We start from the raw sequence: 66,473 nt of genomic DNA, 5'->3' as shown, positions 1-66,473 counted from the left end.
TCAAAACCCCATGCCCACTAGCAAGCTAGCCAAGTGGCAAATCCTGCTGAGTGAATTCGACATTGTCTACGTGACCCAAAAAGGAGTCAAGGGACAGGCACTAGCGGATCATCTCGCCGAAAACACTATAGATGGAGAATACGAGCCCCTAAAGGCGTATTTTCCTGACGAAGAGGTATCATTCATAAGAGAAGACATTGCAGAGCCCTATGATGGTTGGAGGATGTTTTTCGACGGAGCAGCAAATTTCAAAGGAGTTGGCATAGGAGCAGTCCTAGTATCAGAAACTGGCCAGCATTATCTGGTATCCGCCAAGCTCAGGTTCCCCTGCACTAACAATATGGCCGAGTACGAAGCCTGCATCTTAGGGCTCAAGATGGCCATTGACATGAACATCCAAGAGTTGCTAGTGATTGGAGATTCAGACTTGCTTATACATCAGGTCCGAGAAGAATGGGCAACCAAGAACTCCAAGATACTCCCATACCTGCATCATGTACAGGAGTTGAGAAAGAGGTTCACAAAGATGGAATTCCAACATGTTCCTAGAGTCCAGAATGAGTTCGTTGATGCATTGGCTACCCTGGCCTCTATGATACAACATCCAGATAAGAACTTCATTGATCCTATTCCCGTGAAGATCTACAATCAGCCAGCTTACTGTGCTCACGTCGAAGAAGAAGCAGACGGAAAACCATGGTTTCATGACATCAAGGAATATTTGGCAAAAGGAGAATACCCAAAGCTTGCAAATACTACTCAGAAGCGCACGCTTCGAAGACTGTCCAATAATTTCTTTCACAGCGGAGGAATCCTGGATAGGAGGACTCCGGATTTGGGATTACTAAGGTGTGTCGACGCAAAAGAAGCATCCAGACTACTAGAAGAAATACATGCCGGGACCTGTGGACCACATATGAACGGTTTTGTCTTAGCCAAGAAGATACTCCGGGCAAGTTATTTTTGGATGACAATGGAGACGGACTGCATCCAGTATGTCCGAAAATGCCACCACTGTTAAATACATGCCGACATGATAAAGGTGCCTCCAAATGAGCCTAACGCAACAAGCTCGCCATGGCCGTTCGCGCATGGGGAACGGATGTTATCGGACCAATCGAACCTGCCGCATCAAACGGGCACAGGTTTATCCTAGTAGCAATTGACTATTTCACCAAATGGGTTGAAGCAGCATCTTACAGAGCAGTGACTAAGAAAGTTGTGGCAGACTTCGTCCGTGACCGTATCGTTTGTCGATTCGGGATTCCAGAGTCAATCATTACTGACAATGGTTCCAACTTCAACAGTGACTTGATGAAGGCTATGTGTGAAACCTTCAAGGTCAAACACAAGAATTCCACAGCTTACAGGCCTCAGATGAATGGAGCCGTAGAAGCCGCCAACAAGAACATCAAGAAGATACTAAGGAAGATGATAGAAAAGCATAAACAATGGCATGAGAAGTTATCATTTGCTTTATTGGGGTACCGCACCACAGTCCGCACATCAACTAGGGCAACTCCCTACATGCTGGTTTACGGTACAGAAGCGGTCATTCCCACCGAGGTAGAAATTCCCTCCCTAAGGATCATACAGGAAGCAGAACTCAATGATGCAGAGTGGGTGAAGAGTCGTTACGAGCAGTTGGTTCTCATAGATGGGAAAAGAATGAATGCAGTTTGCCATGGTCAGCTTTATCAGAACAGAATGTCCAGAGCTTTCAACAAGAGAGTCAAACCAAGACGGTTCACACCGGGGCAGCTGGTGTTAAAGAAGATTTTTCCACATCAAGATGAAGCCAAAGGGAAGTTCTCTCCCAACTGGCAGGGTCCATACATGGTTCATCGGGTTCTGACAGGAGGAGCCCTTATACTTGCAAAAATGGACGGAGAAGTTTGGCCAAAACCAATCAATTCAGATGCAGTCAAGCGATACTATGTGTAACCATTTATGATTTCCTTATATAATTTGAACTACGTCTGACCTGATTCCCGTTTAAGAGGGGATACGTAGGCAACCTTATGGGTTCGGTCATAATTCAATAAAATTTTCATTTTCCCCGCAATTGGAAAATGGGGCAGAATTTTGAGGAGGACCCTCAAAATTCCGAAGTAATTTTAGCCGATCATCGCAAGCAACCGTCAGAAGCAGCAGCCCAGTAAACTGGGGCAGAATTTTGAGGAGGACCCTCAAAATTCCGAAGCGAGAGAGGTTGCAATGTCCTGAACCACGTCGCAGTCGTCGGTTCATCTAAAAACTATTTCTTAAATATATACATATGTCATATCTTTAACAAAATCATGCATTTTTATTATCGAAATCGCTCAGTTCAGCAACGCTACCCCTATGATACATACCGTGTCATCAGATCAGAGCCGAACATGGCAAGCAAAGTCGGCGCGGACACGAACTAACCTTTCCCCTTACAAAACTCACGATTTTTCTTTGGATGCAGGCACCCAAGTCACAAAATCATATATTATACACTCGTACTGTTCAGGAATACAACTCTCAGAACTGTCACCTCTGTTCACAGTTTCTATCCGCATACAATATCCTCAGCAGCCACAATATCGCAATCAGCTATCAACTATCAACTAAGAATGGTTATTACTATTCGTCTTTCATCTCTTGCATAAGGCTACCATTCTGCCTTCCGAGGTTAAGCTCTACCTCCATCTGCATTTCTTGCATTGCATAAGGCTACCATTCTGCCTTTCGAGGTTAAGCTCTGTCTCCATCTGCATTCTTGCATTGCATAAGGCTACCATTCTGCCTTCCGAGACTAAGCCCTGTCTCCATCTGCATCGGCTGAAAGATCGCCACCTTCATCTACATCTTGCATGGCTGAAAGATCGCCACCTTTATTTATGTCTTGCATCGGCTGAAAGATCGCCACCTTCATCTACATCTTGCATGGATGAAAGATCGCCACCTTTATTTATGTCTTGCATCGGCTGAAATATCGCCACTTTTATGTATGTCTTGCATCGGCTGAAAGATCGCCACCTTCATCTACATCTAGCATGGCTGAAAGATCGCCACCTTTATTTTCACTTGCATGGCTGAAAGATCGCCACCTTCATCTACATCTTGCATGGCTGAAAGATCGCCACCTTTATTTTCACTTGCATGGCTGAAAGATCGCCACCTTTATTTATGTCTTGCATCGGCTGAAAGATCGCCACCTTCATCTACATCTTGCACGGCTGAAAGATCGCCACCTTTATTTTCACTTGCATGGCTGAAAGATCGCCACCTTTATTTATGTCTTGCATCGGCTGAAAGATCGCCACTTTATTTACGCTGTCATGGGCTGAAAGATCTCCACCTATTGCATTTCATGGGCTGAAAGATCGCCAAATTATCCAAAGGCGTCATTGTTCGGAGGCACCATTCGCATAGCCCGAGAACGCCATGCCATGGCCTGAGGACCCCTTTTGTCTCTTGCATATCATTATTCAAAGGCATCAACGCTCGGAGGCATCATTCTCATAGCCCGAGAGCATCATTTCATAGCCTGCGAATCCTTTATTATATTTTTCATGGCCCAGGACATCATGGTCTGAGGACGTCATCCTAACCGTCCAAGGACAGCATTCATGGTCCGACGGGAAATTGCATCATGTTTAAATCTATGCACAATATATGCGAATATTGCTTATATGCAGGTAAACCGACGAGCAATGGCCATCTCAGCAGAAGCGATCCCGCTCCGGTTCCCGCAACCCTATTAGACTCTTAACCACCCATCCCAACCTAAATATCGCGTCCGTTCTTGAAAGATCTCCATCGGCATACTCCGCCGACGGATCCTGAACTACATATGGCCTGATTCCTGTAAGACCAGGGATATATAGGCAGCTTAGGAACCAGAGCACGGTCAAATTCTTCAAACCGTTTCGTTCGGTCAAATTGGCCATCATATCTTTACCCGACAACTCTTTCATCCTTCCCGGGTAAAGAGGGGCAGCTGTTGATACCCAATTTTTCCCTATGTATTTTTACATGCAAATACTTTCAAAATAGCATATATAAGTATGCCCAAGTGTTTTAGTATTTTTCCTAATTTTTAAAGGATTTTTAAATCAATTTATTGCCCATTTTAGCAGTACAAAAACTAATAATTATTCCCAAAATTATCACTTTGGTGAATAACTTATTTTATTCTCACATTTATACCAAAATATAGCTAGGGTAATTTTTATACATTTTTACAAAATTTATTTGGTATTTTAAAAGCTAAACTGCATATAATTGTAATTTTAGCCTATTTTCAGAATTAACGGTATTTTATAATTATGAAATTGGTTCCAGTATTTTTAAAATTAATATTTATATATTATTAATTGACTCAGTTTCTTTAATTTGTTTTCAAAATCATTTTTACTATTTTTATAAAATAAAAAGGGAAAAACTGGCTATCTAAAATATGGCCCCATTTTGTTTCAATTATAGCCCAAATTAAGCCCCACCCCCCACCCCCCTAATTGATCCAATTTCAAACCCCTAACGGACCGACCCAATTTCAATCCAACCCAGCCCCGACACAACCAATTTAACCCGCCCGGCCCTTTCTTTTAATCCAGGTCGTTGATCATTTTGATCAACGGCCACGATCATTGCTTGCCTTTTTAATCCGCAAAGACTACCCTAATCCCCTCATTCTCTTCTATCAGCCACCGCTGAAATCCCTCTCCTCTCAAACTCTCTCGAACTCTCTCGAAACCCTAGCCTCTCTCACCGGCTTCAACCTCAATCTCACCGGAATCCATGGACTCTCAGGCCATGGATGGTTAAAACTCATCTCCCTATGCTCTTAAACATTAGGTATCTGAAGGTTCGAAGTCTGACCTCGATGGTGTCCGTTCAGATCTCCGCCGATTCAAGGTTCTATGGCCATCTCTGGCCCAGCTCCGGCGCACTATGGTGTTTTGAGCCTGGTTCTAACTTATCCGACTCAGATCATACCTTTTTCCAAGCCTTTCTCGTTTTAGGGTTCCTCTGAAACCCTAGCTATTCGAAGTTTTCTCTGATTTTTTCTTAGATCTGTTACATATCTGTGCTCTACTTGAGTTTTTAAACGTTTTCCCCAATTTTTCTTTCAAAAAATTACTTCTTTCCGATTTAGGGTTTTCTGAAATGCTTAAAGTGTTTCTCTGACTTTTCTTTTTCTTTTCTTTGTGTGTACTTGTCTATACTATGTTCTTATGTTTTCTTTTCTACCACACATGTTCTTCTACTGCGCTCTTATGTTTTCCTTTATCATGCATGTTCTTCTACTGTGCTCCGTTCTTTCTTCTACTGTGTTTCTATGCCATGCTCACACATGTTTATCCCACTGTGTTTTCCTATATGTTCTTTTGCTATACTGTTCCGGTGTTCTTGTGCTCTTCTACTGTATTTCTCTACCATGTTCTTAAGTGTTTACTGTTTCACTTCTACTTTACCTTGTTTTAAGACCCGTTAAGCATGTTTTCCGCTACTGTTTCTTCTACTCTCATTATGCTTCGAACTTTCTATTGTATTTGCTCCTCTTCTCATGAAAATTCTGAAAAGAAATCTCTGAGCCTGTTGCCTCCTCATCCCTGTGCTTGACTCGAGTTGGAAACCCTAGAATTTGGGGGTTCTACCGAGGTTTGGTCGTGTGTTTGAACTAGGGTTCTATTTTTGAACCCTTGACTCTTTCAGACTCATTTTGGGTCTATGAACTAAGTTTAAACTTCTTTGTTTATGACTCTGAACTTTTAAATTCTTCTATGCTAGACTCTTCTACTGATTAGCATGATAGTTCTTCGTGCTTAAACGTGGCTGTATGCTTTNGGAACGTGACCGGCGCTCAACCGAGTAAACCCGACTGAGCAAGCCTATTAGGTTTCATTCTACCCAAACTAGTTCATGAATAAAGAGGGAATGTTATCCCATTTTATCAAAACACTAGGCAATCTTCCATTAGCAACTTTCACTTCATTTCCGTTAATGACTTCATTCATAGTTTTCAAAATATTACAAGTTTACAAGCTTAATGAAAAGCATGCTTATCAAATACTAACATTTCTAGTCTTGACTCCCAACATCAACCATCACCCACAAACAGTCTACGGAGCCTCTAAATACAATAGAAGAGTAATAGAGAAATGCCGGCAACAAGGCTCCGGCTATACCTCAAAACGTGATGAGAAAATGAACAAAAGATACATGACATGACCCCGGGATGGAGTGGGGCTCACCAAGTCTGCTGGGAAGAGAATACCGCTATCACTGGCCGATGCCGCTCGCTGTGGAACCACCAGTATCATTAAACGATACAGCGCCTCCGGCAAAAGGGGCGTTAGCGCCGTCGAATAACACTAGTATGTAAGGCTAAAAGTCCTCTTTCAGAATAGAATAACCATACAAGTAAGAAACCATGAAACCGTAAGCCAAAACCTACAATATATAAGCATCCAATTTGAAACATATATGTCTTCTAGTTTACGAAAATAATATATAATTTTTTTGGTTGGGAGATCATTAACACCGATATGAGTTATACCACCGTCTTTGTTAGCACGGAGTCCGATCACGACCCGATCGTCTAGGTCGTCCCTTTTGAGACATGTACCATGTTGATACCCAATTTTTTCCTATGTATTTTTACACGCAAATACTTTCAAAATAGCATATATAAGTATGCCCAAGTGTTTTAGTATTTTTCCTAATTTTTAAAGGATTTTTAAATTAATTTATTGCCCATTTTAGTAGTACAAAAACCAATAATTATTCCCAAAATTATCATTTTGGTAAATAACTTATTTTATTCTCATATTTATACCAAAATATAGCTAGGGTAATTTATATATATTTTTACAAAATTTATTTGGTATTTTAAAAGCTAATTGCATATAATTGCAATTTTAGCCTATTTTCAGAATTAACAGCATTTTATAATTATGAAATTGGTTCCAGTATTTTTAAAATTAATATTTATATATTATTAATTGACTCAGTACCTTTAATTTGTTTTCAAAATCATTTTTACTATTTTTATAAAATAAAAGGGAAAAAAAACTGGTTATCTAAAATATGGCCCCATTTTGTTTCAATTATAGCCCAAATTAACCCCCCCTAATTGACCCAATTTCAAACCCCTAACGGACCGGCCCAATTCCAATCCAACCCGGCACCGACCCAACCAATTTAACCCGCCCGGTCCTTTCTTTTAATCTAGGCCGTTGATCATTTTAATCAACGGCCACGATCATTCCTTGCCTTTTTAATCCCCAAAGACTACCCTAATCCCCTCATTCTCTTCTATCAGCCGCCTCTGAAATCCCTCTCCTCTCAAACTCTCTCGAACTCTCTCGAAACCCTAGCCTCTCTCACCGGCTTCAACCTCAATCTCACCGGAATCCATGGACTCTCAGGCCATGGATGGTTTAAACTCATCTCCCTATGCTCTTCAACATTTGGTATCCGAAGGGTCGAAGTCTGACCTTGATGGTGTCCGTTCAGATCTTCGCCGATTCAAGGTTCTATGGCCATCTCCGGCACACTATGGTGTTTTGAGCCTGGTTCTGACTTATCCGACTCAGATCGGACCTTTTTCCAAGCCTTTCTCGTTTTAGGGTTCCTATGAAACCCTATCGAGGTTTTCTTTGATTTTTTCTTAGATCTGTTACATATTTGTGCTCTACTTGAGTTTTTAAACGTTTTCCCCAATTTTTCTTTCAAAAACTTACTTCTTTCCGATTTAGGGTTTTCTGAAAAGCTTAAAATGTTTCTCTGACTTTTCTTTTTCTTTTCTTTGTGTGTACTTGTCTATACTATGTTCTTATGTTTTCTTTTCCACCACGCATGTTCTTCTACTGCGTTCTTATGTTTTCCTTTATCATGCATGTTCTTCTACTGTGCTCCGTTCTTTCTTCTACTGTGTTTCTATGCCATGCTCTCACATGTTTATCCCACTGTGTTTTCCTATATGTTCTTTTGCTATATTGTTCTGGTGTTCTTGTACTCTTCTACTGTATTTCTCTACCATGTTCTTAAGTGTTTACTGTTTCACTTCTACTTTACCTTGTTTTAAGACCCGTTAAGCATGTTTTCCGCTACTGTTTCTTCTACACTCATTATGCTTCGAACTTTCTATTGTATTTGCTCGTCTTCTCATGAGAATTCTGAAAAGAAATCTCTGAGCCTGTTGCCTCCTCATCCCTGTGCTTGACTCGAGTTGGAAACCTTAGAATTTGGGGGTTCTACCGAGGTTTGGTCATGTGTTTGAACTAGGGTTCTATTTTGGAACCCTTGACTCTTTCAGACTCATTCTGGGTCTATGAACTAAGTTTGAACTTCTTTGTTTATGAATCTGAACTTTTAAATTCTTCTATGCTAGACTCTTCTACTGATTAGCATGATAGTTCTTCGTGCTTAAGCGTGGCTGTATGCTTTTATATGTGTGATGAATTCTTTCTTCCGAAAAGGTTTTCCAACTTATGATTGATTCAGAATCGTTTTTAGGTTTGATTGATTGTTACTGATTTTCCTTAAGTAAAACCTTTCTTCACCTTTTCTGACTGGATTCATTCAGACCTTGTGATTTACAGGCTTGTAATTGATTTCTTTTCCTTATTTGCACAAACCGTGTACTATCAAGACTTTTTCCTTAAATATACCCCCATGTATTTACCCCTCTTGTACTGCTTTGAAAAGGTGTTTGATTAATCTCTTTCCTTAATTATTTTACCCGTTTGAAATCAGAATCCCTTAATTAAAGGGAAACCTTGTGAAATTGATTTTCAAACTATTTTCTTACCTATTTCTGCTTGCTTTCTACACTATAAATACATGACCTTCTTTAACACATTACACACGGTTAATACGATCAAAACTTTCAATTCAACACTTTTACACACATTACACACTTGAGACACTTACAATCTCATAGTTCTCTTCTAAAATCATAGTATTCTGACTACTCGCTTGCGCTTTGGCTTTACAAGACTACTGCTTCCTTTTCTTGTTTCCTTGAAACTGGTATGTTCTAGTTTGGTTTCAGCCTCATCCCACTGTGTTTATTTTCATCCTTTACATCTATGTCCACTTTACTGTCTATGTGGAGTTAAATGTTAAATATGCATGCTATTTTCTCTGCATCTGTTTCTGCTGTGAATCCCTACACCCCTGTTCCCATCTATGTGTTTTGAGTTGAAGTTCAGAACATGGCAACATGCAAGTTGTTGTTCATGTTTGGACTTGATCCCTTAGGGGATCCTAACTCCCAAACAATGTGGCCTAACGGGCTGGTTGGGGTGTGCCAGCACTTCCAATTGCTAGGTATGACCACTAGCCTGTCCTTGCTTTTTTCCCAGAATCCCCTCTCTGCACTTACACTCTCTCTTAGCTTCTAAGTTCTGCCCCCCTCCTGTGAGCCATGCTTTGGGACCTTGAGTTCCCTCTGAACTTGGACACTTGAGGGCTGGCTCTTCCACACTGCACTATGATTCAATTCTGCAATATATTTGGGTGTGAGCACTGCCTGGAGTCCATTGGAGACTCTTAGGGAACTCTGACACATCCCAAATAAGAGAAAGGCTTTGGAATCTGATCTTTGGAGTTGGTTTACTTCATGCTTCAGACAGGAAGTCTGAATCAGGCTCTCCTTGGTTGTAAATTTTTAGTTCTCTGATGTAATTTTACTTTTTCTTATTCATTCTGGGCTGTAATAATTCTTGTAATAACTATTGGGGCTGTTAGTGAAAAGGGGAGGGTCAATCATGCATGCAAAAAGGGTAGATATCATGTTCATAGGGAATATTTACACTTCTACACTCATGTATCCTGTTTTTCAGCTTTCACTTCTGCATCTCATATAGAGACCATGTTTATAGGTTTCTGCACTTCTGCATCTCATATAGAGACCATGTCTATAGGTTTTTGCACTTCTGCATCTCATATAGAGACCATGTCTATATGTTCTACACTTTTGCATCTCATATAGATACTATATTTATAGGCTTCTGCACTTCTACATTATATAGAGACCATGTCTATAAGTCATTTCTGAAATGCTGCATATCATATAGATAATATGCCTATAGGACTTCCTGAATTTTGCATCTGCACCTGTCACTAGGCAAACCTATTTATAGGTTTAAATAACTAACATCATTTTAGATACCATGCCTATAGGACTTCTGCACTCTTGTTTCGATTGTAAGAAATGTTTTAAAATCAGTAACGCCTAGAAAGCATGCCTATAGGAACCATCAACTAAATCTAAATCGTCCACTCGCTTATAAGTCTAAAATCAGTAGAAACAATAACGACTGCAGAATTTATATTCCTGTAATTGACAATTTCTTTCCCTCAAAATCAGTATACTTCTTTTCTGAAACTAGTAGATATCATGCCTATAGGTTTTCGTTTAACACTTAGGCAAGCCATAAGGTAACTTGTAAATTGAATCAGATTCTATTAACTACAACCAGCAGGCAGGCCTAATTCGGGCTTCTTATCTGAAATATGTAATAGATCAGTTTTCCACAACTCTTAAGTTTAATCAGACCCTAATCAGTACGTGTAAGACATGCTAAATTATATGCTTCTTTTTTTAGGAGGTTTGTTTGAGCCTTTCTATCTGTTATTTGCTTCTCCCCCATATTGGTTACATATGTGTTTTGATTGTCGCCTTAGAATTTTGTCCTTTGAAACTATAAAACCTCACATGCCTTCCATTTAGGATTAGTAGTCCCAAATACCTCCGAGGCTGATAGGATTGGGGTGGGTAATAGCATGCAATAAGAAAACGAGACTATTCCGCGCTTTAATACCTTAACGGGGTGGGAAAGGGTAGATATGGATATGATGACCACGCGATAACGCCACGTGTATAAACGGTTACCGGGTGTTGTGTGGGGTGATCCATATTATTTATAAACCTAGGACCCCCCTCCCTTTACTTGTTTATTTTATTCAGAATTTCAAAACTGCTTTTTCTCAAATTCCAGCTTCTTTAACTGCTTTTAACTTCAATTACTTGCAACAATTATGTGAAAACTTTCCCCTTTTTTTTACTCGTTTATTCAGAAGTTCAAAACCGTTTTTTCTCAAATTCCAGCTTCTTTAGCTTCGTTTAACTTCAAAAATTCCTTACAACAATTATGTGGAAACCCTCCCCCCTCGTATTTGAAATCCTTGTTTGTCTACTTGTTGTTTGCACTTAAAGTCACAATTATAGTATGGCCGGGAACCACACTAGTGGATCTCGAGGGGTGACTAACACCTTCCCCGCGGGATAATTTCAAGCCCTTACCCAATCTCTGGTTTTCTAAATCAAAGTTCTTCTTAGTGTCCTCATGCACTTAATCATTAGGTGGCGACTCTTTAATTCAAACCCAATTCCCAAAAGGAAACGAGTTGTCCTCCCAAATGTGATAAACCCGATTTCGCGAGAAAAAGGGGGCATCGACAAGGCAGGTGAATACGACGCCAAATTCCTCGTATCTGACGCCGAAGATAGTGGAGAAGGGGCTGATGGGGCCGCAGTCCCCGAGGGGGAGATAGACTAGGCTTTTTCTTTTTGATTCTTTGGACAGGGCTCTCAGAGAGCGTCTGCCGATGTAGCTTTTGTATTTTTTCACATATTCGTATAAAAGAAAACCTTTCGGTTTTTTCTTTAGTGCATTTCTCTCTGCTTGCGCACGTCTTTCTTTTATAAGTTGGTCGATGATTGGCTAGGTGAACTGTACTTCGAGTAATGACCCTTAAGTATATAATTCGGCCTTGAGGCTCGTTAGGCTGGCCCGTAAGCTTTTGCGCATTTGGTCGATACGACCTCCGATCTAAGCTGGCGACAAGGGCTCTTATGCATTTAGGTCGGTACGACCTTTAGTTTAGAATGGCGACAGCGGCTCTTACGTATTTGCCCTTAGGCATTTTTTAGTTAACGGTTTCGGGCTCAATCTCCGAGTCGGATTTTGACTCGAGCTTATTGACCCTCAAGTTTTTGAATTTCAGGCCGGCCCTTAGGCTCTTACGCATTGGGTCGATAGGACCTCTAATATGGGCTGGCGACAGTAGCTCTTACGCATCGGGTCGGTACGACCTCTTAGTGTAGGCTTTATTTTTCCCTCGTTAAAGACTTTTGAAGTTTTATGTTCGCCCGACTCTTTGACGGTTCGATAAGAACCTCGATTGTGAGCCGTTTATGTGGCGATAGATTAGCACCTCGGGAGGTTTCGCTCGGTGGCTGAATGATTTCGGAGCCTGTAGTTTGGAGCAGATATGATCGAAGATCTTTCGCTTAAGTCGAGGGTAGCCTGATTAACCGGTTCTTTTCGAAGTTTTTTTGAAGTAATTGAAGGCCTCTGATTTTATAGCGACGCTCGGGCGTCCCCGAGTCGCGCTAGTTTGGCTGGTACAGCCTTGTGACCGTAGTCATTGTATTTGGCCAGTGCCTTTTAGTCCCTTAGTGAAGTAGTTTCGGCGTCTATATCAAGGGTATGCCTTTTTAGGGGTCTTACAAGTTCGGATATATAGCCTTAAATTTTAAGATCGGGATTATGCCTTTTGCAAGGTCTTACAAATTTTAACATGCCTTTCTTAAGGTCTTACAGATTTGGTTACTTGGTACAAGTGTAGTTCATGTCTTGCTTGAGGTCTTACAGATTTTGATTTTGCCTTATAAAGGTCTTACGAGCTCGAGGTTGCCCACATGGGGTCTAATAGCCTCGAGTTTTCGATAAGTCAATGGGGTGGCAGTCGGCGACTGTCCCCGAGATATTTGAGGGTTTCTGGGCTCTGGAGCCGTTTTGTGTAAACTTGGAGTTGCCTCATTGAGGGCTTCCTAGTTCGAAGTTTTTGGCCCGGAGGTCATGTGACTTCGAATTTTTGACGTCAGTCCCCGAGTGTTTGGGAATTTTCTGGCTCTGGAGCCATTTCTTGAAAAAATAGCAGATTTCTTCGAAGCGCAAAGAGTTTTGATAGAACAAATATTTCTTGATTACTTGGTACAAGTGTACATGTTTTTGCTGTCAAACGCTCGGTTGTTCTATACGGACACGGTTCGTTCGACCGTTTGACCCGATACATCATTTTCCTATCGAAACCCTTTTTGGCATATCTTGACTTCTCCGAGGAGGTGACCTCCAGGGGGGGATGCCCCCAGTATTCGAGGTTGATTTAAGAGAAGCCTTGAATACTTGTTGAGTTTTCCTTAGGTAGCACATAGATGTTGCCTCGTTAAAAACCTTACCGGTAAAGCCCTTCTTGGGATAAAACCCGATCGAAGGAAAAGAGTGCAACGCATGCTTTGAAACCTAAGGTCTTTAAGTTGGAGTTCGCTTCGACTGTTCCAATCGGATACCTGCGCACAGGTTAGTGTAAAATGTAAATGAAAAATGGAAATGATTATACCTTAGTGCTGATGGCGCTTCGAGCCTCGATAAGCTCCAGCCGTTTGCTCCAAAGACACGGTACAGTCCTTTACTCATTTAGTCGGGTGTAGCCGAGAATATATCTCGCTATTGCTTCTTCACTATTTGCTCATCTTTTGGCTCCTCTGATGCTGGCGGTGTTGATGTCGGTGCCACAGCGTGCACCGCGAACATCTCTCTCGCTGCATGTTGTTCTCCGTAGACGGTTTTTATTCCGTCCTTTGTCGGAAATTTCATCATTTGATGGAGGGTAGATGGTACTGCTCTCATGCAGTGTATCCATGGTCTTCCGAGCAAGGCGTTGTACCTCATGTCTCATTCGATGACATGGAACTTGACATTTTGGGTTGTGTCGGCCATGTTGACCGGGAGGGTGATTTCTCCTTTCGTTGTCTCGCTCGCCATGTTGAATTCATTGAGGATTCGAGAGGCGGGCACGACCTGGTCGAGCAGTCCGAGCTGCTCCACCACCTTTGACTTGATAATATTGGCCGAGCTACCTTGATCCACAAGTACACGTTTAACTTGAAATGTATTTGCAAGGAAAGAGATTACCAGTGCGTCGTTATGAGGTTGAGACAGGGTCTCGATGTCCTCGTTGCTGAATGTGAGAGCGTCCTCGAGTATGTAACCCCGAGTTCGCTTTTCCCTGGTGATGGATATTTTTGTTCATTTGACGATGGGTTCCTATGGGGTGTCGACTCCTCCGACCATCATGTGGATGACATGTTGTGGTTCTTTTGTTTCATTCTTTTTGCTCGCCTCTCTTTCCCGAAATTGATTTTTGGCTCGGTCGCTGAGGAACTTTCAGAGGTGCCCTTTGCTGAGTAGTCGGGCTACTTCTTCTTGGAGCTATCTGCAGTCTTAGGTCCTATGACCGTACGTGCTGTGAAACTCGCACACTAGGTTGGGGTTCCTTTGTGACGGATCTGATTGTACGGGTTTTGGCCACCTGGTTTCTCTGATTTTACCGATGGCAGATACGATGTCTGAAACGTCAATGTTGAAGTTGTATTCGGACAATCAGGGTGCCTTTGCGGTCCTGTGTGTTTGTCGAATCCGGCTCTGCTTACGAGTCCCCGAGGATTCTGACCTCAATCTATCCTTGGGTCATTTCGGGGTATGTTACATCTCAGGGCGTTTCTGATATCTTCAGTGTATAGTTGGTACCTTTCCTTGTTTGGCTTTGGCTCCTTTGCTAGGAGCCTGCTAGGATATACTGAGCCCGAGGGGGCTCCTAGTTGGTCGTCCTCGACCCTGATCTTCGATAGGTATCGGTTGTGGACATCCGACCAGGTCACGGCGAGATACTCGACCAAGTTCTACTTCAGCTGCTTCAAAGCTGCCGAGCTTCGCTCGTTCAAACCTTGAGTGAAGGCCTGTACGGCCCAATCGTCGGAGACTGGTGGTAATTCCATTCGCTCCATTTGAAAGCGAGACACAAACTCCCGCAACATCTCGTTTTCTCTTTGTTTGATTTTGAAGACGTCGGATTTCCTTGTATCCACCTTGATGGCACCGGCATGTGCCTTTATGAAAGAATCTGCCATCATGGCAAATTAGTCTATTGAATTCGGGGCGAGGTTGTGGTACCACATCATGGCCCCCTTTGAAAGTGTTTCTCCGAACTTCTTTAGTAGGACGGACTCAATCTTGTCGTCCTTTAGGTCGTTTCCCTTCACTGCACAAGTGTAAGCAGTGACGTGCTCATTGGCGTCTGAGGTTCCGTTGTATTTCGGTAGATCGGCCATTCTAAACTTCTTCGGAATGGGTTTTGGAGCCCCATTCTGTGGGAACGGCTTTTGTACGAACTTCTTCGAATCGACACCCTTCAAGATCGAGGGTGCGCCTGGAATTTGATCGACCCTAGAGTTGTAGGTCTCTACCTTCTTGTCATTGGCTTCTATCTTCTTTTAGCCCGACTCGATCCTCTTTTCGAGGTCCTCGAGCATCTTTATGATGACGGGGTCAGCTGCTGACCCGTTGTTGCTTGATCTTTCTAGTACCTGTTCGGCCTAGGGAGCCATTTCCAGTGCTGCTGTGCTTGGAGTTTTTTGGCGGCTTTGTAGTTGAGCAATCGCCAGTTGCTGTGCCTGCAAATTTCGAAGATGACGTAAAGGCTAACCCCTTGTTCCTCCTGAGCCGGGTTTTTTGGGCTTCCTGTTGGTTTTCTTGGCGTATATTCCTGTTGGTGTGGGAGCTTATGTCGACGCGTTGAGCGTTGCATGAGACCACACTGACGGGAATTTGTTCTGGTGCAACCTCAGGGTTTTGTAGTGGTACACCAATACCTGGAACAGCTACACCATTCTCTCCATGGTCTTCAATACCATTGTTGTCATGTGCGTTTACTGAGTTAAACATTTTGACCTGAAATCAAAGATTCTTGGACAAGAAAAAGTGTGAAAGATAACTTGCGTTATGTAGTAAACCAGCATGAAAACAGCCACTATTATTCTTAGCCCCACGGTGGGCGCCAAACTGTTTACCGTGAAAATGGTAATAACAATTATATTTTATTTTGTGGTTCTAAAAATACGTGATCTGTTTTTCTGCTAGTTGTTAGGCAATAGATGCTGAGTAAGAGACTAGAAAATAAGATAAGAGCTTAAAGGTAGTAAGTTTAAGCAAACCGAGTGGCTGAGAATCGGGGCCTCGAGCCTGGTTATACGGGGCCTCGAGGCGAGCTTGATGCTAAGTTACGGACAGTCGGCGAAGGACAAACGGCTTTGAGAGCTTTGATGAAGGCTCTTTGTGATCAATAGTGAACATAAATGAAGAACAATTAATAGCACACAATAAATGTAAGCAATAAATGTAAATAATAGAATCAAGGGAGAATGTATTTAAGTTAGAGAGCAGAGAATGTTCATGTATTCAATGTTGTGTGTTGTGTTCTTACAAAATGACAAGGGTCCTCTTTATATATGAGAGGGAATCCCAACATAATACAGATGCATTTATTACAAAGATATGGGGCTGACACAGCCATTTAATGCCACGGTACGGGCTTGTACTCGCCTAATAGGCTTGGTCAGCTTTAATCAAGTGCCTAGGGAACTCCCCATTTCTCCATCATAGCTATCGATATGCGTTGCTCCCGAGTCGAGCGTTTGGGAACCCTTCGAGGTCGCATCTCGAGCCTTATCTCGAGCCTGAGGAGGCGTATCTATGGAGCACCGTAATGGCCATGAAATCGGCTCCTCTGATTTTACCGTATACAAACCTACTAAGCATTTTAACAATATTTTAAAGCCCAAACTTTATAGTATTTCTGGGGAAGACACAATAGTACCTTAATAGTCTTGGTATCAAGAATCTTGACCAATTGGGAAAAAACAAGGAATTTTTACCCCCTATAGCAAAGCTTAATACCCTATTTATTTTAAATAAATACCATTTTAAAAAATTATATTATATAGCTACCTTTTACTCATCATAGCAAAATCTCTAATTATGGTTACATCCTACCCTTAAGCCACTATATAAGCTAATTATTATTTTTCTCTCTCCCTTTTCAGATTCTCTCTTACATAATTACCGGTAAAATTCTCAGACCACGTTCTCTCTCTCTCTCTAATTTGATACACTCTATTCTCTTCCCCCACAAAATCACGATTCTGCAATTGAAATTATCTCCCACCCACATCGCCTAGGTCTTCCCCATTCTCACTCACCATGTTAATTTCTCTCTCAACTCTCGGTTGTATTTTGATACAAGTAGATGTGGTAAGTATTTAGCTTCTTAGATTTTCGTTTGGAATTTGTATTTTGTTTGTTTTCTTAAACAATAACCATTGTTATTGTTTACTCAACAGAAATCTCTCGTTTTTCTCTCCAGTATCGGATTCAACGTCCCACAAGAGGGTTACCAGAGGTATACCCACCAAAGTACTCAATTTTGATGGGCCCTCTTTCTCTTTGCAAATCACTCAAGCGGAATTGGAATTTGCAGGTGTATCAGCAATTACAGCTTCAGAGAGAAGAACTAATTTACACAATGACAAATTGAAAGAAGCCCAAGTTGAGAAATCTTCAAAAGAAACAACACTTCCCGTTGCGGCAAAGAGAAAAACCTATGGATGATGCTTCTTGTGTCAAGGGAAAGAAGGTTGATGCAAAAAAAGCTCGGATACACGGGACGAAAAGGTAATTGTTGTTGTATCAATATGTATTCAAAATTGTTGATGTGATTTATATGTATATTGATGTATTCATATGTATTCAAATGTTGATGTGATTTATATGTATGTTGATCTTTTCATAATTATTTAGATGTATTCATAAATATTCAGAAAATCCATCACTTATTTGTACCTGTTACAATGACATTTGCATATTTGTATATAGATGTATACAAAATTTGGCTTCACCAAGTTGTGCTTACTTAGTCTAGTGTCTTTGTATTTGAATGTATTTAGATGTATTCAAAACTCCACTCACTGTATTTTTGTACTTATTATAGTGTTCCTTGCATATTGTATGTAGATATTCACTGTTTTGTACTCACTAGGATGACTTTGATTTTCGTATGTTGATGTATTTATATATATACAACTATTTCCATCATGTATTTCTTACTCCAATGTATTTTGCATATTGTATTTAGTTGTATTTATATGTATTCATAACAATTAATGAGTTTATGTATTGCTTCTGAATATGAAACCTTTTTTAAATTCTTGTTGTATGCAGGAAATTAAATTGTTTGTGAAACAACAGCCTATTTTATCACCGTATATTTGTTCATATTCTAACATAGACATAGTCTCTGACCTCAAAGAAAAGCTTACTCCGGAGCAGTATAAAATATTGGGTTCTACTTGTTTTGGAAGTCTCCTTGATATGAATCGTTGTGAGGTACAACATCAATTGTTCAGGTGCTTCATGGTTTTGCAGTTAGAAGGAAGTCTTGATGACGTATTTTCAATATACGTCAATGGTACAACATTATCCTTCTCAATCAGGGAGTTTGCGCTTGTCACTGGTCTCAAATGTGTTGGTGACCCACAAGATTTTCAGTTCAACACAAAGGTGTCTAACCGGATTGCTGAGACATACTTTGGCGGTGCAAAGAATGTCAAAAAGAAAGATTTGTTGTCATGCTTTGATGACAAGAATTGGGGTCATGACAACGATGGGGATGCCATCAAGATAGCATTGTTGTATTTCATACACACTTTTATATTTTCATCCGAGAAGAAAACCACAACCATTCCACGACTATATTTTGACTTGATCGAGAGTGGGAGATACTCTGATTATCCATGGGATATTTATGCATTCAACTACCTTATTAAATCTATTAGTAAGAAAATGGATTCTCAGAAGAAGTACTATAGAATAGATGGGATGCCTCTCGCCATGCAAGTATGGTTGTATGAGTGTTGTTCAAAGGTTGACCCCGAAATTGCAACACGACTTGGTAATCAGATACCCAGATTACTCAATTGGAGATCCACTATCAATCAGCCAACTTATGCTTATTTGATGAACGGCATGTTCAATGACCAGGGAAACATGGTAATTTACTATTTCTTAAGTTCCTGATATTTCATTTTGCATACAATATTTGATAAGTATACAGATAAATATTTGAATACATTAGCATACAACATACATCTGCATACAACATATATTTTCCATTTGCATACAAAATTGTATTTTCTAGTTGCATACAACCTACAGTTAAATACGACCTAGATTTGAATACAATTGCATACAACATACATTTGCATATAACCTATATTTTTAATTTTCAGATTGTTTACAATGACATCCAACCAAGTGATGCAGAGCTTGCTGTTATTCATATTCCTCCAGTAGGCGTTGGGTAGAGAACAGTCCTACTCCTACTCATTCAGACAAGTATGCAGATGACTCGGATGACTTTAGTCCTACACCGCATCTTCAGCCTAAGAATAAATATGATGCAAGTGTTGGAACTTCTTCATCAGTGCCCCACAAGAAGCGCAAAGAGCAGATTATAGATCCCTCAGAGGCAGAAACTCAACACAAGACTCCTCATGCTGGTATATCTGAAATCAATCAAACTGTATTGCATGATAAGAAGCCAGCAGATTCTAAAACAGATGAAGTATCTTCTTTGAGGAATGATCTAAATTCATTCAAAGAATACGTGAGTTTTGTATGCCACTAGCAAACATTACAGTTTGGAAATTAACATTCATATATTTTTCCAACACCTATCTAACTTTTTGTGTATTGATTAGGTGATAGGCGAGTTCACGTCTTTAAGAACATTGATCAATGAAAACATTAAGAAGCTTTCTGACCAGATTAAAGCCAATCAGCCCACGGAAAGGGTATATTAGAGAAAGAAAAACACAGCGAGCGTGATGATGGTATTCAAATGTCATCTGATGCCAACGTGCAAGATAATCCCAAAGGTCAAACAAAGAGTGATATAGCTGTCGGCGAGAATGTAGAGGTTAACATTTTTTAACCTCTTTTAGTTTATGTTTATATAAACATAATCAGACTATATGTTTCTGCTATTATTCACATTAATCATCTATACAACATCATACACATTTTGAAATACAAGTATATACATGCTACTTAAGTTATACATAAGTATTAAGGATTATATAAATACATATATAAACTGAAACATGTATGCAGTTGTATTTATATGTATTCTAAATGAAATGTACTTGTACATATTACGTTTGATCTTTGAATATTGTATGTTGACGTATACATATGTATTCAAACATTATATTCATGTATTTAAGCTTGGATTCTAAATATACTATACTTATATATCTAACATATAAACATGTTTAGGCTTTAGATGTGTTTAGATTTATTCAAAACATGTGATGTATTATCTTTTTAGAAATTTTATCACACACTCATATGCATCTGTATACATTAACAGAATACGGATGTTAATCCTGTTTGTGATGAAGTAAGAGTTGAGTGTAATACTACATCTGAACTGCTGTGTAGCATACCACCTATAGGCTACGAGGGTGTATCCAATGAAGTACATGTATCACAATTTGAGTTGGCGGACGAGTTTCTTCCAAGTTAAATTCCAGAAACTAGAATTGTGATACATCATGCAGCAAAAAATGAAGCAGATGCAACCCCATTACCCTCTCATAGGAATCGGCGTCCAAGTAGATGGTATTCTTCGCCTTATGAGTCAAACTTCGACTCTGCAGGTTAGTAAATTATTTAAAAAATAATGTATTATAAAGTTATGATCTTTTTCCCCATGGTATCTATAATTAAATGTCTCTATTCATGATTTTAATGAACAATAGGTACCTCAATTAAGTTGACTCCCATATTTGATAAAAAATACTCATTTGAAGATGATTTGATATCGGGGTCACATCCTACATTAGTCATTCAGGAGTATGAGAAATGGGTTCGTGAAGGTCTTCTCGCTAAACATGATCAAAAGTAAGTTTTTTACTCAGTATTTCTAATATATATTTATAATTTAAAAAATAGATATAATGTTTTTTAAAATTCATTTTAGAAGTGATTTGGAAGACCATTACAAGAAGAACAAGTCAACAATGCATATACCGTTGGATTTTGGAGTTGATCAAGTCACTTCAAAAAATTGGTTTTAACTTCTCTTGTTTGACGATAAACTATGGAATGACAATGTAAGATATACTCCTTCCAAATTCAGTTTATTACATTTTATTCTGTTTGGTTTGTCTAATTGTATATTTCACAGTTTGAGAACTCATACATATTTTGTATGCATTTGTATTTTATATTGTTGATGTACTATGTAATTAGTTGAGTTATATGAGTCGTGTTTGTTCCGTGTTGCTGGTAATACACATCTGTTGCTGAGGTCAATCCAAAGAGTTATGGGTATTTTGTGTATTTAACTGTATTCATGTTTATATTTATTTCACAGTTTTCTCTTGCAACTTGTTAAAAGTAGTATGTATTCTTTACTAGATTCTTAATTGTATGACTTGATATAGAGCAGTATGTTTCGTTATCAAATATGTATATGGTTACCAGTATGTATTTAACTGTATTCAATGTGAAATACATACATGTATTCAGCATTATGTATCATAAATTCAATTTTGTAAGTTCAATTTTGTTTTTAGCAGTTGATATTTCTAAAATTCAGTTTGTATATTCAGTATGTTTTCTTGATTTCATTCAATGTACTGACGCTATGTATTCAATTTTATATATAGCATATTGATGTCATATTTTACTACTTGAGAAATAAGGGTAAGTACAACCAAATAACCAACTTCAAGTATACAACTGTTTATTGTATATTCAAGACAAGAATTGCTGAAATCTTCGACAGGTATGCTAATACAGATAGTAATGCAAATGTAGACAAAGAAGAGGATGTAGTATGTGAGTACATAAGGGGCTACAGATTGCTAGCTAATGTACCGTGGCATACTGTTGACAATGTCTTGATACCAGTCAACTTGAAGGACAAACTTCATTGGATATTGGCAGTTGTCTCATTCAAGGAGAGATGTATCAAAGTGTATGACTCATACAGATCAGCAGGTCATGATGTCTATGTGGCTTCTGAGATCGATAAGCTAGCTAAGCTTGTACCTTTGTATCTATCGACCAGTGGTTTTTACAGAGATAAGAAAGGCATAGATTGGTCTCATGACTCAGCATACAGTGACAAGGCACAAACTGATCCCTTTGATGTTGTTTTCATTTCAAATCTGCCTCAACAAAAATCTGGGAGCATGTATGTATTAAATCCTCTTCCTTGTATCATTTATAGATCTAATAATATGAATTGTTTTTAATTATTTTAATGTATTTTTTTAGGGATTGTAGGTTGCATGTCGCGGCATATGCAGAGTCTCTGAGCACTTTTGGTTTGGTTCCACAAATAAAATTTGATGCCAATTTACTCCGTCAAAGATATGGTTCCCTCCTTTGGGACTATGCTATGCGGAAGATAGACGATGATGCCATAAGCGAGAGCTAAGCACCCTCAAAGATTGTTAGGCAAATCACGGATTCGGATACGTCGGTTAAGATAATGTTAGAGTAGTCATAGGTGAATGTAGTTTTGGATGGTAGTTTTTTGTGAATACAGTTTTTTGGATAGTGTCTTGGTAAAGATGGTGTTTAGTTAAGAAAAAATTATGTTTTCATTTTATTCACTGTGTCAACAGTGTTTATATATGGTCATTTCAAGTATTCAGTCGATGTATTCAATGTTTTTGTGCATCTGAATTCATCTGTAATCAACAGGTTGTATTCATATGTATTCAACAAGTTGTATTCATATGTATTCAACATATTGTATTAATCTGTATTCAACATCTTGCATTCATATGGATTCAACAGGTTGCATTCACATTAATTTAACAGGTTGTACTCATCTGTATTTCAACAGGTTGTATTTATCTATATTTATTAGGTTGTATTTATCTGTATTCACCAGGTTATATTCACATATTTTCCACAGGTTTTTTTCATATGTATTTTACAGGTTGACTTCATATATATTTAGATGTATTTACATATATTAGAAGTCTATGAGACCTTTATACAATACATATTTAGACCTTCATATGTGTATAACAGATTGTATTAATATGTATTCAGGTGTATTTGAATACATGTATTTAATATTAAGAGATCATATACATTCCCTGATACGAAACGTCGTTTTGTATTTAGTTGTATTTATATGTATTAAAAAAAAGAATCAGTTCTGATGAATGAAATATTACATCTTTTTACAATACAATCATATCGTATGTATATAACAGATTGTATTCATCTGTATTCAGATGTATTCGAATACATATATTTAATATTCAGAGATCATATACCAACTATGTATTCAGATTGTATTCATCTGTATTCAGAGATCATGAATTAATATAATAGCCGTATTGTAATTATGTATTCAGATTAAATGCACCAACTAAATATATCCGGAATATATTCGCGAAAAAAGCCAACATGTAGCATTTCAAAATGTCACCAGAATCTATGGCAAATCGTTATAGCGTTAATACAAGTCAGAATGTGAACTGATTTCTACGTGGAGCATTTCTACAAGTACGCTTATTATGTCCTTCCTGCCCACATATACTACACGAATGTTGATTTTTCTTCTGCAACAATTCACTGAACGGCTTATCGCGCTGCTTCTTTGGTCTTTTAGGAGGTCTTTTCCATTTGGGTGGTAATACAACTTCATCTGATATATGTGCTGGTATATTCCGGTCCGGCAGCGGATACACGGGCACCTCATATGTCATTACAACAGACTTTGGTTTGTAATAGTCAGAGCAATAATCTTCTGGCATTAGAAACTTGCTCTTCAAGACAGCCCAAGCGTGTGGGCATGGTAATTCGTCGACTTGGACCGCCCACAACTGCATTTTCTCTCTAAGAGGCACACGGTGTAATGCCTTCCTTCATCGTTCACCGTATGCAAGTATTCAGTCAATGGCACCACCTACATTTAAACATAGACCTATTAGTTTGAATGATTTAAAAAAATAAATCATATATATATATATATATATATATATATATATATATATATAAAAATTAAATATGATTTTAATATAGAGTATTAAACTTTTATTTAGCTTTCAGAATGACAATATATATTAAATTAAAATACAAATGTATTAAATACAAACATATCTGTATATATAAAATACAAAGACATACAAGTATATACAGTTAAATACATTGAATGCCTTGGAATACATACTATATGCATGCTGGCAGAATATTAAAGAGGAGTCTTGACTGATGAATACTGTTATATACAATAACTATCTGCTTATGACATACATATGGTTAGAAACAAAACCATTATATACAACTAACGATACAATGAACATAAGTTATGTATTTCGAATAGTTGAAATTGTATCAGAAATAAATACACCTTGTACCAGGGCTAAATATAGGATACAATGACTTAAAAGAAAAGCAACTTACAGCCATTCGTGTAGACATTGCCTCATTCAAGGTAAGCATCTCCTGGTATTTTTTTCCCAAGTGTTGTGTATGTCTGCGAAGCTTCTTTCCGATTGCTGCAATTCCAACGTCTAAACATTTTCCTGACCTCTTCGAGGAAGTCGTATATTGGCAATTCCCTTGCTGACACAAGCGCGGCATTGATTGACTCAGCAATATTTGACGTCATTGTCCATCCTCTGTTAACAGGTGCATACAACCTAGCCCACTTTTCGTATCCAGCTAACTCCAACTATTCTTTCACCCTAATATCTACCTTCTCCACCTTCTCCATTAGACTGTCAAACTCAGTCTGTGCGTATGCTTTTGCCATCGAGAAGTATATCTTGCTCAACTTTGAATGACTCTTTCTGAATTTCTTATATACGTTGTTCCAAAGATGCCATATACAAGCAAAATGTGGTACTGTTGGATACACTCTTGATACAGACTTGATGATACTCTCGTTCCTATCTGAAACGATGCACATGTTTTCCCTCTCACCATATGCTTCCTTGAATTGCTCAAAGAACCACGTCCAAGCAGCATCGTTCTCTGAATCAATAACACCATATGCTAGTAGCAGTATATGACCTGTAAAGACAATTGCATACATATTATAAATATGTATTTCAGTCTTTAATATGTAGTAATATTATCATATTTTATTATAATCCTCATACTCACCTGCACCATCCAACGTGCTGGCAGAGACAAAAGTCCCAGTGTAATACGATTTTAGGTGGCTTCCATCCACAACCACAATGCTCTACATTGGTCGAACCCCTTTATAAAGGCATACAAGGATATATACACATACATGAACTCATTTTGTGGGGATTTTACCATTCTAATGTGAACCAGGATATGTCATATCCATTGTATACAAGTATCCTGGTAATTTATTGTATGAATCAGCCGGTTCACCCCTCAAAAAATTCATTGCCTTTTCTTTAGCCCGTCACGCCAACATGTAACTAACATCCACACCAGAATCTGATTTTACATCATCAATTATATCCTTTGGGGTGTATTTTCTCTTATGATTAGTAAGCTTGGACCTAATCATACCACCTATAAGACTGCTAGTTGCTTGACGTTGCTCATACACCTTATCCTTCAACGGACATGTATGCTTATCATCAAACTTCACTTTGAACATTTGTGATTTGTTAATGCTAGATGCCTTAAACCTCCATTCACAATCCTCGGACATACATAATAATGTATAGCTGCAAATAATTTTTTCGGAATATATACGATGAGTATAAATGATTAACAATTAACTAATATAATGCGAATACATTGTTACAAATATATACATTATTATAAAATACACACATATACATGTGAATAAGACTATATATATACACATTTAAATACGTATAAATACATCTAAAAACAAACATAGAAAGCCACTGTAATATATTATTTAATACAGGTGTATCTACGTTAATGCAAAGTCATTAATATACATCCAAATTCATCTGAATACATATAAATAAGAATTCTACTATCAATATAATATATAATTATATATATACAACCACATACATATAAATACATTCACGAACATCATGTGAAAGTCACTGTAATTAGTATTCATCATTAAAATACCCGACAAATACATGTATACCGTATTCACGTTAATAATTATTATATGTTTAATATTTTGAAAGTTATGTAAATATACCCAAGCAAACCTAAATACATCTAAATACAACTTAAACATACTGCCATGGAAACAATATACAAATTCACACTCACTTTACATAATAATAAATTTGAATATAACTTGACGTTTAACAAGTTGCAGTCAATAACAATCAAACCTGATAGCATTAGACCTATCAACCCGGAATTGAAATCTTTCAGATATTGCATAATGCTCCATCACCTCTCTCAATGTAGCCTTATCCTTATATACTAGTCCAGCCATAATTTCTCTTTGATTAGTTTTTAAAATAATCAAATTCGTGTCCAATTCGAACACCTCAATTGGTTCTCTTGAGTTGAAAGACTCGATAGCAAGTGTATAATCTATATCAAAATTACACCTTTGATTTGCTTCGTCAATTTGCACAATGTCGCCCAGAATTAAACTTCCTCCAGCTACAACATCTTTGTCAATTGTAGTTATGCACAAAGGATACATCCTGAATTCTCTGTTCACTTTTTTTAACTCTACATACACCCTATAACTCATGTCGTTACGTATTTTCATTGGCGTGCAATTTCCATCTACTTTGTATTCGATTTTGATTGACTTTGATCGCAAATCTATGTCGAGTTGTTTAGAAATCGAAGAAACCAAATCATTATACGATACTTCTTTATTACTATCCCCTGAATCAAATAATCGACATAGTCCCTCTCACTGTTCCACTTGCCAGAATGACACAGCAAAACTGTTAAACTTACCATATGTAATTGGTTGACCGATTCTATATATGAATGTATCAATTCTCTATTTTATTTATTGAACACAAAAGCATACACGAAAAAAAACAGAAAAGGGAAGAAACAGACTATAGGCAATGCTATGTTTTGATGTATATAACGTTTAAGGAAAAAAATCAGATTATTCGCGTAAAAAACGATTATGGGTGATGTAATTGGATTAGTTGAGTTATATATGGAGTCTATTATGTTTTTATACACTTCCCGCTAAAAAAAATCTGAATAGACTTGAAATTGCACAGTTTATGTTACAACATAAAGTCGAATACAGTCACATACACCCACATACATTCGTCTATCCAGCTGTAGCCCCATATTTTTCGCCGACTTTTGCATTCGTCTATCCAGTTGTAGCCCCGTGTTTCGCGCCGACTTTTGCTACTGTATTCATGAATAAAGTAGCTTAAATACATCAAATACACTCTAAAAAAAGACCGAAAACATAGCTATAGAAAGTAATATATTAAATGGTAGCTACAACTAGCTAATAACCACTAAACAATAGTGGTTTGTGAAAAATTCCCAAAAAACAAGCTGTGCAATATGATATAATCTTTGTCTTCGTGTTCCATTCCTTGACATATTCCCAAAGCAAATAGACCTTTTCTTTAGAAAGAGCCTCAAGTGCTTTTCCTAACTGATCTCCAGCATCTCTCTCCCTGACAAGAGCTAGATGTCAGACAAAAGTAGTGATACAATAGCATTTACATAAGCTATCAAATAACCAAAAAGGGAAGACAAATTTAAAACCATCACTTTCAAAAAAAAAAAAGGAGAAATCCGGACTACCTGTTGATTTCACCAAATATATCTAGAAGGTCATGCGGTCTTCGACGCTCCAATGCTATCTGGATGGCTCTGGTGTAGTCAGCATATATTAAAGCATTTTTTAACTCCTGACCCCGTAGAATGCCTTCCTCCTGCACGGGCAACATAATATTATCACATGAAAGTTCTGTAGTAATTATACAGTATAATTAAACGAAATAATAGCTAATAGCACCTAATTAACTAATCCATGATATTCATAATATGCCTGTAAACCCATAAGGTAGGGGTAAAGTCTGCGTACACACTACACTCCCCAGACCCCACAGTGTGGGATATTAATGGGTATGTTGTTGCTGTTGCCTGTAAACCCATAGGCATCTTAAATTATTGCGGAACTAGTTCTCAAATTCCCTTGAAGATTTTAGCAAACAGCACATAACAAGGTTATACCGTTAATCAAGTAAACTAACAGCACGCATTACAAACTTAAACGCCCATAAAACATCTTTTCTGCCACAGAAACTAATGCCTTCGTAGAATTATAATTATCAAGTAATACCAAACAATTGCTGTTCGATGAATATGATTTCAGATACACTTCTTTACGAAAAGCTTCCTCTTTATCTAAAGCTGTTGAGTCATGCCACGGATTGATCACCATATCACCACCGCCAGTTGCAAGCATTTCTGTTTTCTTACCAATAGCAAGGGCCCATATCTAGATTGACAGTTAGAGGGGAAAACAGCATTTAATTATCCTTTGTGTGGAAAATATATGTCAAGAAGATGTAAGCCAAATGCAAATGACAGTTGTAAAATTTATTCATTTAATCTTTTGTGATGCAGTCAAATGTCACTACATTAATGGCAACCATAGCAGCACTCAAGAACCAAATTAACTGTGCTCAAGTCGGCTCATTAATTTAGATCAACTAGTTTTTCCAGGATGGAGAGACAAAAGGATAGCTCTATTATAAGAGAATAGATATTTAAATTAAATAACTTAAATACTTGATCGGCTTATCCTCATGTTGGTCATATGTTGCAATACACTCATTGGTCTTTAACTGTCCACAACTTCACCAAACCACCAGCACCTGGAGAGACGTTCATATCTTTTAGCAAAAGTAGGCTATGAGAAACAGAAAAAACAACACAATGAAGCTATAATGGCCTCGGGATGTCATGTTACCACAAGAAACAAACTGGGTTCCACGGGTAAGAAACGATGCTCTTAACACACTTGATGCATGCCCTTCAAATGTTTTAAGACATGATCCATCAGATATGGCCCATATCTTTATGGTCTTATCTCCGGAAGCTGTCATCACGCATGGATCAACTGGAGAAAACTCCACAGACCATATCCCCCTTTTATGCCCTTTCAGTGTAACCACTGACACTAGGTCTGGAAGTCTCCATATGCAGGTGGTGCGATCCTAGTAAAATATGACGAAATTGGACGAGAATAAAAAATATACAAGCAAAGATGCAAAGTCGTCTCCTTTGGCAGCGTTTTACGCCAAGATTTAATAAGATGTCTCAATGTTTCAAACCTGGGAACCACTAAACAAGACTGTCACTTGGTGCTACTGCCAAAGAGTTGATATCCTTGTCATGTGCTGCTACAACTGCTTTCGCTTTCAGAGTTATAATTTCTTCATTGTTGCCGGAGACACCGTCCATATTCCATATCTTGAGAGTATGGTAAAAGATATAACTTCTAGAAAATATGATAAAAGAAACATTTAGATTAATTTGTGTTAGGATTTCTAGAGAAGAATCGAGTCTTAGGACGATGAACAGGAAAATCTAAACCTATTGTCATCGAATTTCCCTTCCATTTGTTTGAGCTCTTAGATCGACCTATTTTGAGTATAATTCAGCTCGTTAAAGGGAGATTGAACCTTAGAGCTCAATGTAAGAGAGAACTTTGATCTTTCAGAAAGCAAACTTATTCTAGAGTAACATAAATAACAGAACAGAAAGCTATCAATAAAATAAAATCAAATACTTAATTTAATTGACTCTCCTTCAGCCATAAGTCTTGCCTACCAATGCGTCTACAAAAGTTTGCTTCAGCAATCATCATTAACAGATTTTGAAGCCTCAAAAAAATACGATTTAAGGCTAAATAATAAATTGTTCACAGACACAAAGGCGATTTTTATCTTATTTGCACCCAACCAGTAAAATAAGTATCAACTCAAGTCAGCAGAACCAAGGGAAAACTCGATTCAGCACTAAATCTTATTCGTGGTACTTAATACGAATATCAAGCAAGCAGAAGCATCAGAGTAGCATAATTAGATTAAAAAGAAAAAGAAAGAGGAGCACTGTAATTCAGAAGAGAATTATTACCAAAGTATCTAGGAGATAAATGGGCTCATTCAAGGGCCAAACGATAGCATAAATATTCACAGAGATTTGATCAATCCACTTTACAACATGGAGGCTTGAACCACTAAAACAATTTTTAGGAGATCGGACAGTCAAGTCACATTTCACCTGTATTTCTTTAGGCAATATTTTTTGCAACGCATAATAGTTTTAGTTGTAATGGACAACAGTCATGGCAAAGACTCTATTATCAACTATATTCTAAGAAGCACGGGATCTCGAAACTTCGCCTTTACAAATTCCTAATCGTGAGCCGAAATTCAAAACTGATGTTAAACATAGACTTCTAGGACACATAATTTTGATTCCTGAAATGTAGTTTGGAAAAGATGCCGGCCCCCACAAGTTTATACAGGCATATGCAGAAGAAGAATATGCTCACTGCAGAGTTCAGGGATAATCACTTACCTACTACCACTCACGAAGAAGTTTCGTTGCTTCTTTGAAAAAGCAACAGCACCAACGGCTCCCATGTGACCTATGCCTACGCCAACACAAGCCTTGTTTTCGCAATCCCATAACCTAACCTATGGAAACACCAGAATTAAGAATAGCAGAAAAAATTAGTTTTAATCTTGAATAGTGATGTAAAATCTTGGTAAACCAGCACATAAGAGAAAGGGAATCGGCATACATCAAATGCTGCATATTTGTCTAAAGAGCAGAAAGAAATATGACATACTTACATTGTTGTCCTTGCTCCCCGTTACTATAAGTGTTCTTCCAGAACTTGATACACAGGTATCAAGACACAAAATACCATCAGTGTGCCCAGAGAAACATAAGAGCACGACATTGATTCAAGATCGTAATAAAACCATTGCAGATGGATGGTAAAACAAGGCCAGATTACTGACCTTTTGCACCTTTCAGATGCAGCCACAGAACACCTACTACTTAACAGAAACTATTTTGTCGGATAATAGGTAGGTGAGAGCCTTGAGGATTTAATAAAATCCGAACTATACGTTAAAAGAAATACACTGTTCATCTCTCACTGTCATAATAATTGGTCAATACCAGAATCACTTATGAGTGCTATCGAATATGAAGCTTATTACCCAACTATTAGGTATTCAAGACATGAATACAGACGACACATCACAGATGAAAAAAGATACATAACATTAATATAGCAGTCTACACTATAACACAGGAATTTTGCTCTTAAAAGGACGAAACCACAAAGACAGATTACCTAAAAAGAACAATAAAAGAGATCAAGAAAAACTTAAACAGGAAATAATTTACAGGGAAGAGCAAAAACATGTTGCTCCTCAAAACTGAGGACAACTTTAAGCCCAGGCATTCAGGAACAATAGCACAAAATTTCAGCCCCAAGTAGTCACTGTATAGAAAGAAGGCAAAATGCAAGCGTCAAGAAGCTTTCTCTAAAGCAGAAGATGATCCATATATGCTCAAAGGTTGATCAAAATCCACCAACACGTTGCCGCGGAGGATTCCCATATCTTCCAGGAGTCATGTTATTGGCAGCGGGTGCACTGCTTACACCTGGGCAATCTCTTGCCCAATGTCCAAACTGATGGCATTTATAACACTCACCGGAAGCACCACCACTGCTCATTCCTGAAGCAGGGGTCATGTTATTGGCAGGGGGTGCATTGCTTACACCTGGGCAATCTCTTGCCCAATGTCCAAACTGATGGCATTTATAGCACTCACCGGAAGCACCATCACTGCTCATTCCTGACGTTCCCCTATTGCCAAAGCCACCTCCATATGCCTGGCCCTGACCACTCATGATGCTTGGACAGTTTGAAGCACTATGGCCTGTTCCACCACAACTATTACAGCTCATATACATGCCTGTAGAACCAGGTGGAGCAAACTGTGAGCCAGTAAACTTATTTCCGTATTGACCTTGCTGATTTCCCTGCAGTCCACTTTCTCTGCTGATACTGCTATTGCTGCCACCATAATTTGCAACAGGATTCATCGGTTCTATGGTTCTACTCCCAAATCCAGCATTACCATACCCTGAAGTTGGAGTTGTATCATCTGTCTTAGGAGGCAGAGTACTGGATTCCAGCCCATTGTTCTTGTCTATCAAATCCAACAGAAACCGGATCTCTGATTGGAAGTTCAGCTTCTCTGCTTTGACCACTGTTGACTTAACGCGCTGTTCATCGCTAAACATCTCTTCTTTCACTTTCAATTTGAAGATAAATTTGTTGAATAAGACATTACGCATGATATCTGTAAATCTATCATCATCCTGCCCCTCATATTTTAGGAAATACAGTTCTTTTGCAGAGACACCCATGATCTGGTCACCACATTCCTGAAATGCAGTAACCCAGGTTAAGCCAGTATGGTCCTGAATCTGGAACTGAAGAATGTACCTATATTCGCATTCATCAACAGTCTGATCACACCTGTCACACCGCCATTTCCCATCCCCATTATTTGTCACTTTTTTGTTGCACTGTCGATCTCCTATCATGAGGGGACAGGCAGGATAGCAAAAATTCTCACCCTTTATAAATGTAACAGTGGCACTTATTGTGATCCAATCTGGTTTCTCGGAAGTGCCCAATCGTTCATCTTTGATTTGAGATATAGTTTTTCGCACATCTGTCCGACCAATGCTGCTCACTTCTCGGGAAAGAGATACTGATGGCGTGTTCTTTCCCTCCCTCTCAAACCATGCCTTCAGTTTTAGAGCTTCAGGAAAATCTGGTTCTGTAAACAACTTGCTTGTAGATATAGTACTTACAGATTTGCCATTAAAATCATTTACTCTACCAGCTTTGACTGCCAAAACAGGGGAAGCTCCAGAATCACACATACTTTGAAGTGTTTGACCTTCTGCATTGCAGAAATTTCCCCACAAAGTTAATTCAACACTTTTGCCAGACATATCCTTCAGCTGGAGAACTCTTCTCTGAGTTTCTGTACCATTTTTCCTCATTATTGAGCTAGATGGACTTATTGAAGACACCACACCAATCACATCTACCACACTATTGTTCTCCAAGGCCTCAATATCACTGATTGGCCGAAAATGAAATTGTTGCTGAGGAATAGTCCTGTCATCCTCAAAACAAGGTTGAACCACTGATGTGCTCTCGAGCATAATTTCATGGTCATTTGGAAGGTGATTGTAAGCTTTCTGAGCTGGTCTCAAGCTACCCTTGGAAATCAAATACACTCTACCTGGCTCAATCTGGCCGTAAAATTGGTCAGCTACAGAGTTAAAGCATGTTACTCTTATTTCTCCTCCATCAGAATCAATAAGATCAAAAGAGAATACTTTTCCATCACCCCTTTGATTGTTGTAGTGTCTGAGTTCTGCCTTAGCAGTAACCCTGGCCTTGATAGTCCATCGACCCTGATATGGATTGAGAGCAGCAATTGGAACAATCCTCGGCGGTGCTTCGTTCTTGGCTATAGGTCCTCTGTTTGAGTACAACGGTGGTGGCTGCTGATAAGAAGACTGAGGATGCTGCTGATAAGAAGGCTGAGGTGGCCGCACATAATTATTCGTCGGAGCCCGTGAAATCGCTGGACCAGATTCTGCTTTGGGGTAAAGGGGTGCACTTGTTGAACTATATCTTCCAGAGTCAATATTACCAGCAGAGGAAGTATTATAACCAATGCTATGGTTTGACTCAGGAGATCGCATCCCTCCAGGCATATTTGGTCTTGGAGCTGAGCTTGAAGTAGCTGAAACAGCAGTAAAGGATTGAGGGCTGCCACTTAAACCACCTGATTGATTGGTGGAAGGCTGAAGTGGGGCAGCTGGCCGAGGCACTGAAGGACTAATACCATTTGGGAGATAATGCTTTGGTTCTCCAATGGTATCACATGTCTCATGTAAAATATCTAATTCAATGACGATGATGATCCTGTTTGAAGAATTAGACAAGAAAAATCAATAAACAAACACTGAAAGCTACAAGTATGATTTTCAAAGACACTTACAAAAAATGAAGTGTGTGTATATATAGTTTCTTATTGGAAAGTGTAGCTGGAAATTACTGGCATGCTGGGGTTGCAGGTCAGCTGTTTGCTAATTATTTTTGAAAGAGCCAATCTCAGAAAGCTCATCATACAAAAGTGTCATCCACTCACCTTAGAGGAAAAATTAACAATTAGGGTCTAACTATACACATATAAGCTGTGCTTCAAATCACAGCACTGTCACTAGAGGAAAAGCCAATCTACAAACCTAAAAAGTTGCAACACCAACTGCAGGAGCAAAGCATATACACAGAACTGCACCATATACACATTTAAGGAACCCTGTTATAATAGGAAAAAGTTTACCATATACACAGAAGTTTAAACCCAAGTTGAGCCTATTCTTAATTAGGTTTATAAAGCAATCCTAGGTAACTAAGCTATAAGCAAGCACGCAACAACACCCCCTAATAACGATCAACAAAAAAGAAAGAGTCCACCACTCTCCCACGATTTTTGAGTTTATAAGGTAAAGAAGATAAAAACAAATTCACAGACACAAATTATTGAACAGAATCACCTTTTTTCTCCCATTGCTTTGACCGTCCTAAGCAATACGGGAGTTCGTGCTAAAATTTGCGCATGCAAATAACAACAGCGAATTAAATAAAAAGTATAAGCAATTGATTTTATCAAACCTAATAATCATATATATCTCCAAGCAAAAATACACAGTTCTTGTGGCAAAGCATCTTAATGTAAAAACTCACTCAAGGTGCACATATGCAATTCGAAATTTCAAGCATTTATATCATATAAATTGACAAAATTGAAGGAAAATCAGAGAAATTACATTCGATTTTGGATGTTATTACAAACGAACTGATTCATCTGAATAATAGATCCTTTTTGAATCTGTTGAGACCGAATAAGATCGTTTTTTTGAGTAGCTAACATCCCTTGCTGAAGAAACTCCCCGTCCGATAAAAGAATCCGGTAGCGTTCGTTATTGTTATTTTGATTCTGAGTGTTCACTAACCGAATATCCGTGATTTGTAACACCGGTTTAAAATCCTCCGAATGTGCTTCGCCGTTCGTTAAAATCGCTATCGCACCTTCCGTCAAGTTTATCGGCGGCATTTTTTCCGGCGAAAAACTTTTTTCTTCGAGAAACTGACAGAGAAAAAGAAAGAGTGAGTTGAAAGTGAAGCGGAAGAGCTTTTCAAAACCCTAAAAAAGGAAGCGGGAGAGAATAGAACTGAGCGGGCGCGAAACTGAAATAAAGGAGGGAGGGGGGGGGGGGGGGACGCTCTTTTTTTGTGATGTGGGTAATGACAGGATTGGCCTTTTGTTCGCCGCTTGAGGCTTCTGAGAGAAGCTTGGAACTTTTGATCGGAGGTTCTACAGAGTAGAGTAATTAATAACTGCAGAGGAAGCCACAAGTTTTTTAAGTTTAGCGATTTAGACTATCAGGTTTTAAAAAGAAGGAAATGAACCACACAAGTAAACTAAAGCAAAACAAGTCGTGGAATTTGCTGGCACTTCAACTAATTTTACGAGGTACGCGCTATCTCCTACTAGCACAAGTTAATATACTTTTAGTCTACTAGTGTACTTTAATTTAGGCTTATATTTAATAATAGTAGACATTTGATTTTGGTTTTATATTTAGCAAATACTAGTATACTACTCCCTCCGCCCCAATTATTGAAGCTGGCACTGTTTACCTAGGCACAAATTTTATAGGTTTAAATTATTTTTAAATATAAAAATACAATATTTTTTAAGAATAAATTAAACAGGAAAGTGTGTCATATATATGGGGAATATATATAGTGACAAATAGTAATGCCTTAAGAAAGGAAAATTATTTTGGGTGAAGTGTTGTTTACTATTAATTACGCTACAACTCTTTTATGTATATTTGTTTGTTTGTTTAGGTCATCTCATTTCTCTTCTTCAAACACTAGCCCCGGTGCTTGACTCAAATCAGGGGTTAGAGAAGAATAGGCAAAGATGATGTATTGTGTCCATGGTGTTTGTGTTTTTTTAGTGGTGGATAAGAATAAAAGAAGAGGCCATGTAGTGGGTGTGAGAGACGATGATATTGCGGTATTTCAGTGATAGAGATGATGGATGGAAGATTCAAAATTGTTATGTCATTTGGGCTGACCAATGCCCCAGCAGCCTTCATGCATTTGATGCACAGTGTATTCCGGCCATATCTTGACCCGTTCGTCATTGTCTTTATTGATAATATTCTGGTATACTCCCGGAATCGGGAAGATCATGAGCAGCACCTGAGGACTGTGCTTCAGACTTTGAGAGAAAAGAAGTTATATGCAAAGTTCTCGAAATGTGAGTTTTGGTTGGATTCCGTGGCATTCTTGGGTCACGTGGTATCTAGTGAGGGGATAAAGGTGGATCTGAAGAAAGTGCAAGCAGTTCAGAGTTGGCCCAGACCATCCTCAACGACAAAGATCCGTAGTTTTCTTGGCTTGGCGGGTTACTACCGTCGATTTGTTGAGGGGTTTTCATCTATTGCAGCATCTATGACCAGGCTGACCCAGAAGGGTGCTCCGCTCCATTAGACGGAAGAGTGTGAGGCGAGCTTTCAAAAGCTCAAGACAGCTTTGACTACAGCCCCGGTTTTGATATTGCCTACAAGTTCGGGGTCTTATGCTGTCTATTATGATGCCTCGAGGATTGGCCTTGGAGCAGTATTGATGCAGGACGGTATGGTGATTGCCTATGCGTCCAGACAATTGAAGGTACATGAGAAGAATTATCATGTTCATGATCTCGAGTTAGCTGCTATTGTTCACGCCTTGAAGATCTGGCGTCATTATTTGTACGGTGTGCCTTGTGAGATTTATACTGACCACCGGAGTTTGCAGCATCTGTTCAAGCAGAATGACCTTAATTTGCGTCAGAGGAGATGGCTAGAGCTGCTGAAGGACTATGATATCACTATTTTGTATCACCCGGGCAAGGCCAATGTGGTGGCCGATGCTTTGAGCCGCTGGGCAGAGAGTTTGGGGAGTTTAGCTTATTTACCAGCAGCGGAGAGGCCCTTGGCGATGGATGTTCAGGCCTTAGCCAGTCAGTTTGTGAGGTTGGATCTTTCGGAGCCCAGTCGGGTTCTAGCTTGCGTGGTCTCTCGGTCTTCCTTGTTTGATCGTATCCGGGAGCGTCAGTTTGATGACCCTCATTTGCTTGTCCTTAAGGACAAGGTTCTGCATGGCGATGCCAGAGATGTGACTATCGGTGATGACAGGGTATTGAGGATGCAGGATCGAGTTTGTGTACCCAATGTTGATGGGCTTCGAGAGTTGATTCTAGAGGAGGCCCATAGTTCGCGGTATTTCATCCATCCGGGTGTCGCGAAGATGTACTAGGATTTGAGACAGCACTATTGGTGGAGGCGGATGAAGAAAGATATAGTTGGATTTGTAGCTTGGTGCCTCAATTGTCAGCAGGTGAAGTATAAGCACCAGAGGCCGGGTGGATTGCTTCAGCAGATAGAGATTCCGGAGTGGAAGTGCGAGCGGATCACCATGGACTTCGTAACTAGGCTCCCACGGACTTTGAGGAAGTTCGATGCCATTTGGGTGATTGTGGATCGGCTGACCAAGTCTGCGCATTTCATTCCTGTGTGTACTACCTATTCTTCGGAGCGGCTGGCGGAGATTTATATCCGGGAGATTGTTCGTCTACATGGTATTCCAGTTTCCATCATTTCAGATAGAGGTACTCAGTTCACATTACAGTTCTGCAGGACCGTACAGCATGAGTTAGGTACTCAGGTGGAGTTGAGTACAACATTTCACCCTCAGACGGACGGACAGTCCGAGCGCACTATTCAGATTCTTGAGGATATGCTCCGTGCGTGTGTGATTGAGTTTGGAGGGTCTTGGGATCAGTTCTTGCCATTGGCGGAGTTTGCCTACAACAACAGTTACCAGCCCAGCATTCAGATGGCACCGTGTGAGGCTTTATATGGTAGGCGGTGTAGATCCCCGGTGGGTTGGTTTGAGCCGGGCGAGGCTAGATTATTGGGCGCATACTTGGTTCAGGATGCTTTGGAGAAGGTTAAGGTGATTCAGGATAGACTCCGTACAGCCCAGTTCAGACAGAAGAGTTACGCGGACCGGAAGGTTCTGATATTTCCTATATGGTTGGAGAGGGGGTCCTGCTTCGAGTTTCGCTTATGAAGGGCGTCGTTATGAGATTTGGGAAGAAAGGGAAGTTGAGTCCGAGGTTTATATGCCCCTTGGTGGAACCTAAAATAGATGTTGATGGTGTGAGAGAATGTGAAGGAATGACAGCTGGACAAGTTAGTGGGAGCAGTCAGCCAGCTGTCACCGGTTAGTTAGAGTAGTTAAGGTAGTTAGCACTAGTTAATTGGGGGATTAAGTTAGTGGGCAATTGTAAATGTATATATATGTGATGTATATCAGATTTTACATACACTTTCAATATACTAGAAACTTCCTCTCTCATTATTCTCTCTGATATTCATCATCTTTACTGTAAGCTCGATTCATTCATTGGAGCCTCCATTAATGGAGAATGAGCTGTGACTGAGATCAGCTTAACTCACATGGTATCAGAGCAATCGATACTGGTTGCTTCTTAGCTGAATAATTCTGTGTTTGTGTGGTACAAATTCTTGCTCAAAGTCCAGTGATGGCAGAGGAGAAAATTGATCACACTCATCCTTTGTTTCTGCATCCTTCTGATATGGCGAAGGACGATGCGAATTGCTCTTCAAGCTAAGCGAAAGCTAGGTTTTGTAACTGGTACATGTAAGAAGGAGACTTTTAAGAAGGAATTACCTGAGGAATGGGAGACATGCAATGCGATTGTGCTCTCATGGATCATGAACAATGTATCAACAAACCTAGTTAGTGAAATAGCTTATGCATTAGATGCGCACCTAGTTTCGGTAGACATGAAGGAGAGATTTGATAAGGTGAATCGAGTTCGAATTTTTCAATTACACAGAGAAATTGCAACAATTTTGCAGGGAACTGACTCTGTTGACTCCTATTTCACTAGACTGAAGGAAATGTGGTCGGAGTATGATGCCTTAGTTCCCACGCCAGGTTGTGAGTGTGCTAAACCAAAAGACTACATTGAGCACCTTCATCGTCAAAGGCTGCTTCAATTTCTCAGTGGTCTGAATGAGACCTATGAACAAGCAAGGAGGCAGATTTTGATGAAAACGAGCCAACCTTGAATCAAGCTTATGCGTTGATAATTGAGGATGAAAGCCAAAGGTCAAATCCGTATCTAGCCTTGGGAGTCAGAAGAGATCCTATTGCTATGCAGGCTGGACAAGGACAAGGTTACAAAGGAAAAAGACATTCATAAAATGTGACTATTGTAAGATGACTGGTCATTTGAAGGAAAAGTGCTACAAGTTGATAGGGTATCCTGCAGATTTCAATGCTAAGAGGAAAGTTGTGGCCAATTATGCAACTAACAATGCTGATCATGAGGAACATGCACATGTAGCTGGTGGTAAAGCACACAATGATGGTCCTGCAGGAGGGCACTTCTTTACTGAGAACTAATACAAACAAATTCTGGATATGCTGAATAAGGATACCACAATTCCACAAGTCAACATAGCAGGTATTGCTACTGCACTAATGACTGATAATCCTTGTAAAGAATGGATAGTTGATTCTGGTGCAACTCATCACATAGCTGCTTCCCTAGATATATTACATTCTAAAACTAGTTGAAAATTGGTAGTGACCAAGTTCATTTACCTACTGGTGAGAAGACAAATATATCTCATATTGGTAGTGCAACATTTCTTAAGGATATGGAGATTAAGAATGTGCTATATGTTCCTGACTTCAAATTTAATTTGTTGTCTGTGTCAAAACTCACAAAGGAACTCAGTTGCTCTGTCCACCTCTATCCTGACTTCTGTGTGTTTCAGGACCTTTGGAGTGGCAGGGTGAGGGGGATTGGTAAGGAAATGGGAGGCCTGTATGTGGTGAAGGATGAGCACATTGCTAGAAGATTGAGGCAAGCATCAGTTGCAGTAGTCCAGAAACCAGCAGTAGATGGCATTCTTTGGCACAAAAGATTAGGTCACACCTCTGTTAGTACAATGAAAAACATAGATTTCTTACAGCTTAATGATCTAGATGATAATAAAGACTGTTCTGTATGTCCATTAGCTAAGCAGAGCAGACTAGTTTTTCCTAGAAGTGTTACAAGAAGTAGTGGTCCTTTACAGCTTTTACACATGGATGTTTGGGGACCATACAAGTTTCCCACATATGATAGAAAATATTACTTTCTTACAGTTGTGGATGATTGTTCCAGGTACACTTGGGTACATTTGCTGCAGTTGAAAAGTGATGTAATAGTTGTGTTACAGAAGTTTCTCTCTATGCTAAGAACACAATTTGATGTAGCTGTTAAAACTGTTAGAACTGATAATGGAGGAGAGTTCTTTAGCAAACAGTGCATTGATTTGTTTGAACATTATGGTATTGTACATCAAAGTAGTTGTGCATACACTCCCCAACAGAATGGGATAGTTAAAAGAAAACATAGACATATACTAGATACAGCAAGGGCCCTAAAATTTCAGGCAAATATACCAACTAAATACTGGGGAGAATGTATCATTACTGCTGTTTACATCATAAATAGGCTGCCTTCTATCATTTTGCAAGGCAGATCACCATATGAACTTCTACATCATCAGAAGCCTTCTCTTGAGCACTTAAGAGTCTTTGGCTGCCTATGTTATGCCACAACTATGTTACATGACAACAAGTTCTCAGCAAGAGCCAAATCTGCTGTGCACATGGGATATTCAGACACACAAAAGGGCTACAAGCTCTTGGACCTTGCAACTAATCATTTTTTTGTATGCAGGGATGTTGTTTTCAAAGAGCATATTTTTCCATTTGCTGAGTCCTCCTCATTGCATCCTGTTAATGTTCCTGCTAGGGGGAGTGCACCATTTGAGCATGAACCATTACAGGAACATGCTGTAGATCATGCATCTGAATCATTGCAGACACTTGTGGCAGACAATGCACCTGAATCTGAAGTGGATACAACTACTGCAATCCATGAAGCTCATGAATATGGTGAGGCTGATGCAATTTGTGAAGATGGCAACATTGATGATGCTGTAGTATCTGAAGAAGCTGAAGAAGCATCTGAACCTCACCGGGATACACATAATGAACCTGCAGAAAATGTTGTACCTGGATGTGTTCCCTCAGGAATCAAAAGTCAAGAACCAAGAAGATCTGGCAGAAGTATCAAAGAACCCACATGGCTACAAGATTATAAGATTATGTTACCAAGAAAAAGGCACATAATGTGCCTTTATATCCTATTTCAGACTATCTGTGTTATGATCAACTTTCACAGGCATGCAGAAGCTTTGTAGCAAAGGTTTCAGCACTCACAGAACCACAAAGCTTTACAGAAGCATCAAGAGACAAGAGATGGATTGAGGCAATGAAGCAAGAAATCAAGGCATTGGAGGACAACAGAACATGGGAGATAGTAGACTTGCCCAAAGGGAAAAACACAATTGGGTCAAAATGAGTGTATAAAATCAAATACAAAGCTAATGGGGATGTGGAAAGGTTCAAGTCCAGGTAGTAGCAAAAGGATATAGCCAAAAAGAAGGGTTAGACTACCATGAGACCTTCTCACCAGTTGCCAAAATGGTAACTGTAAGGTCAGTTATTGCAGTAGTAGCATCAAAAGGGTGGAATATGTATCAAATGGATGTGTATAATGCATTTTTGCAGGGGGACTTATATGAAGAAGTGCATATGGAGATGCCTCAAGGTTTTAGAAGACAGGGGGAGACCAAAGTATGCAAGCTAGTGAAGTCATTATATGGACTAAAGCAAGCTTCAAGACAATGGAACATCAAACTTACAGAGGCACTCCTTGAGGCAGGATATAAACAAAGTTTGTATGACTATTCACTGTTTACCAAAAGGAAAGGAGCAGATTTTGTGGCTGTACTCGTGTATGTGGATGATTTGCTCACCACAGGAAACAATGAGCAGTTCATCAAGGAAACTAAAGATGTTCTAAATCAAAAGTTTAAAGTGAAAGATCTGGGGGAATTAAAACACTTCTTGGGAATTGAAGTCATGATATCCAACAAAGGGATCTTGTTAAACCAAAGGAAGTATACCCTGCAACTGATTTCTGATCTGGGGTTAGCGGCTACTAAACATGTGACCACTCCAATAGATATGAATCAAAAATTCACTTCAGCAGAGTTTGATGAACATGTTGGGGTATCTGGAGATGAGCTGATGAAGGATGTTATAAGCTATCAGAGGTTGATTGGAAGATTAATATATCTGACAATCACAAGACCAGATATAGTGTTTGCTGTCCAAACACTCAGTCAGTGTATGCAGTCACCCAAGCAGTCTCACTGGGAAGCAGCATTAAGAGTTGTGAAATATATCAAACTAAGTCCAGGAATGGGCATTCTACTAAGCAGCAAAGGTGGAAACAATTTAACTTGTTTATGTGATGCAGACTGGGCTGCGTGTCCTAATACCAGAAGGTCAGTGACTGGTTTCTTTGTCAAATATGGGGATTCATTAGTGTCATGGAAATCTAAGAAGCAGCAGACAGTGTCTAGAAGCTCAGCAGAGGCAGAATATAGAAGTCTTGCAACAGTTACTGCAGAGATAGTATGACTACTTGGGTTGTTTGCAGAGCTTGGCATTTCAGTTGAACAACCTGTGGAGTGTGTTTTGTGATAGTAAAGCAGCTCTACAGATTGCAGCCAATCCTATATTTCACGAAAGGACGAAGCATATAGAGATTGATTATCACTTTATAAGAGACAAGATCAAAGATGGCAAGATTAAGACATATCATATAGGGACAAAGGAGCAGCAGGCAGATCTACTCACCAAAGGACTTGGGAGAATACAGCATGAGTATTTATTGAGCAAGCTTGGAGTGCTTAATATTCTACACCCTCCAGCTTGAGGGGAAGTGTGAGAGAATGTGAAGGAATGACAGCTGGACAAGTTAGTGGGAGCAGTCAGCCAGCTGTCACCAGTTAGTTAGAGTAGTTAATGTAGTTAGCACTAGTTAATTTTGGGATTAAGTTAGTGGGCAATTGTACATGTATATATATGTGATGTATATCAGATTTTACATACACTTTCAATATACTAGAAGCTTCCTCTCTCGTTATTCTCTCTAATATTCATCCTCTTTACTGTAAGCTCGATTCATTCATTGGAGCCTCAATTAATGGAGGATGAGCTGTGATTGAGATCAGCTCAACTCACAAATGGCAACTTGATGATATAGTCATAGTTGAGTCACTAATGATAAAAATGGACTTGCAATAGCTAAGAGTTGATTTTTAGGAGTGGTGATTGGCTACTACGGGGTCAAGGATTCCTATGTGATTTTTTAAGAATGATTTTTGGCAATTTTAAGGGGTCAAGGATTCCTATAAAAAGAAAAATAAAAATGGTTTCTCTTTCTGTGTACTGTGGGTGTGTAAATATTAAAGTGTATTGTGTGTCTATATGAGTGTATTTTAGGATGTGCAACTACATGAATTGTGTGTTGGAAAAAAACATATGAGAATAGGGGTTGGGGGGGGGGGGGGAGAAAAAGAGAGAGAAAGGTGATATCTAGTATTATGAATGTGATGATGGATGTAATGTTTGAAAAGGTATAGTATTTAGTAATTAAATCTTTAAAGTGATGCGTAGATTTCTCTTAGGATTTAGTTAGCCGGTAGAAAACAAGGACCAAGAGATTACTTCTTAAATAATAAATGGTAAAAAGGCGAGACACATAGAAAAATAAATAAATAAACTCAAGTGAAACTGTCACGACCCAATTCCCTCTATAGGCCGTGATGGCATCCAGCATCGTCGCTAGGCAAGCCAATGGTGAACTATCCATGTAATTAATAATTTTAATATTTTTAAAGTAATTGATTTTATTTAATACGAGAATGATTAATAGGTGATTGTAGTAATGTAAAGCATAAAATAACGAAAGAGTAAAATAGTGAATTTAATACTCAAATCCATAAAATGTCTACTAGAATATTCTCAAAACCCGATGTCATAAGTGCATGAGCAAACTAGTAGAATATACAAAACCTCCTATACTACTGTCTGGAGTAAGATAAATAGAAAATAAATAAAACAAGAAGAGACTCTGGGCGCTGCAGAACAAGCATAGAAAGCAGCTCACCACTAATTCTCTAGGTAGCGAGGGTATGCGCCTGAATGGCCGCCAGATGCACCTGCCTCAGATGTTGCACGATTAGTGCAGAAGTGTAGCGTGAGTACATAAACAACATGTACCCAGTAAGTATCTAGTCAATAAATAAAGTGCACAAATTATAAATAGGTAGGGAATGCATCGATAAAATGAATTAATGAACAATAAATAAGTGGTTCCTTAACTAAATATCAGTTAGAGTCTCCGACTATCACATACTAATTTCAACAAATAAGAGCCATCAAGTAATTATAAATTCTCAATTCATGGAAGAAATAACAATTATAATCGGACTCCGAGCAATATCACGCACGATTTATGCCGAGGTCGTACGGGCCGATCCAGAATAATGTGTACACTGCCGAGGGTCGGCCGGCGCGAACCTTAGATGCATTTATTATATTGCCGAGGCATTCAGCCTGATCCGCAAGAAGAGAGAATACTCTACAAACTCCGATTAACGGCTACTACAAGAATAATACCCAAGGAGGCATAATTTCCACTAACGATCAAGTAACCCGCCAAAGCTCAAAAAATAAAGTTCGGTATTTACAAATCCTTTATCCAATATCAAATATAATTTAAGTAATTAAACTAACAAGTTGAGTACAAATAATAGAAGTAATATATGGTAGAGTCCTAAAACTATCTGGACATAAGTATGATTTTTAGCTACATGCGGACTCTCATCACATCGTACGTACGTAGCACCCACAATTATTAGCAAAACAATCATTTATAGTACCTACGAGGAGAATTCCCTCTTATAAGGTTAGGCAAGAGACTTACCCCATTTTCAAGTTCTCTTCCAGGTCCATAATTCAACTAAAGCCTCAAATCGGTGCCACGCAATCCGAAACTAGCCAAATATTATATAAATTATTCACTATATGATCAAAAGTTCATAATTTAACTATTAGAGTAATTACCCAACCCAAATTGGAAGATTCCTAAAATTCACCCCGGGTCCATGTGCCTGGATTTCGGAAATTTTTGTAATTAGAAGTTACCCATAACCTTACGAACGCAAATATATAATTTCTACTCAATTCCATAATTATTTTCGTGGTCTAATCCCATTTTTATCAAAACCATATTTTTCAACAATCTCCTAAATTTTTCACATTTTACATGTTAAAATCTACCCTAATCTATGTATTAAACTCACATTGAGTAGGAATTACTTACCTTTAATAGCTAGGTGAAAACTCCTCTCCAAGAAGCTCCAAAATCGGCCAAGGAAATAAAAAATGAGAGTAAATGGCCTATGTCCCATTTTTAAAACAAGTCTCTGCCTAGGCATTCCTTCTTCGCGATAGTGGAAGAGGCTCGCGATCACGAAGGCAAGCTGCCCAGGCCCCAGAAAATGAACATCGCGAACGCGAGGTCCCTCTCGCGAACGCGAGGGCTTGACCCGCCTGAGCTTCGCGAACGCGAAGAGTAACGGAGCTGACCCCCCTCCCAGGCCCTTTTCCCCTACGCGAATGTGGGCCATTTCACGCGAACGCGGCCACAGGTCCCAGACCTTCGCAAATGCGGACTAGGGGTCGCGAGCGCGAAGAGCAACTACCCAATCCTCCAATTTCCTTCTCAGCGAACGCGACACAACCCTCGCGATCGCGAAGAAGGAAACCAGAACCAGCAACAGCAGATTTTTGGACTTAGCTCCGAGTGGTCCGAAACTCACCCGAGCTACCCGGGACCCCGTCCAAATGCACCAACAAGTCCATAAACATAATACGAACCTGCTCAAACTCTTGGAACACGTAAAACAACATCAAAACTAAGAATCACACCCCAAAACCAAATTGAATCAAATTATGAACTTCAAGCTTTTCAACTTACTTCAAACGCGCCGAATCATACTTAGACTACTCAGAATAACACCAAAATTTGCATACAAGTCATAAATCACCGTATGCAACTATTCCCAGGCTCGAAATCCCAAACGGACCTTGATAACACCAAAGTCTACTCCAAACCAAATTTAAAGAACTTGAAAACCTTAAATGCGCCAACTTTGAACATTAAGCCATGAAACGCTCCTGGATCATCCGAAAATCGAGCCGAACACACGCCCAAGTCCAAAATTATCATGCAAACATATTGGAACTGTCAAATCCCGATTGCAAGATCGTTTACTAAAATGCTGACTCAAGTCAAAACTTGGACATCTTAGGCCACTATTAAGGAACCAAGTGTTCTAATTTCAACCCGAACCCTTTCCAAACCCAAGTCAACCATCCCCTCAAGTCATAAAACAGTAAAGGCACATACGGGGATTCTTAATTAGGGGAACGCGGGACCTAGAAAGTAAAATAATCGGTCAGGTCATTGCATTCTCCAACTCTTAAACAAACGTTCGTCCTCGAACGAGTCTAGAATCATACCTGGAGTGCTGAATATGTGTGGATATCTGCTCTGCATGCCCTCCCGAGTCACCTCCTCGACTGGTTGACCCCTCCACTGGACCTTTACTGCAGAAATCTTCTTAGACCTTAACTGGCAAACCTGCCTGTCAACAATGGCAACTGGCTCGTCTTCATAACCCAAGCTCTCATCTAGCTGAACTGTCTTGTAATCAACACATGTGACTTGTCCGCATGATACTTCCAGAGCATAGACACGTGGAAAACCAGATGAACTCCGGATAGACTGGGAGGCAAAGCAAGCTCATAAGCAACCTCCCCAACTCACCTCAACACCTCAAATGGGCCAATACACCTTGGGCTCAGCTTGCCCTTCTTCCCGAATCTCACGATTCCCTTTATCGGCGAGACTTTCAAGAGAACCTTCTCGCCCACCATAAATGATAAATCACACGCCTTCTGATCCGCATAACTCTTCTGTCTGGACTGTGCTGTGCGGAATCCCTCCTGAATCAACTTTACCTTCTCCAAGGCGTCCTTCACTAAATCAGTACCATATAACCTAGCCTCGTCGAGCTTAAACCATCCAATGGGCGAACGACATCGCCGACCATATAAAGCCTCAAATGGAGCCATCTCAATGCTGGATTGATAACTGTTGTTATAAGCAAACTTGGCCAAAGGCAAGAATCGATCCCACCGCCCTCCAAAGTTAATCACACATGCTTTGAGCATATCCTCTAGGATTTGAACTGTTCGCTCCGACAGTACGTCGGTCTGCGGATGAAAGGCTGTGCTGAGCTCTACCTGGGTACCCAACTCGTTTTGTACTGCTCTCCAAAAATGCGAAGTGAACTGAGGGTTTCTATCTAAAATGATGGAAACAGGCACACCATGTAACCGGACAATCTCTTGAATGTAAATTTGGACCAACCTCTCTGACGAGTATGTAGTCACCACTGGAATAAAGTGTGCCGACTTGGTCAGCCTGTCAACAATGACCTAAACGGCATCAAACTTCCTCAACATCCGCGGCAACCCAACTACAAAATACATAGTGATGCGTTCCCATTTCCACTCTGGTATCACCATCTGCTGAAGTAAGCCACCTGGCCTCTGAAGCTCATACTTAACCTGCTAGCAATTTAGGCATCTCGCTACATACTCAACTATGTCCTTCTTCATCCACCGCCACCAATAATGCTACCTCAGGTCTCGATACATCTTCGTGGCACCTGGATGAATAGAACACTATGAACTGTGCCTCTTTTAGAATCTTCTCCCCCAATCCATCAACATTAGGAACACATAGACGACCCTGGAGTCGCAGAACACCATCCTCACCGATAGCAACCTCCTTAGCACCACCTTGTAGTACCGTCTCCCTAAGAACCAACAAGTGCGGATCATCGTACTAACGAGCCTTGATCCGCTCAAATAATAAATGAGCCACAACACATGTAAGAACTCGATTGGGCTCCGAAACATCCAACCTCACAAGTCTTTTAGCCAAGAATTGAATGTCCAAAGCCAATGGCCTCTCCTCCGCTGAAATGAATGCCAAGCTATCCATACTCTCGGCATTTCTGCTCAAGGCATCCGCAACCACATTCTCATTGCCCAGATGATAAAGGATGGTAATATCATAGTCCTTCAGTAACTCAAGCAACCCGCGTCGCCTCAAATTGAGATCCCTTTGCTTGAATAAATGCTGCAAGCTGCGATGATCGGTGTAAACCTCACAAGACACCCCATAAAGATAATGCCTCCAGATCTTGAGAGCATGAACTATCGCGGCCAACTCCAAATCATGTACGGGGTAATTCTTCTCGTGGGGCTTCAGATGACATGAAGCATATGCAATAACTCGCCCCTCCTGCATCAATACACAACCCAGGACTACGCGTGAAGCATCGCGATACACAATTTACATCCCTGAACTGGAAGGCAACACTAACACCGGTGCTATAGTCAATGCGGTCTTGAGCTTCTGAAAACTCGCCTCGCAATTATTGGACCATCGAAACGGAGCACCCTTCTGGGTCAGTCTAGTCAAAGGTGCCGCAATAGATCAGAAACCCTCCACGAACCGACGATAATAACCTGCTAACCCAAGAAACTCCTGATCTCGGACACTGTTGTAGGACGAGGCCAACTCTAGACTGCCTCGATCTTCCTAGGATCAACCTTAATACCCTTTCCTGATACAACATTACTCGAGAATGCCACATAATCTAACCAGAACTTGCAACTGGAGGACTTAGCATATAACTTTTGTTCCCGCAAGGTCTGAAGGACAACTCTCAAATGCTGCTCGTGCACCTTCATACTACGTGAGTAGATCAATATGTCATCAACAAAGACAATGAAAAATGAGTCAATATATGGCTTGAACACTCGATTCATCAAATCCATAAATGCCGTTGGGGCGTTGGTCAAGACGAAGGACATCACTAGAAACTCATAGTGGCCATAACTAGTCCGAAAAGCCATTTTTCGGAACATCGAAAGCCTGAATCTTTAGTTGATGATACCCCGATCTCAAGTCGATTTTAGAGAACACCCTGACATCCTACAACTGGTCAAACAAATCATCAATAGGTGGCAACGGGTGCTTGTTCTTAATGGTAACTTTGTTCAACTGGCGGTAATCAATGCACATCCGTAGAGCTGTCAAAACGGGCTAGCCCAGCCCAACCTAGCCCAAGCCTCGTGGGCTTTTAAATTTGGTGGGCTAGGGCGGGCGGGCCCTCCATCTATATGGGCCTTAAAATGGCCAGCCCAGCCCTTCAATTTTTTAGAAAAAATTATTTCTCCAAATCATTAGATATTTTTTCGTGATATAATCTCTTGATCATATGAACGACTTCTGTTTATATAGAGTATACAAGAATCTTGATATTTGACAAGGAATCTCGTAATTGATATGCAAATTCTCTATATCTCTATCTCTTCTTTTTTTAACATTACATGAATTTTTTTTAGTACTTTTCTTTCACTTTCCTTAGGTTCAGGAATTGCTTCAATAAGTTTATATGTTAAGATTTTTTAATTTAAGTTTAACATTATTTGTCGATTTCATCATTATAGTCCATGAAATTTTTAAAATTCATGATATTTGCTAGTATCATCAATTTTTTTTGGGTACTAAAACTTGACCTTTTTCTATACTGAAGATCAATTTAATAACTAATAATATATTAAAGTAACCAAACTGATCATTGGCCACTTAAAATAATATTTTCTTTTGAAAAAATATTATTGGCCATTTAAAACTTTTCTAGTTCGTTGTTAATTAAGCAAAAGAAAAACTATTCTTGTCATACTACATGCATATAAAAAAGTATAAATTTTAGTTGATATGGAAGGGTAAATGAGCAATCTAAGGTTGGAAAAAGGGGATTATAGTTAATATTTTTTTTTTAGTTTTTACTTTTTTTAGATATTTAAATTTGAATATAATTAATTTTTGGCCCACGGGCCGGCCCAGGCCCAGCCTCGGTCAAGCCTCAAGGACCAGCGGGGCGACTTGGGCCGGGCTTATAAGCCTCAGTTTTAAATGGGCTAAAAAAATCCTAAACCAGCCCTACCCAAGTAGCGGGCTGGGTTGGGCTGGCCTCACGGGCCAAGCCCATTTTGACGGCTCTACACATCCGCATAGTCCCATACTTCTTTTTCACAAACAAAACTGGTGCACCCCCAGGTGACACACTCGGTCTGACGAACTCCTTCGCTAGCAACTCCTCAAACTGTTCTTTTAACTCCTTCAACTCTTTCGGAGCCATGCGGTATGGTGGAATAGAGATAGGCTGGGTACCTAGTTCCAAATTAATACAGAAACCGATATCACGATCTGGTGGCGTGCCTGGTATATAAAAGGAAACACATCGGAGAACTCCCTCACCACGGGCACTGAATCAATCGTGGGAGTCTCTGCAGCAGTATCCCGAACGTAAGCTAGATAGTCCAAACAACCCTTCTCAATCATATGTCGAGGCTTCAAGAAAGAAATAACCTAGCTGGATGTACTGATAGATGAATCCCTCTGCTCCAATCTAGGCAACTCTGGCATTAACAAGGTAACAGTCTTGGCATGATTCAAGAAAGGCATGGTACGGAGACAAACCAGTCCATGCCCAGGATGACCTCAAAGTCGGTCATGTTTAGCAACACAAGATCCACTTTAGTCTCATAACCACAGAAAGTCACGATATAGGACTGGTATATCCGATCCACAATAACAGAATAGCCTACTGGCGTGGACACATATACAGGAGTACCCAATGACTCACGAGAAACACCTAGAAAATGAGCAAACAGAGATGAAATATATGAATACATAGACCCTGGATCAAATAGTACCGAAGCATCCCTACTGCAGACAGAATTAATACCTATGATCACGGCGTCTGAGGCTACTGTATCTGGTTTGGATGGAAAGGCATAGAACCTAGCTGGAGCACCACCTGACTGGCCTCCACCTCTAGGGCGACCTCTATCCACCTGCCCTCCGCCTCTAGCTAGCCAGACAACTGGTGCGATAGCTGGTGCAGTGATCATGGGCTGATGGCCCTGCTGTACTGTGTTGCCCAGAAGCCTGGCGCAGAATCTCCTCACATGACGAAGCTCCCCGCACTCATAGCAACCTCTCAATGAGGAAGATGAATGACCCTGACTCTGGCCCTAGGGACCTGAACAACCACTAGAAAAACCCTGAATAGCTGGTTGACGGTAGGAGCTCTCTGGAATGGCACTGAAATAGGGCCGCACTGGAGTTCCCCGAGAAGGCGGCGGTGCTGTATATGTGGGCCTGCTAGACTGGGCCCCCCACAAACTGACCTCTGCTCCCAAACGAAGCACCACTGAACCCTCCAGAATATCGAGGACGTTTGTCCCTTGGCGCTTGCTCTCGGCCCTACTGACGAATACCCTCGATTCTCCGAGCTATCTCCACAACTTGCTCGTAAGGAGTTCCCATCTCAGTCTCTCGGGCCATAGTGACTTGGATACCATAGTGCAAGCATGCAATAAACCTCCGCACTGTCTCTACATCGGTGGTGAGTATCATAAGTGCATGGCGAGACAACTCAGAGAACCTCGCCTCATAATCAGTCACAGACATCTGACCCTGCTTGAGCCGCTCGAGTTGACCTCGTAACTCTTCCCTTTGAGAGGGTGAGATATATCTCTCCAGAAAGAGACGTGTGAAATGGTCCCAAATCAAGGGAGGAGAACCTGCTGGTCTGCTGAGAAGATAGGGCTGCCACCATCTACGGGCCCTGCCCTCCAGCTGGAAGGTGGTAAAGTCCACCCTTTGGGACTCCAATACCCTCATGTTGTGTAGTCTGTCCCTGCAACGATCAATAAAGTCCTGGGGTCCTCATATCGCTCACCGACAAAGGCAGGAGGATGTAGCTTGGTCCATCTATCCAATAGCTTCTGCGGCTTGCCGGTCGCGGCTGCTGTGGGCTTTAGTATAGCCGCTTCAACTGACTTATCCCTGCCCACAGGTAGTGCCCCGAGGTCTGATATACTGCAGCAGTATGCCCTGGAGCCTGAGCGATAGGGGTCTGTGCTCCCCCTCCCACCTGAGATGTGGCTGGTTCCGCTGGAAATAAACCAGCCTGCATCATAGAGCCTATGAACTGCAGCATACGACCCATGACCTCCTGGAATCCCGGTACAGACATGAAATCCGCCGAGGCTGGCTTAGCTGCAGCTCGCCCAGCTCCTCAAAAACAGGATCCTCCACTGGATCCACTGGTGGCACAACAGGAGAATCTAGCAACAGGGGGAGCAGCTCCTTCACCGTCGGGTACAATTGCTGCGTTCGTTCTCACCATCTGTGAGAGAATAAGATAAATATACTGAGCACAACATCAACTACACAATAGGAGATGAAGAAAGAGAAGTTTCTTAACACCCTATAGCCTCTCGAAGATAACTACGGACGTCCCCGCACCGATCCGCAAGACTCTATTAGGAACGCTCATGACTTATGAGACCTTATTGAACCTAGTGCTCTGATACCAAGCTGTCATGACCCAATTCCCACTATAGGCCGTGATGGTGCCCAACGTTGCCGCTAGGCAAGCCAATGATGAACTATCCATGTAATTGTTTATTTTAATATTTTTAAAGTAATTGATTTTATTTAATAAGAGAACAATTCATAGGTGATTGTAGTAATGTAAAGCATAAAATAACGTAAGAGTAAATAGTGAATTTAATACTCAAATCCATAAAAAGTCTACTAGAATATTCCCAAAACCTGGTGTCACAAGTGCATGAGCAAACTAGTAGGATATACAAAACCTCCTATACTACCGTCTGGAGTAAGATAGACAGAAAATAAATACAACTAGAAGGGACTCCAGGCACTGCAAAGCGGGCATAAAGAGCAGCTCACCACTAAGTCTCTGAGTAGCGGGGCTACGCGCCTGAATGGCCGCCAGATACACCTGCCTCAGATCCTGCACGATTAGTGCAGAAGTATAGCGTGAGTACATAAATAACATGTACCCAGTAAGTATCTAGTCTAACCTCAAAGAAGTAGTGACGAGGGGTTGACATTTCCACTTACTAAGGGTCAATAAATAAAGTGCACAAATAATAAATAGGCAAGGAGTACATCAATAATAACGAATTAATGAACAATAAATAAGTGGTTCCTTAACTAAATATCAGTTAGAGTCTCCAACTATCACATACTAATTTCAACCTAATCAAGTAATTATAAATTCTCAAGTCATGGAAGAAATATCAAGTATAATCGGACTCCGAGCAATATCACACCTGATTTATGTCGAGGTCGTATGACCGAGCGCGAACCATAGATGCATCTATTATACTGTCGAGCGTGCGGCCCAATCCACAAGAAGAGAGATACTCTGTGAACTTCGATTAATGACTACTACAAGAATAATACCAAGGAGGCATAATTTTCACTAACGGTCAAGTAACCCGCCAAAGCCCAAAGTAATGAAGTTCGGTCTTTACAAATCCTTTATCCAATATCATATACAATTTAAGTAATTAAACTGACAAGTTGAGTACAGATAATACAAGTAATACATGGTAGAGTCCTAAAACTACCTGGACATAAGCATGATTTTTAGCTACATGCGGACTCTCATCACATCGTGCGCACGTATCACCCACAATTATTAGCAAAACAATCATTTATAGCACATTCGGGGAGAATTCCCTCATACAAAGTTAGGCAACAGACTTACCTCATTTTCAAGTTCTCTTCCAGATCCACAATTCACACTAAAGCCTCAAATCGGTGCCACACAATCCGAGACTAGCCAAATATTAATCAATATATGCTCAAAAGTTCATAATTTAACTATTAGAGTAATTATCCAACCCAAATTTGAAGATTCCTAAAATACACCCCCGGGCCCACGTGCCCGGATTTCGAAAATTTTTGTAAATAAAAGTTACCCATAACCTCACAAACCCAAATATATAATTTCTACTAAATTCCATAATTATTGTCGTGGTCTAATCCCATTTTTATCAAAATCTAGGTTTTTCAACAATCTCCTAAAATTTTCACATTTTACATGTTACATCTACCCATAATCTATGTATTAAACTCACATTGGGTAGGAATTACATACCTTAAATAGCTAGGTGAAAACCCCTCTTCGAGAAGCTCCAAAATCGGCCAAGGAAATGAAAAATTAGAGAAAATGGCCTAAGTCCCATTTTTTAAACAAGTCTCTGCTGAGGAATTCCTTCTTCGCTATCGCGGAAGAGGCCTCGCAATTGCGAAAGCAAGCTGCACAGGCCCCAGAAATGAATAATGCGAACACGAGGTCCCTCTCGCGAAAGCGAAGGCTTAACCCGCCTGAGCTTTGCGAATGCGGGGTCCCCTTCGTGAACGCGAAGAGTAACGGAGCTGACCCCTCCAGTCCCCTTTCCCTACGCGAACGTGGGCCATTTCACGCAAACACGAATGCCACAGGTCCCAGACCTTCGCGAACGCGTACTGGGGGTTGTGAACGTGAAGAGAAACTACCCAGTCCCCCAATTTCCTTCTTCGCTAACACGACACAACCCTCGTGATCGCAAATAAGGAAACCAGAACCAGCAATAGCAGACTTTTGGACTTAGCTCCGGGTAGTCTGAAACTCACCCGAGCCACCCGGGACCCCGTCCAAATGCACCAACAAGTCCATAAACATAATACGGACCTGTTCAAACTCTCAAAACACGTGAAACAACATCAAAACTAAGAATCGCACCCCAAAACCAAATTGAATCAAATTATGAACCTTAAGCTTTTCAACTTACTCCGAACGCACCGAATCATACTTAGACTACTGGGAATGACACCAAATTTTGTGTACAAGTCATAAATTACCATACGAAGCTATTCTCAGGCTCGAAATCCCAAATGCACCTTGATAATATCAAAGTCTACTCCAAACCATTAAAGAACTTGAAAACCTTGAATGCGCCAACTTTCAACATTAAGCGTCGAAATGCTCCCGGATCATCCGAAACCCGATCCGAATATACGCTCAAGTCCAAAATCATCATTCGAACCTATTGGAACTGTCAAATCCCAGTTCTGAGGTCGTTTACTAAAAATATTGACTCAAGTCAAACTTGGCTGTCTTAGGCACTATTAAGGAACCAAGTGTTCAGATTTCAACCCGAACCCTTTCTAAACCCAAGTCAACCATCCCCGCAAGTAATAAAATAGTATAGTCACATACGAGGAGTCTTAATTAGGGGAACATGAACCTAGAAAGTAAAACGACTGGTCAAATCATTACAAAAACTGTCCAAGCCACCTTCTTGAGTGTACGATTTGTTGGGTTATTAAAACAAGGTCATTCAACTTATAGTGTATTTTAATACAATTATTAAATTAATTTTTCTAATCATAAAATCACTCAACGTTCATTAAATATTCTAGAATATCATTTTGGCCAAAGACTAATGAAGGGTTAGCTAAAAATTATTTTATTCAATTAAAATATTTTCTTAAACTAAAAGAAATACTAACTCAAATAAAATTCTTAACCTGAAACTCGATTTATAATCATACGGATATGTGCCCAAGAATTATAGATAAAAGATGCACATACTTAATAATAATTATACAGATATGTGCTCATGGAATTTCTATATGACTACGGATGGTTCAATCAATTCAACATACCAAGAATAAGCTGCCATGCCTTCATAAATAATCATAAACCTAGGCATGATCTCTAATATGAATAAGAGAGCAACATAGTAATATAAGCCAAACAAATCATGAATCAAGATGAGAACATAATCAAAACAAGACATAAAGTATCTCGATTCTACCCTGGACATAATATAAACTCAGCACATGCATATGTGCTTTCCACCCCGTATATACACCACCCCAAATACCTTAAACACATAGCAATCAAGTCAATTCTAGATGGTTTCTCTCTTAACAAGGTTAGCCAAGAGACTTACCTCCACCCGGTAGCAAAAATTAATCAAAACTATCAAATTGTCAAAATTCAACTCCAAACGGCTCAAATCTAGTCAAATATAACCCAATAACGTTAAACAAAGTCATAAAAATCAATTCCAATAATAAAGCTCGGATATTTAATCAAATTCCAAAAGTCAACCTGAACCCTCACGGTCAAAACTCGAATTAAGGTGTAAAACCCGACTACCCATAACTCCACGAGTCCAAATATGTGACTAGATTCTAAAATCGAGTCCAAAAGGACTCCCGAATTCCCATTATACACTCTCCAAAATTGTAGACGAAATTCCCAAAATCTCTCTTACAAATACCATAATCTATGACTAATAATTCATAGAGAAACAAGATATATTATCAAAACTAGCATAGAAATACTTACCTCCAAGTAGTGGGTGAAAGTCTCTTAAAAAATCTCCAAAATTTGAGGTCTAGGGCTCAAAATATGAAAAAGTGGGTAAAAGTCCCGAAATCACATCTTAAGTAGTCTGCTCAGTGATATGAATCGCGATCACGATACCCATTCCACATCTGAGCTAGAACTCTACTTCGCGAATGCGAAGTACCTCACACGAACACGAAGGCTAACTATTTGACTGACGCAAAATCATGGGGAACGCGACCCCCAGCACGCGAATGCGAAGCATCTGCCCCCAGCCCTCCGCGACCTCGGAACCACTCACGCGAATGCAAAGAGTAAAACTTCTTGCGAAGCACTACTTCACACCAGCAAACCAATAGCTGTAAATCAAAGAGAAATGGTCCGAAACTATCTCGAAATACACCGGAGCCCCCGGGACCCCGTCCAAATATAGCAACAAGTCCATATACCTAATCCAAACTTATCTAAGGGATCGAAACAGCATGAATAACATTAAAACTAAGAATCAACGATAAAAATTCTTTTCCTAAGTTTCAAATATTCCAACTTCTGTCAAGCGTCTGATTCAAGCCTAATCAATTCGGATCACATCCAAACTTTGCACACAAGTTCTAAACAGCAAAACAAACTTATTTCAAGTTCCGGAACAACAATCCAAATATGTTATCATCAAAGTCAACTCGCGATCAAACTCAAGAACTCTCCAAACCTTCAAATTGCCAACTTTCAACAAATAAAGCCAAAACACCGAGGAACTTCCAGATTCAAATCTGATACGTCTAAGTCCAAAATTACCATACGAACCTATTGGAACAATCAAATCATCAATCCGAGGTTATTTACACAAAATTCAAACCTTGATAAACTCTTACACTTACGCTTTCAAAATGAGACTAAGTGTCTCAATTCGCTCTCAAACCTTCCTGAAGCCAAACCAACCACCATGCAATTCATAAAACAACAAATAATATATGAGGAGCGTCAAATAGGGAAAACAAGGCTCAAATATACAAAATGAATGGCTGAGTTATTATATTCTCCCCTCTTAAACAAACGTTTATCCTCGAACGAGTTTAGAATCAGACATGAAATGTCAAAAAGATGAGGATATCTACTTCGTATATCATGCTCGGTTTCCCAAGCGCCTCCTCGTCCGGTTGACCTCTCCACCGAAACTTCAATGATGCAATCTCTTTCGACCTCAACTTCTGAACCTGCCTATCCAAAATAGTCACTGGCTCTTCATAAGCCAAATTCTCATCCAACTGCACTGAGCTGAAATCTAACAAGTGTGACTGATCTTCATGGTACTTCCGAAACATAAAAACATGAACCACGGGGTGAACTCCCGACAAGCTGGTAAGCAAAGCAAGTCTGTAGGCCACATCACCAACCCTCTCTAACACCTCAAATGAACCAATATACTGAGAACTCAAGTTGTCATTCTTCCCAAATCTCAATCATGTCTTTCATAGGCGAAACTCTAAGAGAACTCTCCACTCTCCATGAAAGCCACATCACGAACCTCTTACCAACATAACTCTTCTGCATAGATTGCGTTGTACGAAATTGCTCCTGAATGAACTTCACCTTCTCTAAAGCATCACGAACCAAATCTGCACCCAACAACCTAGCCTCACCTGACTCAAACCACCCAACCATAGAACGACATCGCCTCCTATATAATGCCTCATACAGAGCCATCTAGATACTAGTTGTAGGCAAACTTTGCTAATGGTAAAAACTGATCCCACTAGCCTCCGAAATCTATAACATATGCTCTTAACATATCCTTCAAGATCTGAATGGTCCGCTTGAACTGTCCGTCCGTTTGAGGATAAAATACAGTATCAACTCCACATGCGTGCGTAACTCATGCTGAACTATCCAAAAGTGCAATGTAAACTAGGTGGCTCTATCCGAGATGATAGACACAGGCACACCGTACAAGTGGACAATCTCTCTAATGTAGATCTTAGCCAGACCGGTTGAAACCCGGCTCGGCCCGGTACTTAGAGGGTCGGGTGGGTTACTGGGGTTAGGGGGTTGGTCCATTCACTTTAATTCATTCGGTTAATCGGACCGGTCAAACCCGGTCAACCAAAATCCCTGTAGAACCGGTTAACCGGCCCGACCCGGCTTAGACCGGTTTAAAGGCTAGATTTCAATTTTTTTTAAAGGTTTTAGAGTCTAAGACAATGTAAAACCTTTGAATTTACTCTTTTTTCGTTAATTTACTTGTTGTTAAATGTAAACCTTTCAACTTGTAAGTTTGAATTTTGAAATAAATGTAGCACTTGCAATTTATAAGTGCAATTTTTTTTCCATCTTCATTGTATTCTTTATATTTTTACTTTAATTATAATAGTTATACAAAATACAAAAAAAATAAAAATAAAAAATAAAAAAACACTAACCCGGCCCGTCCCGGTCCGACCCCTTTGACCCGTAATCCTTATGGTTCATTTTTTACCCGGATGAACCCGAACCTGTTAAGCCCGATAACCCCTAACCCGTAACCGGCCCGGTTCGAAACCTGGACGGTTTCAGCTTTTCCCTACCCAGCCCGGCCCAGCCCACCTGTTAGACACTGTTAGTTGATGCTCTGAGCAGAAGATCCATGGGGAGTTTGACGAGGTTGTATTTGGTCGAACGTCCAATAGTTAAGGAAGCCCAACAAATATCTAGCCAAGGGGTTCGTCTTGATGAGAAGTATGATAGGAGGTTGATAGCAATTGTGGGTGCTAAGTCTATTTTAATAGAGCGAGTTAAAGCCAAACAATTCGATGACGCTAGCTTACTTAAGCTCAAGGAAGGTGTCCTCAGTGGCAAGATTAAGAATTTTGCACTTGATGAGAATGGTGTGATGAGACTTGATGGCCGCTTATGCGTGCCTAATGTAGATAATCTTCGAAGGGCAATTATGGTAGAATCTCATAGCTCCGGATATTCAATACATCTAGGTCTACTAAAATATATCATAATTTGAAGGATATTTATTGGTAGAATAATATGAAGCAAGATATTGCAAATTATGTATCACAGTGCCTTAACAGTCAGCAAGTAAAAACTGAACACCAGAGACCAAGCGGCTTATCTCAAGTCATTAAAATACCCGAATGAAAATGGGAACGAATAAATATGGATTTTGTGGTTGGCTTTCCATGAACTTTTAAGACATGACTCCATTTGGGTCATAGTAGACCGACTCACTAAGTCAGTTCACTTTTTGCCAGTCAAAACAACCTATACGACACCCTAATATGCAGCATTATACATAAAGGAGATTGTTCGATTGCATGGTTCTCCCATGTCTATTATTTCTGATAGGAGTGCACAGTTTAATGCCTAGTTCTGGCAGAGTTTTCAGGAAGGCTTCGGTACCCGAGTTAATCTAAGTACATCCTTTCACCCTCAAACAGACGGTCAAGCCGAGAGGACAATTTAGACCTTGGAAGATATGTTAGGAGCACGTGTTCTTAATTTTAAAGGAAACTGGGATGATCATCTACCTTTGATTTAATTCGCATATAATAACAATTATCAAGCAAGTATTCAGATGGCCCCATTCGAGGCCCTATATGGGAGGCGGTGTCGTTCACCTGTAGGGTGGTTTGAGATAGGTGAAACGAAGCTTATTGGGCCAAACATAGTACAAGATGTCTTGAAAAAGATGAAACTGATTCAGGAACGACTTAAAACAGCTCAAAGTGGATAAAAGTCATACTCAGATATAAAACACCGCGATCTTGAGTTCAAAGAGGGTGACTATGTATTTTTAAAGGTGTCTCCAATGAAGGGTATCATGAGGTTTGGTAGAAAAGGGAAGCTTAACCCAAATATATAGGGCCTTATCCAATTCTTGAAAGGATTGGGCTTGTGGCATACCGACTAGCTTTACATCCAGAGTTATCTTTTGTGCACCCAATTTTTCATGTGTTCATGCTGAAACAGTACTTTCACGATCTGAGTCATGTACTTGATAGACATGAGATAGGGGTTGATAATACTCTGACATATGAGGAGGTCCCTATAGCTATAGTAGACAGGCAAGCTCGTAGACTTCAAAACAAAGACGTTCCTTCGATAAAAGTAATATGGAGAAACCATTTAGCCGAGGAAGCTACGTGGGAGCCCGAGGAAGCCATAAAGGAAAAGTATCGCTATTTGTTCGAGATATTAGGTACATAATTCATTTTAAGCTTTAAAATATTTGGATTGTGAAGTTATATGATATTTGTACTTATAGTGATGTAAAATGGCCTTGGTAGGTATATCGGTGTTCCTTGATGTGGTATATTATTGGATTGAGTAGCTGGAGGTGCAAAGTGTTATTGTTTGATTGTTTGGACATATTGAATTTTTTTGGATAGCTCCAGTTACCAGAGAGACTCTGCCGAAAATTTTAGAAATTTGGAGAGTTAGTCAAAATTTTGAATCCTAAGGTTGTAAGAATGGCAAGAGGCCCAAGAAAATGTTTCAAGCCCTAAGAACGACTACAATTCAACGTTCGAGGACAAATGTTATTGTAACAGGGGAAGAATGTAGTACCCACAAATCTTGGAGTAAGTTTGACCTTGAATACTGATATAAAACTTAAGAAAAGAATAATATAACCTTGTTTGCTCATTGTGTTGAAATGCAACACTAGATGCATTGTCCTTATAATGGCAATATGATGAATGATGTAAAAGGTGTACATCTATTTTATATGTAAGGAATTAGCAAGAAATATACAAGGATCTTGGTAAACAATGAAAGGCAAGTGGGGGGTAGAGAAAATAAAAAGACTTTCTAAGTGGCAAAACTTTTGCTTGATTTTTGGAGTAAAAAAGTATCGTGGGTGGTAGCACATGGGTTAAACCAAAATTATATATAATAAAATATATATTGGGCCAGCCAATTGAGCTTTAAGTGATGGTCATATTTGGGTTCTATTTGGCCTATTTAAAATAATAAGAGACATAAGGCATCAAGCCTTTCTTGGCTTCTGTATGCCGACGAGGAATTCAAAGAAACACAGAAACAAAAATTGGTTGCCGTCGACATAGTATAAGAGGCGTCTACTTTTCCTTTCATTATTTTCTTTTCTTCTGTTCCTTTACTTTAATTATCAGTTATATATGAAGATAGTTAATTATAATTCCAAACAAGAGTTAGGGTTTGAGCAGTAAAGTAAGAAATTGATAATGGAGTGACTGAGTATAGAACGTTATAATTGATATGTTATTAATGATGACTATAACTCATGGACTATAGAATTGAAGTGGGTATACATAGTTCCTTGTATTGCTGAAAACTCACAAGTTAGAAGATTTGAGTGATCTTCTTAAATTGAAGAGAGTAATGTTATAGTCTTTAGACTTGTATTGATGTGAATTGAACCTGATTATCATATGTAGATTTAAAAATTGTGAATCAGGATTGCTTGAAAGATACTTCAGGGCGAAGTTGAGCTGGTAGCTTTGAGGTGGGTTGAGGTTTACTCTCCTAGTGGCGAATTCCATTGGAACACCTGTGCTCCATATGTAATATAAAGCTAAGCCATGTCTTCTCGTGATCCAATGCTCAGTTCACTTTATTCTTATTCAGTATAGGGTGTGTTTGGTATGAAGGAAAATATTTTTCGGAAAATATTTTTCAATTTTCCCATGTTTGGTTGGCTTAAATATTTTGGAAAATATTTTCCTTATGAACTCATTTTACTCAAAACTCATTTTACTCAAAATGGAGGAAAATATTTTCTTTATCAAGAGAAGGGAAAATATTTTCCAAAACTTCTTCTTTACCTTCCCTACCCTCACCAACCCACCCCACCCCCTCTCCAAAATAGGCTTTTTTTTTCAATTTCAGTTTTTCCGTTACCACCCACCCTACTACCCCTCCACCCACCGCACCCCCAAACACCCCCCACTACCGTAAAAAAAATTATTTTTTTACCTTAATTTTTTTTTTTGCAATTTCAAATTTCAGTTTTTTCGTTTTTCTGCACCAGCCACCCCACCACCTCACCTGTACCCCCCCCCCCACTCGCTACTAAAATTATTTTTTTTACTTTTTTTTGTAATTTAAATTTCTATTTTTTTCGTTTACTGCCCCCCCCCCCCCCCCCCCGAAAAAAAATATTTTTTAAATATATTTTTTAGTTTTAATTTTTTTTATTTATCGGCTTAAAGGTTCAAAATTATACAAGTTTCAAAATTATGAGTTCGGAGGTTTATGTGTTTGGAAGTTTACGGGTTCGAAATTCTGCGGTTTTGAAAGTTTAGCGATTCGAAAGTCTATGAAATTTGTGGGTTCGGAAGGTTGTCGGTTTGAAAGTTTATGGCTTCATGTTTATTTTATCTAAATTATTTATGAATACTTTTGAGAAGTCATTTTTCTTAATTTGCATACCAAACACCGGAAAATGAATAAGATTACTACTTGTATTTTCCACGAAAATTTTTTTCCATTATGCCAAACACACCCACAATCTTATAAGTGACATGAATATATGCTTGTGTGTATTACTAGTTGTTATGTGCCTTTATTTTTCATATTCACATTCAGTTAAGTATTCAGTTTCAACATTAATTCATGCATCACTGTGATCACATTCAGTAGGGAGAAGTGGCCAACCTCCCCCAGCGTGAGTGCCATGGTGCCAGGGTTAGCTACCCCACGCTCACAGGTGCCAATTGTTTGTTGAGGAGATATGCCGATACTCCCCCATGCGTGTTCCCAAATACTCACGTACGCAGGGCCACTAGCGTAACAATTTCCAGCAAAGTTATGTTTTAAAATATATAACTCAGTTTCTATTTTAGATATCAATTACGAGCTTATGTTAAGTTTGAGTTTCAGCTTACAGTTTTCTTATAGTTTCAGTTTCCAGCTTATTGCTTGTTTATAAAATTTTGTATGATGTATATGATTTTTTTTCGTATAAAATTCCCACTTTATATTTAAAAAAGTTGTCAAATTAAAATATATGAAATAGAAAATTCAGAGAGGTGGGTGGCGTAAAAACCCAAAAATAGTTATTTAGAAAAAAACTTAATTTTTTTGAGGCTGACGTGGTCGGGAGGTGGTGTAAAAAGTCAAATAAAAAACTATTCATAAAGTTTAAAAAGCGGGGTGGGGGGATGTGGTTTGGGGATAAGAAATTTTATAAAAGTAAAATAAGATATATTTAAAAAAATTCGAAAGGGGAGGTGGACGGTAGGGTTGGGGGAGGGGGGGATAGTAGGGCTGAGAATGGGGTGGGTGGTGGAAGGTGGGGGTTATGGATGTAGGTGGTTCGAGGGTGGGGTAAAGGTAGTTTGGGGTGGGTGGTGAGGGTGATGGCAGTGGTGGTTTAAGTGATGGGGTGGGGTAGGGTGTGGGGCAATGGGTGGAGTGAGGTGGTGGGTGGAGGGGGTGATTGGGGGGAGGTGGGGTTTCCTTTTCAAAGTTAAATGACCTATCCCAAGGGTAAACACCCCTCGTGGCTTCAGGGGCTGAGCTGTCACGACCTGGATTTTCCACCGTCGAGACTGTGATGGCGCCTAACATCGCACGCGCTAGGCAAGCCAACTTTAGAGTTCTATTCACCTTTTTCCTTTACATTTTATAGTTAAAATTAACAGAACTAAATCAAATAGAAATACTTGTAGAAGTACATAATTAACTGATTATCTATATACTATTAACAAATACCGAAACTGTTACCACCCAGAAACTGGTGTCACAATCCACGAAAATACTAGGAATTACTACAAATACTGTTCTGAAAGAAATTACATCTGTCTCGAAAGGAAATAAAACTGGAAAGTAGAAACTTAGAAGGGGACGCCAGGGCCTGCGGACGCTAGCAGGACTACCTTGGGTCTCCTAGGTGAAGTATCTGCAACCGAACTCTCGATCAGCCACAACCAGCTCCAAAATCTGCACAGAAAGTGCAGAGTGCAGTATCAGTACAAACGACCCCATATACTGGTAAGTGCGGAGCCTAACCTCGACGAGGCTACGGCGGGGCATTTACAATATAACCCGCAACAGTATATAATAAAACAAAAAGGAAATACAGAACGAATTGGAATAGTAACTTGCAGCAAAATAAATATGGAACCCAAATATCTTGCCAGTACTCAGCTATAACCAATCCTTAAGAGAGCTGCAATACTACAGGAATAAATCACAACTGAAGAAGAATACATAAACAACAAATGATGCGGCGCGCATCCTGATCCCACTATATCATCAGTAAATAGATGAACATTCACCCTTATTACTCATGTTGCGGCATGCAACCCGATCCCACCTGTCTACCCTTATTGCTCCTCAATATATCACCCTTATTGCTCCTGTTGCGGTGTGTAACCCGATCCCACCTGTCAACCCTTATTACTCCTGTTGCGGCTCGCAACCCGATCCCACCAGACAATCATATTTCACCCTTATTCCTCCTCAATATATCACCCTTATTCCTCCTGTTGCGGCATGCAACCCGATACCACCATATCATTACCAGTCACACAATAAGAACAAGTATTTCACAATTGAGCTCAAAACCCTCCAAGATATTTATGCCTCAAACCAAACCAAACGAAAATCTATACAATTATAAAACTTCATCAATTAATACTACATAGCGAGACCAACCAAAATATACCATGAAACACCAATAAACCAACTTAAACCAATAATGTAATACAAGGAAACTACGGAACAATTGATACCTTCAGTAAAGAAAACAATACTTAACAAGAAGCAATTAGACATGGAAGCACCAATAAGCATATAGCAGTTAAGACAGGAAGACGATATATATGGAACGGGGAAGGGAACAAGCTAAACAAATAATTTGGCGGCGCATAGGTACTCGTCACCACACCTATACTCCACACACATGAAATTTCACATAGCAATTAAGTCGGGGATCCCTAATCCCTCGAGTCAAAGTTAGACCAAACACTTACCTCAATCCAACGGCCAATTCAAAGCTCAATTGCCGCTTTTCCTCTAGATTCCACCTCCAATCCACTCGTATCTAGTCATAATTAACTTAATAACCTCAATTATCGCTAAAGAAATCGATTCCAATGCATGATTATAAGTTTCCCAACATTTTCCCCAAAAAGTCAAAAACCGACCTCGGGCCTGCTTGATCAAAACTCGAAGTTCGGACCAAAACCCGATTACCCATTCACCCCCGAGCCCGGATATACAATTGGTTTTGGAATCCGACCTCAATTTGAGGTCTAAATCCCCAAATTTCTAAATTCCTAAGTTCTACCCAAAAACACCCAATTCCACCATGAAAAACCCTAGATTCTAGGATGAAATCTTGTAAAAAGATGCAAAAGATTGAAAGAAATGAGTAAGAATCATTTACTTATGATTTTGGGAAGAAATTGTCTTTGGAAAATCGCCTCTTAAGGTTTAGGTTTTGAAAAATGGGTGAATGAATGAAAATCCCGTATAAGTCCAAAACTTATCAGCTGCAGATGTTGCATCTGCGACCCGAGCTTCGCATTTGCGAAGCTCGCAAATGTGAACCCCTCGCATTTCTGCTGCCTTCGCAAATGCGAAGTCCCAGTCGCAAATGCGAACCCGGGCTTCCGCAAATGCGGTATGATTCTTCGCAAATGCGAGCAACCCAGTTCCCCCCCTGCTTCGCAAATGCGAACAGTCTTCGCAAATGTGAGGCTCGCATTTGCGAGCCAGACCTCGCAATTGCGAAGTCTGCAGGACCTGAAGCATATCAGCAATTCCTCTTAAGTCCAAATCACTCCGTAGCCTATCCGAAACTCACCCGGGCTCTCGAGGCTCCAAACCAAACATGCACACAAGTCTTAAAACGTTATACGAACTTGCTCGCGCAATCAAATCGCTAAAATAACACCTAGAACTATGAATTTAACACCAAATTGCATGAAATTTTCAAGAAAGTTCAAAAGTTCTATTTTCTCAACCAAAGGTCCGAATCACGTCAAATCAGTCCCGTTTCGCACTAAATTTCACAG

At 39.7% G+C, this 66,473-nt stretch overlaps 3 protein-coding genes across 4 annotated transcripts; all 3 read right to left on the bottom strand.

Moving 5' to 3' along the window:
- On the bottom strand, positions 27,318–30,991 carry LOC109224106. Its single transcript, XM_019388691.1, has 3 exons — positions 28,192–30,991; positions 27,651–27,781; positions 27,318–27,520 (listed from the first exon to the last, which is right to left on the bottom strand). The coding sequence occupies exons 1-3, from the start codon at positions 28,315–28,317 to the stop codon at positions 27,346–27,348; spliced, it is 432 nt and encodes a 143-aa protein (XP_019244236.1). The 5' UTR covers positions 28,318–30,991; the 3' UTR covers positions 27,318–27,345.
- LOC109224496 (transducin beta-like protein 3) lies at positions 28,686–31,341 on the bottom strand. The gene is made up of 6 exons (XM_019389073.1): positions 31,284–31,341; positions 31,187–31,230; positions 30,441–30,559; positions 29,226–29,355; positions 28,839–29,071; positions 28,686–28,764 (listed from the first exon to the last, which is right to left on the bottom strand). Exons 1-6 carry the CDS (start codon positions 31,339–31,341, stop codon positions 28,686–28,688), a joined length of 663 nt encoding a protein of 220 aa, XP_019244618.1.
- Positions 31,141–35,258, bottom strand: LOC109224104 (replication protein A 70 kDa DNA-binding subunit A-like). Of its 2 annotated transcripts, XM_019388690.1 has the most exons (3): positions 34,810–35,258; positions 31,703–33,901; positions 31,141–31,582 (listed from the first exon to the last, which is right to left on the bottom strand). In XM_019388690.1, exons 1-3 carry the CDS (start codon positions 35,094–35,096, stop codon positions 31,462–31,464), a joined length of 2,607 nt encoding a protein of 868 aa, XP_019244235.1. In that variant the 5' UTR covers positions 35,097–35,258; the 3' UTR covers positions 31,141–31,461. The 2 variants fall into 2 exon arrangements, with proteins under 2 accessions (XP_019244235.1, XP_019244234.1); XM_019388689.1 differs by having other exon boundaries at positions 31,141–33,901; positions 34,810–35,257.

This window comes from Nicotiana attenuata, chromosome 3 (assembly GCF_001879085.1).
Source record: "Nicotiana attenuata strain UT chromosome 3, NIATTr2, whole genome shotgun sequence".
Taxonomy (NCBI): Eukaryota; Viridiplantae; Streptophyta; class Magnoliopsida; order Solanales; family Solanaceae; genus Nicotiana; species Nicotiana attenuata.
The sequence above is the reverse complement of the archived record's forward strand: the minus strand, read 5'-3'. Positions and strand labels throughout refer to the sequence as shown.

Coding starts and splice junctions, on each gene's coding strand:
- LOC109224496 (XM_019389073.1), bottom strand. CDS start 31,341: ATGCCTGGGCTTAAAGTTGTCCTCAGTTTTGAGGAGCAACATGTTTTT. Junction 31,231..31,283: donor ACATGTTTTTGCTCTTCCCT/GTAAATTATTTC, acceptor TGTTCTTTTTAG/GTAATCTGTCTTTGTGGTTT. Junction 29,356..30,440: donor TTCTTCGTGAGTGGTAGTAG/GTAAGTGATTAT, acceptor CATATTTTCTAG/AAGTTATATCTTTTACCATA.
- LOC109224104 (XM_019388689.1), bottom strand. CDS start 35,096: ATGCCGCCGATAAACTTGACGGAAGGTGCGATAGCGATTTTAACGAAC. Junction 33,902..34,809: donor AATAACATCCAAAATCGAAT/GTAATTTCTCTG, acceptor TTCTTCAAACAG/GATCATCATCGTCATTGAAT.
- LOC109224106 (XM_019388691.1), bottom strand. CDS start 28,317: ATGCTTGCAACTGGCGGTGGTGATATGGTGATCAATCCGTGGCATGAC. Junction 27,782..28,191: donor CATCGAACAGCAATTGTTTG/GTATTACTTGAT, acceptor TTGCCCGTGCAG/GAGGAAGGCATTCTACGGGG. Junction 27,521..27,650: donor ATATTTGGTGAAATCAACAG/GTAGTCCGGATT, acceptor AGCTCTTGTCAG/GGAGAGAGATGCTGGAGATC.